General features: G+C 38.4%; 1 protein-coding gene across 1 annotated transcript; it reads left to right on the top strand.

Moving 5' to 3' along the window:
* Positions 1 to 40,264: 40,264 nt before the first annotated feature.
* LOC308498007 (large ribosomal subunit protein eL27-like) lies at positions 40,265 to 40,675 on the top strand (the record flags this gene model as incomplete). The annotated part of the gene is made up of 1 exon (XM_081049184.1): positions 40,265 to 40,675. One exon carries the CDS (start codon positions 40,265 to 40,267, stop codon positions 40,673 to 40,675), a length of 411 nt encoding a protein of 136 aa, XP_080905310.1.
* Positions 40,676 to 72,089: the final 31,414 nt, after the last annotated feature.

Here is a 72,089-nt window from a genome sequence, read left to right as displayed (position 1 = left end):
TCCACAGAGTCAAAGAGATTCATCCAATTGTAATAGCCACAGGCAAAGCAGGCAGCCACCCCAATGTAAACATATCCTTTATAATTTCTCTAGGAGAAATGCAAAAATAAAGAATATAGCACAATGTGACAAATTATTGCAGCCTATTTTGACCATGCTTGAGATGGCACTTTCCAGAAAGTTAGAATCAAATAAAATAGATCGTTTCCCTCAAGAGCCTAAAATCTCTGCTTCTAAAGCACGTATTTAGTCTTGCTCTAAACTGCCCATTTATACACATACATAGATTAATTTTCTAAACCCTGATTTAATAATGTTGGATTTATTACAAGACTGATTTCTTTTCTATAAAATGTATGAGTTTCCTAAGAAGAAACAAGAGAATCTGAAGGCTACATCACGAACGAATCCTAACCGCTTGGCCAACAGATGTGGAAGGCAACAATGACAAGAGTGGATTATAATAATCAGATAATCTGTTAGAAAGCAGGCTTGATCTGGTATCACAACCATGGTACATATTCTAGGATAAAATTAATACATGTGCGCTGATATTATTTCTTCATATCAATGCCTGGCAGTGACTGAATCTGCAGACTGGTGCTTCCATAAGACTAGAGTAAGAGATAAAATGGAGGACTGAATACTTTTGACACAGGGTCAAAATCCTCCACACTTCCATGCAGAACCAGGATAAGGTGTTGTCCAAATTAGACCACTTGGAAGCGTTTGGAAAAAGTATAGTGGACCCAGGTTCTAATGTGACTTGCCTTAAATTATCTGTGATTGTAGCTTAATGGAATTAATGAGTAAAAGAAGTCAGAGTGTGCCTGGTTTCAGTATGAGTCAAAACTTTGTAGTTTTTCACAAATGTTGTGGACACTATGCTATCCATTTTGGGATTGAAAGAGAATAAAGGTTAAATGCCTTGGCTTATTAAAATGTGTTACAATGTTTAAGAAATAGTTAGGCTTTTTAAATATATTTTTTCAAATATATATTGAAATGATCTAAAGAGTAAACTCCATCCACAGTCCAAATAGGAATTACCACTACTGTATTACTAACCATTGTAATTACTATTGTATCTTATCTTCTATGTTTTTAAAAATATATCATGCTTTTTACCTACACAATGTAATCCAAAAGAAAAATGACTTTCTAGAGAAATTTGATGTGTGTCTTGCGGTAATTTTGGTCTTTCTCCTTAGTCAAAGACTTAATATTTTATTGCTCTAGCAAAAAATGAAACCTTTTTTTAACCAGAGGATCTCCATCTATATAATGGAAAGGCTTTATAGAATTACCAAATAGTAACAGCTTTAAATCTTAATTCAATCAACATTTATTAGGTACCTAATGTATATCAGGCAATTTGCTAGGCATTAGAGATACAAAAAATAAGGAGGAAGAAGTTGCAGTTCAGTAAGATAGATTTTATTTCAAAAATATAATTTGATAGATACAATAACAATAGAATGTTTATACAATGGGAACACATATGAAGAGTCAATCATTTTAAGGCAACACCTGAAATATACCAGGCACAGCTCCATCTAAATGTCCAACTAGTTTGCTGTCAGGCAGTACCCACTTCTCGGTAATGTAAATCGCTTAGTAACTGGAGAGACTATAGTAGTCAATTAACTACATAGGTCATGGCTGAACATGGCTTTTATCAAAGAAATAGTAATAAAATATTTGCCCACCATTGTTGCTTTCCATGCAATTGCTTTTTGCCTGTGGCTTAATATCTATCAGCTTCCTATTTCTAAAGAACATGCTGATGTATCTCTTAGGGGGTATTTTTCTTGAGGCTCTTTACTGAGTCACTGCTCCTGACTCAAACCAGGGCTCAAACCAGAGTCTCCAACTGAGCAAATGGGGTTTGTGGATCATTTGTAAAAATTAAAGGTTTGTGTGTTTTTTTTATCTACCTCTGTATGGTACTAGGTCATTCTGTTTCTTGCTATGAAAATTCTTTTTTTGTTGAAATTAACGTGTCCAGGGATTTTGCAAAACTTTACATTTCTAAGCAGTTTTGCTGGTTTACCCTTCTTCTCTTATTTTATAAAATCTTTAAAGGAGTCACTCCTCACTAACAAAATACAAACCAACAAATGAATTTTGTAAATCCATATGATGTAAGAAAATACATTCAAATAAGAAATGTTAGAATATAAACGGGGGCAACATTTCCTTTTTGTAAATTGTTTCAAGCAAAAGTTTTTAAGAAATTAATGGATCAAGTATATATATATGTTGTATGTCAAATATATTAGTGACAATGCTGGTTTTCCCAGTAACTGTTGTCTCAGTGAGCTTGTAAAGAAAAGGCCAGAATAGATTATTGGTTGGTTGGACTTGGCAGAAAGTTAGTTTAGGGATCTAAGTTTCTGCGGAGAGTGACAGCTGTTAACTATGTTCCATTTAATCCATTTCAACACTGCTATGTAACTAATAAATAATAATATATTATATAATAAATATAGTAATGAATGATTCATTCATAAAGAGTATCTATCTATCTATCTATCTATCTAATTATCTATCATCATCTTTCTGTCACACTGTCTACTCACGCTAAAGGAATTACAATCTAATTGAGGGAGGCTACCTAATAACTATGAGTCCTTACATGCTAAGTACTATAGTAGTACTAGGAAGAAAGGGCTTTTTAGCACACAAGAGAAATCAGTTCATTCCAGTGTGGGCATCCTAAAAGCTTTGTGATGAAAATCACATTTGATTTGGCAGTGAAAAGACAGGAGGACTAGAGAGAAGTGCATTGTAGGAATAACTAAAAGTAGAATGGAGGGGAAAAGTAAAGGTGGGTGGGGAAAGGAGAACATATGACAAAGCTAAAATACAGATTGCCTGGGCCAAAAACAGAGACACGGAAGATTAAGTTGAGATGATGGAGGGCTTTGAATTCCCTGCCACTGGGGTCTTGTCTCGCCTTTTTCAAGGATCTCTTTCCTCTAAAAAGGCGATCCTAGCACTCTTTTATCATGTACCCCAGAAGTAAAAATTCCTCCAATATAACCTCAAAATATGAATACTAATTTTTAAATCATATATTATATACACTACTATATTTATATATTATATTCCTTGTCTAGAAAAGCTAAATGAAGCTTTTCTATAATAAATACTTTTTTAAATATAAACTAAAATCTATTAAAAATAAAGCAGTATTATATCTTTTGGTTCAGGCTTTCCAATAAGCTTTCTGTAGGAATTTACCCCATAGAAGCCACTTTTGAAATGGGCAGAGATTTATTAGCTCATTTGAAAAATTCTTAAGAGCCTATCATTTTCTAGATACTATGCTAGGCACTGGGGATAAAATGGAGAGCAAAAATAGATACGCCCTTGAACTCACAAAGCTCATAATTAGTAGAAACCCCAGACAGATCTTGGTCAAATGATCACACAAGTACAGATAAAATTCAGGTTGGATCAGGCAACAGTGGAGAGACTTGTGGTGCTATGAGAGCATGTATCAGGAAAGCAAACCAAATTTAGGGGTCAGGGAATATCTCTTGAGGGAGAGACATGCAGAAATCTGAAGACTAAGCTGAAGTGAGGTTGTTCCTTGCAGCATTGTTTATAATAAATAAAAATTATTAATTAATTTTTATTAATAATTAGAACAAATTACTCACAAGAATGATGAACTATGCCATCATATAGCCATTTCATGGAATACTACCCAGCTATTAAAAAGAAGGAGGTGTTACCATGGAAACAAGTCTACAATGTATTGTCAAACTTTATAACACTGTATTTTACAGAATTCCATTTATGTTAAGAATGTTCCATACGTGTAAAATAAAGTTGGATACACACTTTGAGATTTTATATGGAGAGAGATTGTTTGCTTTGAGGAATGGTAGATTTTCACTTTCTACCCTAAATATTTCTATAATGTTTGAATTTTATATAACTGTATTATGTTTATAATCATAAATTTTTTTTTTTAAATTGTGGTTCAGGTCTTACAACTGGTGCAGGGACTGAAATGCCCACACACATACACATGTGTAGTCAATTATGGATAATGCTGATAATTGATTTATATAGTCACATCAAATACTATTTTAAAAACATACATTAAACCATGTGTTCTGGGAATATTTACCATTATCATTAGTGAAACAAGAAGCATAATTATTATGATGGCATCAAATTTCAATTAAGTCTTACTGGAAGGAAAGAGATTAGATGACTTTTTGACACCTCCATCCTGTTCACCTGTTTCCTAAGAATGTAGTTCATAAAGCAAGATATTGTGTGTTGATCACAAACAAAAATCAACTAGATATTTGTCACCAGAAAGGATTTATTTAGGAAAAAGGAAGAATTGCACCCAGAACGTGCTTACATGCCCGGACCAAGATGGAGGAGGAGCTTCATAGAAGGGAAGAGGAAGTTAAGGAGAGGGACTGTTACAACCACCTGAGTTCTTCCTGTATGATCCTCCCAGTATTATAGAGTATGAGAGCTCCTCCCACAGGCCCAAGACAGTTCCTGTCTAGGTTAAGATCTCTGTCATAAATTTTGACGTTTGTTAGATGGTCATTCTGTAGATCCAGGCAACTGTGGACCTTAGGAATTTACCAGGCCCTCACACTTCTCAATTGCCAAGAGTTTGTTAAAACCATCAGATAGCATTGCTGTATGGTTTTCAACTTTTTGTGTACATAGGAACAACCAGGGCACTTAAAATTCTCAGGCTTTATTTTGGATTTGTTGAGTCAAAGTTTCTGGGAGGAGGCCTGGGATCTGCTTTTCAACTTGATCTTTGATAGTTCTGCTCAAAGTGGCATGAAAACCCACAGTCCAAAGGAATCACAGGCCCCTTTGAATCCGACCCATCAAGCTCTGCCCTGACAAAGAGGCTGCTGCTGGCTCGAGATGAGAAAAATGTCCAAACAAGAAATCCTCTCCTCCTTCCTAATAGATTTTGATTACTGGATGAAAGGAGAATCTGAAGCCAATTAGTAAAAATACTTTTCCTCTTTCTGTTTCCTCAGACTTCACGAAAGACAAGTAACAAAACTGTTTCAGCCCGTTACTCACCTTAGTTTTCTTAGAGAACACCGGCTTATTAATTAGAAACCAGTGCCTTTCTCAATGGACGCAATCAATGCCTTCATGTTTCGAGACAGTAAGATGGTTCATCTAATCCCAGAGTCGCAGGGCTGTGTTTCAGGGAATCCTCTTTAAAGAGGTAGGGGGCGTGGAAGGATGGTACCTGGGAAGGGACCAGGAAATGTGTGATGTGGAGGGAGAGTCCTGCCTTGTCAGTAAAAGGAGAAAGCTGTACTTTCTTGGTCTTACATTGATAATTATCAGTGACAGTTACTATATTGCCCTTGCACAGAACAGACCATTGCTGCCATGTAAATAAACCTGTTTCTGTAATTTAGATTTCATGTGCTCTTAGAGAAGCAACATTCACAGTTTTTTAGTTAAAACGAGCACATTACTTCTACGATTTACCGATATTTGATAGAGAATTTATACAAAATTAGACAACTGCACCTGTGGTAAGAAAAATATTCTTTGTGTTTAATACAAAATGATGTTTAATACAATTATGTTACAAATTATTGTATTTAATGTAAATTCCTACCATCTGTGAATTTCAGAGCATAGAATAAATCAATTAATTTGCATTACTTTCCAGGTATAAGTCTGTTTCTTTTTCTATTCCTGTCTCTTTCTCTCCTCCTCCCTCCCTTCCTTTCTCCCTTCCACTTTCTCAACAAATACTCAGCAAAACAATGGAAAATATTGCCATCCTTTTCAGTATGCCCTGATTTCTCATCCTAATAAGTTAACAAGCCAGAAGATAGTATAATTAATATAAATGACTGATTTTTTCTTCCCCGAATAATTAGGTTTTTCTAATCCCTACAGTAAATCCCTAATAAATGTTTCAAAATAGGATTGTTTATTTGGCCTGATTTAAAAAGTAAGATGTATTCATTTTTAAAAATTAAATAGTTCAGAGAAGTGTTAAAAAATAAAATAGATACCATCATTAATCTCACTACCTAGAAACTGCAGTTAACAATTTAGTGCATTTCCAATCTTTTTCATTAATATACATGAAATTATACATACTTTGGGTCACAAAATATGCACAATTACGAATACACAATTTTTAAAAATTATTTTTACTTATAATGCCAAAAACATTTCACTGAACCATTAAATATTCGTTGAAAATGAAATGCTAAAATGGCTCTCCAGTTTCCCATTATATGGAGATATCATAATTTAAGCAACTCTTTCCCTATTGTTGAACTTTTCAGTAGCCTTCAAATGTTTTCCAATAAAAAAATAGGATAAAAATTATTTCCTCAGTTGATCTCAGAGCTCTATGTAGAGAATGAGTTGTCTTTGTGTAGGAGACTGACGTGAGGCTTCTAGTTATCAAAGAACTAAGACCATGGATATCAATTCCAATTTTAAGTTGTTTGTATTGCTGTGACTTAAAACAACCTTCCCCACCCCCACCCCACCCCCAACAGCATAAACAGCTTTGTGGGAGGATCAAGCAGAGGGCTAGAATAAGGGACACTGTGCTGTGGGGAGAGGAAAAAAAAGCCACAGTGAGTCATGAATGAGATCAAGTGTCCAGAGGTGAACAGAAGTGACAATGAGAATGTAAGTCCCCAAGAATTTGCAGAAATATCAGAGCAGGGCACTGTGCTTCCCCTAAGGACATAGAACTAAAGGCTCGAGCCAATTTTATTTTAAAAGGTCAAGATGACCTCAGTGGACATCTATGAAATAAATAACACTGACAAAATAAGCAAGCACACAGTTGGATTTCAGTTTTTGATCCATTGGGGAGTCTAATAGAGATTTTAACAGATACACATATATCTGTTAGCTCATTTCATGCTTTTAATTAAAAAAATACTGTTTATAACATTTTTTTCTTTTGGGTTTCACTTTTTTTATTTGGCTTTAGCTATAAGGACTGCGTTTACTTTGCCCTTTATACCCTGTGGTGATTTGGAAGTCACATATTGTCATGAATCAGGTTCCCCAGGAAACAAGAGAATATTTACCTGTAGGAAGTATACTAGAAAGCGCACTCAGGAACAGCATCTCTAAAGGTATGAGGGATGTAGGACTGGGCTGAGGGAGACACTGAACTGCAATGCGGTTCCAATGGAGGCCTCAGCCTAATCTACCGGGAGGTCTGAGATTGCGGTGGCCCTTCTAGAACATTCCAAATTGAGGTGTGGGGGATAGAGGAAAGGGTTGGCAGTTGGGTAGCCATTTATACAACTGTATTGGCAAGCCGTGGATGCGGGCTACCCCCGGGGTCATGTGGTCATGTCCTAGGAGCGAGGAAGCTTCTCCAGCTGAGGGCCCTCAGCAGGCAACACTACCCGGAGCTCTGTCGTGCTGGGTAGCCTCCGGGGTCTCAGCTCCCACTCCCCACATAAGAACGCAGGATATGGCTAGGCCAAAAAGGAACACACACGGAGTCATGGGTAGGGGAGTCTCACTGGAGGCTGGATTCACATGATGTGCGACCTGCTGTCGGCTTTTCTGCCAACGGAACGACTTCCACTCCCCAGCGCAGCCGTGGCAGTTATATCAGTGGCCAATTGGCTAACTGGCTACAGCTGACGGCCAACTAGTCACAGCTGATGGCCATCTACTACCCAAGCCAGCACCTTTCCACGTGAGGCTGAGAGTCTTGGACAGAGCCTCTGGGGCTCTGTCCCCACAGCCTCGGTTCTAAAGAGGGAAACTGGGTGGTCCCCACTACACTTACTACACATAACTTCTTATTTTTCTACTAGCATTTACCTGTAAATTGAAAATATCTGGACTTCTGTGGGGACAGAGCCCCAGAGAGCAATTTCCAGGCTCTCGGCCTCACATTGAAAGGTGCTGGCTCTGGTAGTAGACAAGCATCAGCTGTGGCTGGTTGGCCGTCAGGTGTAACCAGTGAGCAATTGGCCACTAGTATAACTGCCGTGGCTAAGCTAGCAAAAAATGGGGGCTAGCAAGAAGATGGTGGCTGAGGTAGCAAGCGCGGATTATAGCTAGCAAGCGGTGGAGTGAGGGTTGCCGATCGTGTGACTCCTGTTTCCTGTGTCTCCAACCCAGCAGCCAGCGAGAATATAATGGTGTGACTCCCTTATCTATGGCTCCGTGGGTGTTCCTTTTTGGCCTCACCATGTCTTGCGTTCTTATGTGGGGAGCAGGACCAGAGACCCCGCCTGACACCCAGCATGAGTCCCTGCATGACACATGGTGCAGCGAGGGTCTCCCGCACAACAACTTCTTTCTCTCATTTTAATATCAATAATTACGTTATATTTTTAATGGAAAGAATTATTGACTTGCTTCTGGGCCAGATAAAAAATTTAGCAGGATTCTATTTCTTCTCTTCTCAGTTTTGGTTGATAGAGTCTGGCATTTTAGACGGACATAATTAACAACATCAGGTTATTATGTTTCTGCAATGTTTATCTTGGCTTTAAGAATTATTTTTGTCATCAGTATTCATTTTGTAACCATCCCAAATCTTTACAGATTGACCTGTTTAAACTTATAAAGGCTAAGTATTCATTTTCTCCACCGTCTTGACATTAATGAACAAATAGACGCAAGGCGGAAAGCTGAGGACAATTACAGTTGATTTGCTGTCAACCCTAGAGCCTACATTCCCTCATTGGCAGCCATACTGCAACGTTAATATTTAAAAATCTGATTGTGTAAGGTTGCATGCTGGCCTGATTTTTTCACCCCTTTGCTCTCACAGGAAAGTGATTTGAACTCTTAGCCTATTTTTAGTTAAAAACTATAGCAGATTCAAGTTCTTCCCATCTATGAGCGCGATGACAGCAACTGGTAAGGGACAGGAATCCCATTTACCTTGATCCATCCACTAATCACATTTTCTGTGTTTAACTCTTCTACCAACTTGGATGAACTTGGGAGAAGCACCTTGATTCTTAGGAATGCATCAGAAATAGGCCATGGCATGATTATCAGCACAGGACAGGCAAGATTGTGAGTCTAGAACAATGAGACTGTCTCCAGAATCTGCAGGTGAGAACCAGGTATGGAACCTCTCATGGCCTCTTAGGTGATATCAGCCTTTCAACAAATTGCTGAATCTATTATCATATCCATCCAGCCATTCATTCAAATGGGGAGAGCTGGGAAAAGAAGTGGGACAATAGATGGGATCAGAAATCTGATTCAGAGCATGAACACTCTTGTCTGGATGGCCAACTTGGGAGTTTGTATGTTACCCTCTGGAAACAAGGTGTCTTTCACAAAACATACATTCTTAGAGGAATTTAAGGCATGGCCCCTTGGAAATGGGACTCCAGTAGAGGTTAAAACAGCACATAGGTTAGTAGGCACATTGGTAAAGCTTCCCATTAATTTAACGTGGGAGTTTTAGCTACTTGGCTGTGAATTGAAGGGAATTTGGAAGACTTCTGAACGTGTATTGTATTGTGCAATGTGGTGGCATCATTCTCCAGGTTTTAGAACACAGGCATGACCCTGTAAGAGGCATCACTGCAGGCTAAATGAGCTACAGTTCAAAGCAACAATGAGAGCCTGTAGTCAGGAAAATGAGACAATAGGTGAGCGCTCAGGCCTTTTTGAATCCATGAATCCTATTAAGATGGAAATTTCTCAGACTCCCACCTTGCATAAACATTACCTTTAATTTGGTTCTGTTTTTTTCAATTGTTATATGCGCATACTATTCATATCTATGAATGTTCATTTTCTATTAAATGTTTAAAGTTAGTTTTTGGTGCTATTTACTATTTACTCTTCAATTAGACAGGAAGTAATAAACATTTCCATATTTTTTTTCCTGAAGTCAATCTACTTTATTAGTCAAGCAGTTATTTTACTGAGGAGAAGTCCACAAACAGGCATTTCTCTAGAGCTGATGACAAGAAGTGTGATAGATTTAGATTTTTTTGTCTGTCTTTAGACTGCCCTTTTCTATTTCCATGCGAATCTCATTGAATAAGGATTGAAGTAATTAATTAGCTAATTTGTAAGTGATTCTGACAATCTAGCCACCTTCCTTCCTTTAGCAAAAGTGCAAAATGAGCTATCTGGGGACACACATTAAATACACTAATTAAATTAAATACAAAACCAAGGACTTCCAGGGATCATGTTTCTTTTGTAAAGCAAACAGACATTTTATAATTAATAATTACATTTAAATCAATCATTTAATTATAAATAGTGCCCAATTCGAAGGGTAAATTCATAAAAACAACATTCAATATCAAATGCACTTATATGCCAGTGCCTAAACATTTCTACCACTAGATTTTCAGACAACAATTTCTCCGGGGGTATTATGAAAGGAAGTTTTTCTGGAGTTATAAGACTTCTCTTGTATCTTTCAAAACCTTGGAAGAGAGACTATACTGATGAATGTATCATGAATACTAACATCCTGGTCTATATTGGTAGAGTGACAAGATTGTCACTTGCTACTTCAAAAAGACGTCATCACACAGGGGATTAATTATTGCAACCTATCCCCACTGCAAAGGAAGCATAACCTGGGCTTGGTCATACAGCCAAATAGATCCTATGCAATCGTACTTGAAGGCCACTACAGGGCTCTCTGGCCTTCGAAGCCACATTCCTGGTGGCTTCCTATGGAATTGTCACCCTTTCTATTTTGCCCGACAATGTTATGATAAATAAAAACAGTGGTGAATGGTTAAAGCTGCAAGAGTGTTGAATATATGCATTAAACATCAGGATAGAAGTTTGAGTTGGTGCTACAAATTTCAGAGTAAAGATTTCCCAAGGAGAGTGGGTCAAGTGCAAAGAGATTTCAAGGTGCTGGAATACCTAAAGAATACTGGTGTTTAAGGCCTCGTAGTGGGCGAAGAAGAAGAGTGTGTGAAGGAAACTGCACATAGCTGGGTGGAGGGAGAACACAGACAAGAGAGTGGTCACAGAAGCCAAGGGAGGAGAGATTCTACGGCACGGGCTTCGAAGTCCCAAGTTGGGGTGGGTGGGGATGGGAGAGCAAAGAGGGAGAAGCAGGTGTGAGCACGTGGGCAGGGCAAGACAAATGCACTTAGATCTGGGTGTGAGTCTCCTCTACAGCAGCACCTCTTCCTTTTCTGGAGGACAGAACGGAAGAATCTAGTGCACACACAATGACCAGCTCTACCTCATCTTGAAGCATCAGAGACAACCTGCTCAGGAGCTTTGGACAGATTCTGTGTCACATGGGGTGTTAACATAGGACAAACTCAGACAGCAAAGCCAAGTTTCAAATGAGAGAAACAACTGATCAGAGGAACAGCAGTGAGGACAATGTGTACCAGAACTGGAGCTGAGGATCCCCAGGCTCTGACCGTACCAGGCCTGCCCTGAACAATGCAGCCACTATGACTGCCCATCACTGACGTGGCTGAGCTCCCACCCCCAGTGCAGCCCTGTTCAGCCTGGAAGGCCTCTGGTAAGTAGGGAGAAGTAGAAGCTTAAATGCAAATCAGTGAGTGAGACAAAAGAGAAAGCCAAAGAAAACCAAAATATTTCCTTTGTTTCAAATTCCATGGTAAGCAGAATAATACTACATAATATTAGGGAAATCTGACATGAAACTGCCAGACAAGCAGAATATTTAGAATTTTTCTAAAAGGAATATGTGTGCTAACAAAGGATTTATCATATGCTACATCTGTATTCTAAGAGCTGATTTTAAAGAAAACTATCCCTTTCCAAGAATTAAGTTATGAATTAGATAGTAAATTTATATTTATATAGGTCCACACAAAAATAATACTGGTCACTCATTCATGCATTTGTTTGTTCCTTTACCAAATATTTCTTGATTGCCTATCTTCCCCTTGGCACTGGCCATGTACTAGGCACGACAGTGGTGAGCGAGGTCAGCTGTGCTCACTGTGCTCACACAGCTCCGCCAGCTTGAGAAGAAAGATGTTAGTCAAACAATCATACCAGTAATCGTAAAATTGACACCATGCTAGAGGATAGTTAATAGTAGGAAAACTTGACTTAGAGCTATGAGAGGAGGCTTAACTAAGGAATTGACAATTCTAAACAGAGGGCACAGCATGAGCAAAAGCCCTGTGGTATGAAGAAGCCTGACCTGAAAGGCCACCATGGGCATCTGTCTGAAGTAACAGGATAAAGAATTTTATTCTTAGAGCAATGGAAGCTGTTGAAGAGTTTGAAGAAGAAGAGCAGAATTATGTTTCCAAAATATCACTCTGGCTTCTGAGTGGAGAAGAAAGGTAAAGTGTGGTTACCTTTACCACATGGAGAATAGTGCCACGCCCTTGGCTGCTTCAGGAAGAGTGTACTTACATCATATGGACAGTGAGTGATGGTGGTTTGGATTAGGGTAGCAAATGGATTTGAGAGATATTCAGGAGATAAAATCAACAGGACCAGATATTAGAATCAATATGTGGGTGAGGGAGAAAGGGATGTCAAGATTGATTCCTGGATGTCTGGTTTATATAACCGGAAATATGGGGGTGTCTTTTTCTCCCAGAAGTAGATGAGGACCATAGATTGGTGAATGGGGAGATCAAGAATTGAATTCTGGAACTGCAGACGTACATTTGAGACATCCATATGGAGGTGATAAGTTGGCAGGTAGATAATTGGGTCTGAAGTTCTGATGGAATGTCTGGTCTAGAGCTATGCATTTGTAACTCATCTGTGCAAATTTGTAATTGATAAGCATGTGTAGGAAGAGAACATGGAGTGAAAATCAAAAGAGAGAGAGGGCCTGGCACGGTGTGTTAAATACTTAATGGCCATGTGTTGGAGGAGTGTGGGAAGGAGCGGAAGCAGCCAGAGAGGTAAGGGGAAAACAAGAAAATTCTGCATCACCCAAGCCCAGGAAGAACCATGTTTCAATGAGGTTAGACCATCAGTGTTAGATCCTTCTGTGCAGTGGAGTGAGATAAGGACTGGGAAGTGCTCACTGAATCTAGGGACATTCTGAAGGTCATGGTGACTTTAGCAAGACCACTTTTAATGGTGAATTGAGTGGAAACCAGAACGAGAATTTGGGGAGTATGTGGAAAAAGGGGGTTAGGGTGGGGAGAGAGTGAGGATAGAAAACTCAAGTGCTTTGATTGCAATGAAAAAGCTAGAGAAGTGGTTGAGTGGGCGTAAGAGGCTGAGTACATGGGCAGTCCTTAGATGCGCACAAAAGGATTAGCCTAAGAGAGATTCTACTTGACAGTGAAGAGTTCCTAGAGAGTGTAAGCTTCCCAAGGAGGCAGGTGGGGAGGGTTCCGAAGCCCAAGTAAAGGGATAGTCACAAATGTCTGGTATCCAGACTGTGAAAGAGTCCTCATGTTACAGCTTCAATTTTCTTTGTATTCTAGCAGGCAAGTTTTCTGCTGAGATTGAGGAAGGGGCAAATGTGTTTGCCTGTGTATGTGGTGTGAGGGAAGCTGTCAGCATTTGAGAGGAGAAGCTTTGAGATAGTTTTTGTGGAGAGAAGACGAGTAGCGAATCAGAGAAATGTGAGCGGGTTCATCTGAGATTAGCTTTCATGCATTTACAGTAAAATGTTCTAATGTGTCACTTTCTTCAGAAGGGTTCAGCTGCTGGGGATTGGATGTGGATTGCTGGGTTTATCGGGGGTGAGATTTTGCCAGACAAGGAAAACAAAAATCTGAAAGAGCAAAGGAGTACTGGTGAAAGTGTTACAGAATTGCTGAGCCATAGGCTCTGCTAGATAAGAAGGGAAGTCAAGACAGGAGAAGTTCAATGCACGGTAAGACTGAAGCTGGAGCGCTGAACCGGAAGTCCCAATGAAGCTGAAGAATGGTCTCCGTGGGAGGAGCAGTGGTGTGCAGAGGATGTTTACATCAGTGATTCTGAAGGTGGAGGAGTTGTGGGTGATGACAAGACCTGATGCATGTGCACTGGAGTAGATGAACTCGGAGTAAACTAATGGACAGGAGAACTTGAGGATTAGGGGCCATTTTGTCAAATGGATTGTTGCTTGTGCATTGGAGATAGTGGGGATAAGGCAGAGCTTGTAGGCAAGATGCTAAGACTGATAAATAACAGAGACATGAGTGACCTGAAATCTGATAGAAGACAATGACAAGAAGGGGAGGTGAAAACCATGAAGCTCAAAAAAAGTGGGACTTTTTGCAACAGGAAACAGTAGTAGTGGATGAGTAGTAGACTCTCCAAGTAAGTTTCTCCCCCCACAAGCAAAAGGGACTTTAAACTTAGAGTTTAAACTCTAAGACTTTAGAGTCTAAACTAGGGCTTCAGCCCTATTTGAGATGATTCTCTTAACCTTTAAGATCTTAATTTTTAATCATGGTTGAATTTAGGGATAGACAGTTCCCCAAGTGCTTGGTGTCCTTCTAACTGTGAAACTCAGGAATGTACATAGTCCTCCAGGAAGAGTTTGGCTAATACCATGTATAAAGGGAGGATGGTCTCCGCGTTTCTCCAGGCACTTGTTTGTGCCTCCTAACACTGTGCAATCTTTTAAAAGCTGGTGTTACGACTGACTCCAACTCGTCTATTTTCATTGATGACTCCTGTTTAGACAGTTCACCTGTAGCCAGTCACGTCTCAACTGTATTTCCCTCTTCTGAAGGTACTACCCTGCATTTATCTTCAGTGAACTTAAAAAAGCATTCTGACCACTTCTTTAATTTAGTAAAGTTATTTTAAATTTTGCTCTCCCCCACAGGCTGACGCTGGCCTTCCCACTCTTCCAGTGAGGACATGACCAATGTGCTCCAAATTTTCTTCTTTCCAACACTCTGTTCTGGAGTATCTGTTTGCAAACATTTTCAGCATGCACTGGTATCTGCTCCCGTTTCTTCTCTGTGAAGAGGGCACTTTCTGTAGAGGTTGCAACTTCATTATCTTCCTTCTGGCCTTTATGAGTGTTCAGAGAATTTTAGTTGCAGGGGGTGGAGCCCACCATCCCTTGCGGGACTCAAGGGATTGAACTGGCAACCTCGTGGTTGAGAGCCCACTGGCCCATGTGGGAATCCCACCGGCAGCCTTCGGAGTTAGGAACATGGAGCTCTAACCGCCTGAGCCACCAGGCCGGCCGGTCTGTTCTTTTCATGTTTATTTCTCATGTTATATAAGCAGCAAAAATTTGTTATAAAACATTTAAAATAATATTTTCCAGGTTCAATCTGGTTTTTAAAAATTTGTAAATGTCTATCTGGTCAACATATGTAGATCTATTTTAATACTAATGGTAAAATTAATTAGAAATTCTATGTCAAATAGCTCTATTGCAAATTTTTTCATCAACTTCATTTCCTCAAAGGATGGAAATTAATCATTGTAAGCATTAGTATAAGACTACTCTCCAAAATCGTTTGTTTGGGGAAAGGTAACTAATAAATGGTAACATAGGATGAATACCATGTGACAGGAGCACCCAAAACTTATCCTGTGACATCTTTACAAATCTGTGAGTTAGACATTATTATTTGTTTGTACAGATAAGGGAAAGGATCGGTGAGGTAAAATGCTATGCCCCAAGTTACACATCTATTCAATTTAAGAGCCAAGATTCAATCCTAGTGATTCTTCATTCTACAGTCTGTGCGCTTTTCCAGTGTATTATCCTGACTCTCAGGCAAGTTGATTGTAGATGGCCTGTGATCATTTATTTGTTGGCAATTCTAAGATAAATCACCTTCCTTTAAATTAAAAAAAGAAAAATCATTTTGCCATGTTTTAAATTAAGAAAAGAAAGATCATTTAAAGTTTTACAAGCTAGTCAGGGGCTTAGGTCAGCTGTCCCCCAAACCCCTCCCCCTTCCCAGGAATAAAGCATCTCTGAAAAGAAGTGAGGCATATTAGGTAGTACCTCTTGCTTTCTAAAATCTAATGGTGGGGTAACAATTTTTTTGTAGATAAACCATTACCCCTTACAAAGAGAAAAGTAGAAAGAAACACAGAGAAAATCACTGCAGAGCACAATCTCAGTTTCTTTCACAGAGAAACCAGATCTGGAGAGATAAGCAAGTCACCGAATAAAAGAAAGTAAAAGAAAAATGGGGTAATTAGAATCATATCTCCAGTTTTGTGCAGCACAACTGTATTATAACAGTTTCCTATTGATAGAAATGTTCTGTCATCTACTGTTGGGATTGTTGCTTAACACAGTATGTTTTATAAAATTATATTGGAAAAGAAGTAAAAAAGGAGGGGGTCCTATGATTCACATATTGGAAAAATCTTGAGTATAATCTTGTACAATAATTTTGTTTAGGTCGTTGATACGTTTTTTGAAATATTTGTGCACTGAGATTTTTCTTCCCATGTTACCAGCCCATCTTCCTCTTTCTCTCAGAATTGAAGTAATTGCAATTTAGCTGTGAATGTTCTCTGTGCATAATAAAGTCAGGGTGTTCATTTATGCGAAATAAAGTCAAAATGGTGTTCATGGAAAAAAGTGAATTTTTTATGGGGAGGGCAGTTCAGGAAGAAATGGATTCTCTTGGGTGGTGAGAATCGTTTCATTTTAGATATTCTGGGAGAAAACCTATTGACATAGAGTAAAAAGCACCCTCCCAGTATACCCCAATTCTGTAGGCATTCCCTTCCATTAGGAACTGCTCCAACCTTCATGGATTCCTGTACGTATTCACTTCAGAGCAGGTCAGGAAGGTGATATCTGGGACAGTGAACAAGGCATATCCCCATTCACCTCCGTCAATAATGGGCAGAGGCAGCAAACCCCTTGTGGTCTGTGGGGAGTGAAGCAAACATACCTGAGAGAAACAACATAGCTGGGGAATCAAAAGTTCTTTTTCCCAAATTTCCTCTTCTCAAAGTAGAGTTGGAGATTCATACCAGAAGAGCAAAAGGTGTCCACCACAGGAGTTACACACATGTACAAATCTTTTTTTGATAAATAATGGAAGATTTGGCTGTGGAGATGTTTGTCACACTTGTCTATTTTATATTCTTGATATATTTTCCTGGCATGTACCAATAAAATCAATGAAAATTCAAAATAGGAATTAGCTTTGGGGAAAGGAATGAAATCTGCAAAGGATTTTAAATAGGTTTTTAAACGTATCTGTTAAATTTTATGTCTTTAAAAATATTCTGATATGAGTATGACAAACTTTAACATTTGTTAAGCTTGATGGTCATGGATGTTAAAATGAACTTCACTCTGTTTTCTGGTGGTTTGAAATGTTTTGTGTGGCAGATATGCATTGGCTTGCTCAGCCTCCATACCAATCTCCTCGCGTGCCTCCCTGAGCTTAGAGACTAGAAAACTGAAAACTAGACTCTCATCCAGCAAGGGTCTCTGGGTGTGATTTAGGTTCCAAGAACACAAGACTTTTGGAACTGACTTAATTGAGGAGAAGGCGGGAGTGAGGTATCTGTTTGTCAGGATGGCAGTAAAGATGGTGTGGTCGGGAAGCTGGTAGCTGTGGTACAGGTTCCTCAAAGAAGCAGGAGTGGCATGTTTTGGAGCCAGCAGCTGCTTTCAGAGCAAGCTGCAGAGAGGGTAAAGTCAAGTAGAAAACCAGCAGAGACAGAGTTCCAGAAATGTGTAAATCTGCACATTTTATAAGCTGAGCACTTTCCAAGGATCATGCAGGGTTGGCAGATAGTCAAGTTGTAACTGGCCAGACACAGTGACCTTGTTAAATACTCAAAGAAGTCAAGAGAGATCTCCAAATGGTCACATCTTTGTAGTAGGATGAAAGTACCCCTTGATTAAAGACTACTCCAGACATATCTGAAAAAAAAACTTGCAAACAAGCCCCAAAAGGTTGAAATTGACTTGCAAGTAACTTAACTGCCTGTTAGCCAAAACAAAGTTCAACTCCCTTTACAGGAAGAAAAAATAAAATTCAGACAGTCAACAACATAATATTCACAATGTCTCACATTCAATAATAGTCAATATAGAAAAAAATAGGAAAAGATCCAGAGAAGACAGCAAAGATGGAATCAGCAGAAAAAGATTTCAAAACTATTTCAAGTATCTAAGGACATAATAAGGAGAAAAAAAGAGACTTAAAATGGAACTTTCTAGAGATGAAAAGTATCTGAAATAAAAATTTCACTGAATGGAATTAGCAGCAGATTAGTCCTGCAGGTAAAAACCAAAAATCAGTGAATTTAAAAACATTGCAAAAGATGCCACCCAAACTGAAGCAGAAAGAGGACTAAAAGGATGAAAAAAATGAACAGAGCCATGGTATCCTGTGGGACAATAATGTCTGTGTCCAGATACATGTAATTGGATGCAGAAGGTTAGGAGAAAGGAGAAAACAAAAATTATTGGAAGAGAGGGGTGGAAGGAAGATAGAAAAGGATAAAGGAGGAAATATATGGTAACAGGAGGAGACTTGACTTTGGCTGGTGAACACACAATGCAATATACAGATGATGTATTACAGAATTGTATAATTTTATTAACCAATGCCACCAATATTTAATAAAATAAAAAAAAGAACATTGGAAGAAACAAATGTCTAAAGAAATAATAGCTCCAAATTTTCCAAATCAAAATGAAAAAAATCATAATTAAATTGTTAAGAAACAGTGATAAATATATAATCTTAAAAGCAGTATAGAGAGAAGAGGTAGGAAGACATGTTACACACAGGAGGAAAAAAGAATAATCATTGACTTCTCACCAGAAAAGGTGCGAGCTTGGACATGCAGGAACATTTCTAAAGTCATGAAAGAGGGAAAAAGGAAGATGTCTCAAGACACCTGCCAGCCATAACTAGGTCAGCAAGTTTCATCATGTCTATTAGAGGAGAGAGCAAACATCCACAGGAAGCTCCCATAATTCTTTCACAGATAGCCTCAAAACATCTCTTCCTGTAGCCTCAAAACATCTCTTCCTGTGTCTCACTACTCTGATTGGAAAATAGAATACCTTGATTACCTGAGCCAATCATGGCTCACCCTGGAGCTGGGGGTGGGGTTAGTCACATCTAAACCCTGCTACTGGGAAAGTTGGGGTCTTGTTAGAATGGTGGTGAGAAGGATGCTGGGAAGCCAGACAACAAATGCCTGGGAGTGATGGCTTCTGGGTTGTTATAAGGACAATATATTTTAAATTCTCAACCTAAGAAGCTCTAGAGACTAATTTCTTAGCATTACTTTACTTATGTCGTTAGTCTACTTGCTCTTTCCAAACAGAGAAATTTCCAAGGAATTTGCATGGGCTTATATTTAAAATCATTTAGATCAAATTTGAGATTAAACCAAATCACTGATTTTGGGGACTTCCAGAAGATACACTGTTCCGATTTTCCTCCTCCGTCCCCACCTTGACAGTCTCTTCTTTCCCTTTTCCTCCCTCTGTCATTTCCCCAGTCTTTGTTCTGAATAGCTTGTTTACAATAACAAGCAATCTTTGAGTTAAACACAAAATCAAATAAAATTTTTTCAATAGTGTTGCTGCTTTCAGAGAATGTTTGTCTTACAGATGTTGAATCTTTGATTTTTCCAATGGCTATTAAATGCAAAAATAGTGTTACATATAAAAAGAACAAATGTTCTGTGAGCTCCTCGCAATGGAATAAGCTGTTGAAAAGAGGGGATTTGAACCTCTGCAAACAGAAGTACTCTTGCTGACTGTACCCAATTTTCTCCAACTTTCACTGGTAGATGTTTCCCCAGTGACCATCATGGAAGAACACTGTGCTTATAATTTTCGTAAGCCTATTTAAGCACTTCTATTGTTGACTGAGTCTAAAACTTTTGGGACAAATTTTGATTTTTCTAGGAATAATATGTGTCAGAGTTTGCCAATAACAGGAAAATTAAATAATGTATCATCTGTAACTATGTATGTAGTTAGCATGCTATTATATAATTAGCAATTTTTAGATTACTGTAATAATCAAAAAAGTTTATACTTTGATAATGTGCTGATTACATGACCCACAGAATATCGTAATTCTTAAGAAAATGTTTGCCTCTAAGCATTTTTTTAAATTCATACAGTAGAAACTCCTCTAGCTTCTCAGCTGCAAACCACTTAACAAATCCAGAGTGAATTTTAAAAATGCCAGCCCTGCTCTCTAAAAAGCCTGCTCTTGTGCCAGAGTCTGCTGCTGTAGAATGTGTTTCACAGCTTGAATATCAATCCTGAAAAAACATCCAACTGAATACAGAAATATGCTCTCCAAGAGAATATAGTGAGAGCAACATATGTATTTCTAATTTCCTGGTAGTCATATAATAAGACAAAAGAAATAGGGGATATTTTAATAATATATTTGATTTAGCCCAATATATCTAAAATATGTGATTTCAACATGTAATCAATATAAAATAACGTATTTTACATTTTTATACTAGGTCTTTACACTCCAGTGTGTATTTTACACTTACTGCACACCTCAATGTGGAACAGTGACATTTCAAGTACTCAGTAGCCACATGTGATGAGTGAAAACACATTGGACAGCACAACTTTCAATATCAGGCATATCAAGGCCTTGCTTTCGTCACCCTCCCTCCCTGGAGTGGATCCACATACATAACCAGGGAGAGGGTAATGTGCCATATGGAAAGCCAGTTCTTTGGTGCTCAGGACATTTTCATCTGTGGCCATGAGCCTGGGTTATGGACCCTCACAAAAGTGAAGACACCCTAATGGGCCCATGCCAGGCAAAAAGCCTTGGGAAAGAAACACGTCCCTGACTACTTAAAAAATTGGGGGTATCTATATTTGTCCTGGCTCTAATTTAGTTTCAAGTATAGGGTGATTTAGATTCAAATAGTTTCCTAATCTGCTTTCTTTCTTCACATGATCATTAAATATGAGAGCAATGTTGAGAAAATAATTCTCTGTTGTACAGACTTCCATGGGCTGTTGTGAAGATGGTAAACATTTTTTTTTCAGGGGAGAGCGCGAACGCAGTCCCCCACTGCCACAAATTATGCAGTCGAGTTTCCCACATTTGGGGAAATCTCAGCGGGTCAGTACATCCAGAAGGCAATGGATAAGCCTCACCCTGGGAAAACCACCTTTGTGATCATGGTATCTTTCCTTATGGCAAAGTTTTCTCTTGGCCTAAGAAGAACTGGGTAAACAACATATACTCTAGAAAGCTTTTGCACAACTCGGAGCATGAGAGGCAGAGAAAGCAGCCAGGCATTTTATGTAGTTTTCTGAAAAACAAATTTTTTTGGAAGGCTATGTCTGAGATTTATAGAGGTAAAGTTTTTCTAGAGCCAAGTTGGGAATGAGGGGTACACAGAAGGGGTCAAAATGAAGGTAAGTATGAATACTGAGAAGCACACACGGCCAAACTGGAGATTAAAATACACACATTGCCCTCTTCTTTAGGAGCTTCTGCCTGGACCCAGAAAGCTGCACGCCTTCAAGGCCTGTGCTGAGCAGAGAGCAATCTCATCAGCAGCACAAATCAAAATGGCTCTCCCAGAAAATGGAACACCTTGTTCCTGCTGTGAATCTGATGGCTCCTTCTCTCTTTCTGTCTCATCCTTCCCAGTAGGGTGCCTTTCTTTGGGAGAAAAGTGTCTAGGATATTTTCAAGCACCTGACAAATGGTCATAATGAGAGCTGGTCGGCCACATAGCTATTTAAGTGGTTAAAGATAGAAAATGACACTGGCTAAAATCCAGTCTTTCCATAGCTTAGCGACTACTTTGACATTACCTATTCTGAAGATAGTGAAATCATTTTATAATATTGGTGTTGAGGGAATGAAGCTGAGGACTCCATTTTATGTCATTTGTTCTATTTCAAAGAATATGATTTAACCCCTGATGTATCTGAATGTGATGAAAAGCCATATCACCATGGGGTTGCAGGGCGTGGCCAGGGAATGGGCTGGCAATACTAGATGAGCCAGGAAATTAAACCTTTCTACTTCTCCACAAGACATAGAAAGCTTGTTGCTTGATTGAGTACCTCTGGGTAACTCTTTTCCCTGTTGAATAATGGCATTAGAAAATTCAAGAATAAAATAAGTTAATATAATATTAATGTTTATGTGCAAAAGAGACCCCCAAGCTCTTCAGTAAAGAAAACCACAAACCAATGGGAGTTTTAAATTTACTTTTGTTTTTTTTAAATTCAGCCTTATTGAGGTGTAATTGACATAAAATTGTAAGGTATTTAAAGTGTACACCATGATGTTTTGATATGTCTACGGTGTCTGACAATTAAGTATGCAAACTCATTGCAATGATGTTGCTAACCTTCTTTTTTTCATATCAGAGGGATTATTCATTATGAATTTGCACCAACTGCACAAACAGTTAACCAAGTTTACTAAGTGCTGAAAAGTTTGTGTGACAAAGTTAGGTGACCTGAACTTTTCGCCAACAATTCATGGCTCTTGCATCAAGACAATGCACCAGCTCACACGGCACTGTCTGTGAGGGAGTTTTTAGCCAGTAAACAAATAACTGTATTGGAACACCCTCCCTACTCACCTGATCTGGCCCCCAGTGACTTCTTTCTTTACCCAAAGATAAAGGAAATATTGAAAGGAAGACATTTTAATGACATACAAGACATCAAGGGTAATATGATGACAGCTCTGATGACCATTTCTGAAAAAGAGTTCCAAAATTGCTTTGAAGGGTGAACTAGGTGCTGGCATCAGTGCATAGCTTCCCAAGGGCAGTATTTCGAAGGTGACCATAGTGATTCAGCAATGAGATATGTAGCACTTTTTGTAGGATAAGTTTGCAAACTTAATTGTCTGACCTCATATATTATGAAAGGATTCTTCCCATCTAGTTAATTAATACATCCACCACCTCACAGAAAAAAACCTGTGCTAGCTACATAGCCACTGCATGTATTTAGAAAGAGGAGGTGTACCTCTGTGAAAGCAATTTTCAATAGCAGCAGGATTTTAATCTCCAGATAACCCCCAGACAATGCCTAAAACCCACCCATTTCCATTATTTCAGGAGGAAGTAACTTCCTATTTTAGGAGGAAGGAGGAAAAGGAGAGAAAGACAGTGACCGCATACATAAGAAACCATGGAATTCTCCTTTCTCTGGCTCTTCCACGTACCTTGTACCTCAACCTCGCCTTTCCCTGATAAAGCTCTGAAGTGTTGATGTGTTTGAGCAGAGTAGCAAACTAAAGTTATATTACAACTTCCGTTTGTGCATATTCTCCCTAACTAAGCTTTTAACTCTCATGAATTCCGAGGCCTTCCATATACCAACAACTCCGAGATCTACATACAGAAGGTGCCAAAAAAAATGTATACACATTTTAAGAAAGGAAAACTGTATTAAAAACTGTATTAAATACTCAATATATACCACTAACAAAAGATGAATACAAAGCACGTTTGGCTTCTGCAGTTGCAAGAGGTGCTCATATCATATATCATAATGAATATGAATATATCATAATGAAGATACACAGGGCAGAATCTTGGACTGAGGTATCCAGAGAAAATCAGATGTAGCCATACTGATATCACATAAAACAGATTTCAGTATAAAAAAGGCAACAAAAGACAAAGATGGACATTTCATTATGATATATTGATATTGCAAAGTGGTTACCATCAGCGTCCAGATACTTCTGATTACGGCAAACTACTGCTTGAGCAATGTTGACCAAAGTGCTCACTTGTATACATTTTTTGGCACCCCCGGTATAAAGCACAGACCTTTCCTCTGAGCCTCAGACTCTTAAATACAGCTTCATAGTAGATATCTCTGAACACATGGTTTACAGGTATGCCAAACTCAGCAAATCCAACTGAGCTTGGGATGTTTTCCTGACAAACCTATCCTCTTCCAATGTCCTCTATCTCAGTGGACGGTATGACCATGTCCCTGGTTACCCAAGTCTGTCACTTGTAAGCCACCCATGACACCTTCCACATCAGTATTCTAACCTCCAGTCAATCACCAAATCCTGTTGAGGTTACCTCCTGATATCTTAAATTCACTTACTTCAGCTCAAGGTGAAGACCACAGTCCTTCAGATTGTCAAGTTTTCCCAAGATTTCTGACACCAGCCGCAAGTTTGGGGGTTCCCAGAGCCACTCCCACTTCACACTAGCTGGCTACAAATTTAGGGTTCTCCATGGACTCTCTCAGTTTTGATAATTTGGCAGAATGACTCACAGCACTCAGGAAACTATTATACTTATGATTACAATTTCATTATAACTGGTAGAATGACTCACATAACTCAGGAGAGTACTATACTTATGATTACAATTTCATTATAACAAAGGACACAAATTAGAACCAACCAAAGGAGAAGATACACAGGGCAGAATCTTGGACTGAGGTATCCAGAGAAAATCAGATGTAGCCATACTGATATCACATGAAACAGATTTCAGTATAAAAAAGGCAACAAAAGACAAAGATGGACATTTCATTATGATATAGGGGACTGTACAACAAGAAGACATAACAGTCATCAATATTTATGTCCCCAATCAGGAAGCACCGAAATATACCAAGCAACTACTAACAGAAGTAAAAGGAGAAATTGACTAAAACACAATTATAGTAGGGGAACTAAACACATCATTGACAGCTATGGATAGATCATCCAAACAGAAAATAAAGAAATAGCAGCCCTAAATGACATAGTTGATGAAATGGACATAATTGACATTTATAGAGCACTTCATCCTAAAACATGAGACTATACATTCTTTTCGAGTGTACATGGAACATTCTCAACGATAGACCATACATTGGGACATACAACTAGCCTCAGCAAATTTAAGAAGATTGAAATCATACCAAGCATATTCTCTGATCACAAGGCTTTGAAATTGGATATCAACTATAAAAAGAAAACAGGAAAAACCACAAATATGTGGAGATTAAATAACATACTTTTAAAGAACGACTGGGTCAAAGAAGAAATAAGAGGAGAACTCAAAAGATACATAGAAACAAATAAGAATGAAAATACAGCCTACCAAAATTTTGGGAATGCAGCAAAAAAAGCAGTTTTAAAAGGGAAATTTATATCATTACAGGCCTATCTCAAACAAGAACAATCCCAAATAAATAACCTCATGTTACACCTTAAAGAACTACAAAAAGAAGAACAAGTGAAACCCAAGGTCAGCAGAAGAAAGGAAATAACAAAAATCAGAGCAGAACTAAATGAAACAGAGACCAAAAAGACAATAGAAAAAAATTAATGTGACAAAGAGCTGGTTTTTGAAAAGATTAATAAAATTGACAAACCCTTGGCTAGACTCACTAAGATAAAAAGAAAAAGACACTAATAAACAATATCAGAAATGAAAGAGGAGAAGTTATCTCGGATGCCAAAAAAATACAAAGGATCATCCAAGAATACTATGAAGGACTATATGCCACCAAATTCAATAACCTAGGAGAAATGGACAAGTTCTTAGAAACATATAGCCTCCCTAGGCTGAATCACGAAGAATTGGAAAATCTAAATAGACCAGTCACCAGTAAGGAAATTGAATCAGTCATCCAAAACCTTCCCAAAAGCAAAAGTCCAGGAATGGATGGCTTCACTAGTGAATTCTACCAAACCTTCAAAAAGGATCTAATACCAATCCTGCTCAAACTCTTCCAAAAAATTGAAAAAGAGACAGTAATCTCTAACTCATTTTATGAGGCCAACATTAACCTGATACCAAAACCTGGTAAGGATAACACAAAAAAAGAAAACCACGAACCAATATCTCTGATGAATATAGATGAAAAAATCCTAAACAAAAGTATAGCAAATTGAATACAACAATACATTATAAAGATTATTCATCACGACCAAGTGGGATTCATCCCAGGGGTACAAGGATGGTTCAACATCCACAAATCCATCAATGAGATACATCACATAAACAAAATGAAGGACAAAAACCATGTGATTATATCAATTGATGCCGAAAAAGCGTTTGACAAGATACAACATCCATCTATGATTAAAACACTTAATAAAATAGGTATAGAAGGAAAACACCTTAACATAATAAAGGCCATATATGACAAACCCTGAGTTAATACCATAATTAATGGTGAAAAACTGAAGCCCTTTGCTTTACGTTCAGGAACACAACAGAGCTGTCACCTATCACCTCTGCTTTTCAACATAGTGTTGAATCCTCACCAGAGCAATCATGCAAGAGAAAGAAATAAAAGGCATCTAAACTGGGAATGAAGAAGATAAATGATCACTCTTTGCAGATGCCATGATACTATATATAGAAAACCCTAAAGACTCCACCAAAAAGCTATTAGAAACAATAAATGAATACAGTAAAGTTGCTGGCTACAGAATCAACATGCAAAAAGTCCATTGCATTCCTATACACTAACATTGAAATGTCAGAAAAAGAAATAAAAAAACAATTCCTTTTGCAATTGCAACAAAAAGACTAAAATGCCTAGGAATAAACTTAACCAAGGATGTGGAACACCTATATGCTGAAAACTAAAAGACATTTTTAAAAGAAACTGAAGAAAACATAAAGAAATGGAAAGACATTCTGTGCTCGTGGATTGGAAGAATCAACATAGTTAAAATGGCTGTATTACCCAGAGCAATATACAGATTTAAAGCAATCCTCATCAAACTCTCAATGGCATTTTTTAAAGAAATAGAACAAAAAATCATCAGATTGGTATGGAACCACAAAAGACCCCGAATAGCCAAAGCAATCCTGAGAAAAAAGAACAATGCTGGAGGCATCACACTCCCTGACTTTAGCTTGTACTACAGGGCAACAATAATCAAAGCAGCATGGTATTGGCAGAAAAAAAAGACACATAGATCAATGGAATAGAATTGAGAACCCAGAAATAAAACCACATAAATATGGACAGATAATTTTTGACAAAGAAGTAAAAAACATACCATGGAGAAAAGACAGCCTCTTCAATAAATGGTGCTGGCAGAATTGGAAAGCCACGTGTAAAAAGAATGAAACTAGACTGCTGTCTGTCACCATGTACCAAAATGAATTCAAAATGGATCAAAGACCTAAGCATAAGACCTGAAACAATAAACTGAATAAAAGAAAACATAGGTACTAAACTTACGGACCTTGGGTTCGAAGAACATTTTATGAATTTGACTCCAAAGGCAAAGGAAGTAAAAGTAAAAATAAATGAATGGGACTGTATCAAACTTAAACGCTTCTGCACAGCAAAAGAAACCATCGACAAAATAAAGAGGAAACTGACTGAATGGGAGAAGATTTTTGCAAACAGCGCCTCCGATAAGGGGCTAATATCCAAAATATACAAGGAGCTCATACAACTCAACAACAAAAAAACAAACAACCCAATTGAAAAATGGGCAGAGGATCTGAAGAGACATTTCTCCAAAGAGGACATACAAATGGTACATAGTATAGACATATGAAAAAAATGCTCAACATCACTAATCATCAGAGAAATGCAAGTAAAAACCACAATGAGATATCATCTCACTCCAGTTAGAATGGCTATCATCAACAAGACAAACAATAGCAAGTGTTGGAGAGGCTGTGGAGAAAAAGGAACCCTCATACACTGTTGGTGGGAATGCAGACTGGTGCAGCCGTTATGGAAGGCAGTGTAGAGGTTCCTCAAAAAATTAAGAATAGAATTACCATATGACCCAGCAATCCTTCTCCTGGGGATCTACCAAAAAATCTGAAAACATTTATCCATAAAGACATGTGTGTTCCAATGTTCATTGCAGCTTTATTTATGGTGGTGTGGCCAAGACATGGAAACAACCAAAATGTCCTTCGATAAATGAATGGATAAAGAAGTTGTGGTATATATACACAATGGAATACTATTCAGCAGTAAGGAAAGTTGAAATAGTATCATTTGTGACAACATGGATGGATCTTGAGATTATAATGCTAAGTGAAATAAGTCAGACAGAAAAAGTCTAGAGAACCATATGTTTTCACTGATATGTAGTATATAAAACTGAAAACAACAAAACAAACAAATGAAGGAACGAAAACTCATAGACATAGACAATAGTTTAGGGGTAACCAGAGGGTAAAGGGGGAGGGAGGCACTAGAAGAGGGTAAATGGGGTCTAATATATGGTGATGGAAAGAGAACTGACTCTGGGTGGTGAACACTCAATGTGAGATATAAATAACGTATTACAGAATTGTACACATGAAATCTATGTAACTTTACTAACAATTGTCACACCAATAAACTTCAATTTAAAAAAAAAGAGTGGTTACCTCTTATTCATTTTGGGAAACAGTCTAAGTTTTCCTCATGATTTCCAGAGGCATCAGCAAGAAATGAGTCAGGTCAGCTTCCTCTAGCATTAATACCCATAAATAGCCTTGGAAGTGAAGTGCAGATGGGAGTGAAAGAAGTTTGATGAAGCAAGTTGCTGTTTTCCTCCTTCCTCTGAATCTCCTCTCAGGAACTGTTGGACCTTCAACATGCCCACCATGAACTAAGCAGACAGTGCCAGGCGAAAACAGAGCTGACTCATGCAAACAACCGCGAGGATCAAAATGAAGCTGAAGTAAACAAACTGAGATTTCGAGTGGAAGAACTAAAATAGAGACTCGACCAAAAAGAAGACAAGCTTGATGATTTCCTGAATCAGATCCATAAGCTCCAAAGATGTCTGGATGAACAGAAAGAAGCAAATGAAAATTTGGAAATTGAACTCAGGCACTTACAAAACCGATGACGACTTTGGTTACGAGCCTGTCATCCTGCGAAGGTTAAAAGCGGAATAGAAAGCAGGGATACTGTTTATCTGTGATTGTAACTGGCTATCATCATCTGCCCGATGGCATTGCAACCTTTCCAACATCACCGTTTGTAGATCATGAGTGTTGAATAACGTCCTTCTTTCACACAAAGGTTTTCTTCTCCTCACAAAGCCTAAGCATTTAGGTCATATTGTGATCAATTACATGTTGAGTTTTTTTCTGTGTGTTTAATGGTTTATATTAGGGTCTCAATAATTAACTTTATTGTTATTTTATCTCACTTTTCTATCTTATTTTATCTAAGGTACCATAGTATTACCATATTTGATTGCTCTATGCTCAATTTATTCAGCTTGGGGAAGGAGAAATTCTGTCCTGTTTCATGTGGCATATCACATTTCTATAATATTTAAATAATTTTAAACCTGTTCTTATATTGCTTTAAAAACAGACTATGGTTGACTCTGTGTTTGATTGTGTGTGTATATATATTGTGCATATATATGGCTTAATCAGTGGATAATCATGGATTCCATTTCTCTGCTTTCCCACTGGATCATTTGATGCTGAGTTGAGCTGACCCAGGGATGTTTCTGGAAGTTGTCTCCACCTACATATGTCAAATATCAGCATAAAGTTCTCTGTATACTTATAATATTCGAATCGAAAGACTCACAAAAACATTATTTATATGGCAAGGCTTGGAAACAGAACTTCTTACTAAGAACTTGCCTGGACACCAGCTTAGTCCTCTGTATGCTTCACACCTGACATAGGTATGACATATGTATGCAGCAAGGTGACCTCATCACACAACCACACCACTATGCAATGAATTATTATTATTATTTTTTAAATAGCCACCGTATTTAATTCCTCCTGTGCGCTGTCCACAGTACTCGGTGGGTTTCATGGGGAGAGATTACTATTAGTTACTATCGGTGGGCAGATAAATCCAGTTCCACACGTTATGTAATTTGTCCAGTTGCAGATGGGTGGTAGGACAAGGTGGGTCTGACTTTCAAGCCCGTTATTCCCAGCTCCCATAGCCCACTTCCCATCCACTTATTACACTACCACTCTGGGCCCTGGCACAAGGATGTTGCCATATTTGAAGGAGAATAGTGGGATGTTGAATGCTCCATTTTATTTTCATGAGAGATGCCCCTGTGACATGGTAACCACTGAATTAAAGAAATCTACTTTTGATTCAGAATATTTTGTAATTACTGCAAACATCTTGTCATGGAACTGACCTTTCGTTAGAATTAGACTTGGGTCCTTAACCTAGGATTTTGGTTTTTATTTTACTTTTAAAACTACAAAACTTACATTCAATATTTAAACATACCAAATCTAAGCACTCTTTCAACACTAAAACTGAAAAATGATTTTATGGCTTGAAATTTTAACCATTACAATATAAACAGCATAGACTTCATTTTTATGAGTAATATTTTTAATAAATGGCATTTTATTATTCTCTAAAAAAAAAGAGAGAGAGAATCTGGGACTGAGAGGGCTCCAAACTTGAAGCTTCCATGTCCTCAGGGAGGCATTATTCTCCCCGTGTCTATTTGTGGCAATACACAGATGGAATGTCACTGATCTAAGAAGTTCACCCAAGGTTTGTTATCCAGAGATTTTATTGAGGTTTCAGTAAGTAGTCATGTTGATTGAATCATGGCACACATGGTTTATGTTCAATCTCCAGCCTTCTCCTCCACTTGGAGATCATACTGGTATCCTGTAACTCAAAGTTCCAGCCCTCTAATCACATGATTGGTCTTTCTGGTATGGCCAATCCTCACTTTAAGACTTTGGTGCAGGGAGGGCCATCACAACTGAGTCATCTCTTCCATAACCTATCAGGTGCCCATCATGAGTCATCTCATTAGCATAAACTGTTTGGTGTTGTCTGATGGGTCCACCATGACTAACAATACATTCTTATTACTTGGGACCTTCCAGACAAATAAAGGTTAACTCCCAGAGGCAGAGGCAAACGTAAGACTACTCTTTTAGTAAAGCGAATTCATCACTACCCAGCATCTTAGAATTACAGGTTAGTGTCCAGGACAGAGTGCATTCTTTCCATAACTGTATATATAAATAAGGCCAAAGGCCAAGTTAAAGCAAATTGGGGCTTAGGGAGATTTGAGTCTTCAAACGCCATCAACACACTTTATTTTGTCTTTAGTTACTTAAACTTCATGGTATAGATAAGGGAAGATTTACTATTACTAGTCACACAAATGAGGGATGACCATACCCCCAAAGAATGACCTCTGTATTAGAGCTTAGTTAAACCAAAGGTTACAATAATTTTACCATACCTCTTTCTGGAGATTTATAGTTTACAAAGTGCTTCATATGCCATATTCCTTGGATTGTTGGTCATAATATAAAAAGAATATGAATGAATAATTCAAAAGTTGAGTGAAAATACAGCACAAAGATTATTCAACTTAATTCATTTTCCTAGCACAGCAGAAGTATCATTTACATAACAATTGATATACTAATTTAGATTCATCTAGGAACTCTGTTATGTGGCAATCTTTTGTTAATATAGTTCAAGATATTTTGTTAATTTGGAAGTTCAAACAAATTTTTTTAGTAAGACAAAAACAAATTAAAGTTTAATAACATGTTTACCTCCTTTATATATGGGAAAGACCGAGGAAAACTGATTATCTCTTGAAAGTTCAAAATTTGATAGTGAGTAGTTTTTGAGTTATTTTCTCTAAAATAAAATGATTGTAGTGTGACATGAAAAAATTAAAGTAAAGCAGATAAAAAATTTTTTCTTCTTTAGAAGGAAGGAAAATTTTTTCTTTTTCTAGAAAGAAGCTATTTGCCATTTGAGCAGAATATTTACCCCTTTTCCTCTAAGTAGGTAGAAATTCTTTCATGTCTCTTTTTGAGAATGTGTGAAAGTTCTGACATTATATCAACCTGCCTATCAGTAATTTTCAGATGCAGTTATGCCCTTACCCTTTGTTCCTTTAAAATTTCTATATTTAAACTTTTCACAAATTCATACTAACCACATTAAGGATGCTTAGCTATAATAATGATATTTTTCTAATCTTTAAGAAAAATAGTTCCAGATACTTTGTTTTTAAAAGAACTGATTAAAGAATTCTGGTTCCTGATAGCAGTTTGAGCCTTATACCTCACAAACCCTAGAAATAAGAGAAAAAAAATAAACTTGTTAACTTCTGATTGCTCTAGAAAATAAGAGGAAGAGTTGAAGACCAAAAGTATGCACTTCTAAAATGTGGAAAGCAGACAGGTTCAAATTTTTAAAACCATAACTGGAAGTGTAAGAAGAACTTCTATAAAAGACGTTTTATGAATTAATAGATATATTCTAGTGTATTAAGCAGGGAAGTAGAGAAGCAGGACCAGTATCATATATATATATATATATATATATATATATATATATATATATATATATATATATGTATGTATGTATGTATGTATGTATGTATATATATATATATATATATATATATATATATATATATATCCCTAGAGATCTCTCTCTCTCTCTCTCTCTCTCTCTCTCTCTCTCTCTACATATATATATATATATATATATATATATATATATACACATATATATATATATATACACACACACACACACACACACACAGATTTGTTACAAAAAATTGACTTACTCACTTACACAATTGTGGGAGTGAGTTAGACAATCTCTGTGAAGCTAGTGTCTCTGCATTTCATAATAGAGCTTGAAGTTCACAGGTCAGGAAGTCAGTATGGGAAGATCATGAACAGGATGGAACCCACAAACACCAGCTGGAATCCCATGAGGAGAGACTGCAACCTGTGCCCATTCTTGTTACTTCTGAGTAACAAGAGTAGAGGGAAAGGAAAATGTTGCTAAAATTCTGCTATGATTCAGGGAAAGCTATAGATTAATTCCAACCAACAAAACAAAACAAAACTCAGTTTAAGAGTGCATTTTAAAATTATGAAAGCAAGAAAAAAGTGAAAACAAGTTTTTAGACAATCAAAAGCTGAGAAAATTTTTTGCTTACAGAAATGCACTTTAAGAAATGCTAAAACAAGTTCTACTGATGGAAAGCGATACTAGATAGAAACTTAAATCTATATAACTGAATAAAGAGGGCTAGAAAATGTAAACATAAGGATAAATATAAAATACAGTACTTATTTCTTATTTTTAAATATCTTCAAAAGACAATTGATTGCTTAAGGCAAACAAATAATAAATACTTCATGGATTTATAACATATAGAAAAGTAAAATTCATGATAATAGCACAAAGCATGGGAGATGAGGAATTAGTGTATATTGTTATAAGGTTATTTAATTGTAAATACAGTGGTACAATTATTTGATAATAAGAGGCGATAAGCAAAGATGAATACTGCAAATTTTAGAACAACATCCTGGTCCCCTCAAAACAAAGAAACAAACAAAAACAATATAAAAAGATACAGCTCTAATGTAAAGACAATAAAGGAGATACAGTAGAATATGAAAAAATACTGAATCCAAAAAAAGTAAGAATAAAAGGGGAAAAAAACAAAACAGAACATGCTGGACAAGTAGAAACCAAAGCAAGATGGCAGATTTAAATTCAACTATTGGAGACCCAAGATAGTGGAGTAGATAAACACCATTCCTGCTTCCTTCTGTGAACACATTAAAATTATAACTAAATTATAGACTAATGAACCTGGAGAACCTTCTGAAGTCTAGCTGAACAGAAGTTTTATAACTAAAGATATAAAAAAGAAGATATTTTGAGACTGGTAGGAGGGATGGAGAAGAAAAACAGGCTGGTCCCAAACCCCTGTGTAGCGAGTGGATGAAAACTGGGAGGGATACCTCAGCCACCGAGGTTCCTCTTGGAGGAGGGAAGGACCACAGCCCCACACCAGGCTCCCCAGCCCAGAGTACTGGTTCCAGGCAAAGGAGCCCCCACAACATCTGGCTGTGAAAAACAGTGGGGATTCATACCATTTCAGGTGGGATGGAAGGGTGCAGAAAACCCTAATATCCTCTTAAAGGGCCCATACCCAAAATTCACTCACTCACCTTTGGCTCCAGGGGAGGGACAGTGACACAGGAGGTGGGGCATCAAAGACATGGGAAGCAGACTAAGGGATATGGCTTTGCAGCCACGGCTGGAGGACAGTCACATTTTCCCTGTGAGCCATTCTCCTCCCAGGCAGCCAATAGGTGGCCACTATCTTTAATGTGTTGAACCCTCGCCTTACACTTATGGCCAAATCTGAATCTGATTGGTCTGGTGAGCTCTGGGTCTCACCCTGCTGATTCACTGGGACCCAGCTCCACCCAACTTCCCCATGGACTCTCTCCATAAGCAGACAGCACCCCCTTCCCAGCATTGCACTCTTTCTTGGAAAACTATCAGAGTCCATGGGCCCCAGAAGAGCAGCGATTGGCTTAGGTGTGCTCTGAGACTTTTGCTGAGTAGCACCAGACTCAGCAGTGGAATCAAACCACAGTCTACATTAACCTGGTGACAACAATGCTTCCCACTCTAGAGACTCCCTGAGATACTACCTCATCCAACTTGCATACTGCAGGAGGCTTTATCAGCCACCAAACTTTAAGGGAGCAAGCAGGTGTCAGCAGGATTTGGGGTGTCTTAGCTTTTTGCAGAGCTACTCGGCACTAGTGGAAGACATGCTGTTCGCAGCGTGGCCTCTCCCACATGACTCCACGTTTAGCACAAGCAGCACAAAGTCATGGATTGCTTTGTAGCTACTACCAGGTAGTCCCCAGCTGGTCACAGGCAGTGGGTGACCTGGGCCTGCACCAAAGTTCCTCCCAAGAGGCCCCAGAAGAAACATACTTGGAGGTTGGCTTCAGACCACAGCAGAGCATTGCCCAATTAGCCCCACAAGTGGTACAAACAAAGGGCAGTCTCAACAAGCACCAAATTCCACAGAGGCAAAGCCCATGCAATGGGGTAAGCCTCCCACACAGTAACCCATAAGCTGTGAATGTGGCCAAAACCCACAACCAGTCAGCCTAAGGGTCAATTCCACCCAATGATGTGTCAATAGCAATCAAGGCTCAACTATAACAGGAGGGCACATACAACCCACACAGGGGACACTCCTGGAACACCAGGTGCAGGTGACCAGGGAGACTATGCCACTGGGCCCCACAAGGCACCTACTACATAAGGATACCTGGCCAAGACTAGGAGATGTAGCAGATCTACCTCATACATAGACACAAACACAGAGAGGCAGCCAAAATAAGGAAACAAAGAAATGCGTCCCAAATGGGAGAACAGGAGAAAGCTCCAGAAACAGAACTAAATAAAATGGAGGCAAGCAACCAACCAGAGACAGAGTTCAAAACAATAGTTATAAGGATGTTCAAGGAAGTTAATAAGAATTTCAACAAAGAGATAGCAAGCATAAAAAAGGACATAGAAACCATTTTTTAAAAAGTCAGAAATGAAGAATACAATAACTGAAATGAAGAATGCAATAGAAGGAATCACTAGCAGACTAGATGAAGCAGAGGATCAAATCATTGATTTGGAAGACAAGGTAGCATAGAACACCCAATCAGAACAGCAAAAAGAAAAAAAGAATCCAAAAAAATGAGGATAGTTTAAGAATCCTCTGGGACATCAAGTGTAACGACATTCTCATCATTGGGGTTCCAGAAGGAGAAGGGAGAAAGCAAGGGATTGAGAACCTATTTGAAGAAATAATGACTGAAAGCTTTTCTAACCTGGCAAAGAAAATAGACATACAAGTCCAGGAAGTGCAGAGAGTCCCAAACAAGAAGAACCCAAACAGGCCCACACCAACACACATTATAATTAGAATGGCAAAGGTTAATAACAAAGAGAGAATTTTAAAAGCAGCAAGTGACAGGCAACTAGTAACTTATAAGGGAGCTCCCTTAAGATTTCCAGCTGATTTCTCAACAGAAACTGTGCTGGCTGGAAGGGATTAGCACAAAATATTTAATGGGATGAAAAGCAAGGACCTACAATCAATACTACTCTACTCAGCAAGGCTGTCGTTTAGAATGAAAGGACAGATAAAGAGCTTCCCGGACAAGAAAAAGCTAAGGGAGTTTGTCACCACCAAACCAGTATTACAATGAATGTTAGAGGGACTTCTTTAAGACGGGGGGGGGGGGGGAATCAAAATTATGAATAATAAAATGGTAATAACTACATATCTATCAACAGTTACTTTAAATGTAAATGGATTAAATGCTCCATTCAAAAGTATGGGAGGGCTGAATGGATAAGGAAACAAAACTCATACATATACTGCCTATAAGAGCATCACTTCAGATGTGAAGGCACACACAGAAGGAAAGTAAAGAGATGGAAAAGGTATTTTATGAAAATGGAAACAAACAAAGCTGGAGTTATATCACACAAAATAGACTTTAAGAGAAAGGCTATAACAAGAGACAAAGAAGGACCCAGTATTCCCACTTCAGGGTATTTATTTGAAGAAACCCAAAATGCTACTTTGAGGGGATGTATGCATCCATATGTTCATTGCAGCCTTGGGTTTTTGGTGTTTTTTAAATTATTATTTAAATAAATTTTTTTTAATTGGGAAATGTTGGGGAACAGTGTGTTTTTCAAGGGCCCATCAGCTCCAAGTCTAGTCATTGTTCTTAACCTAGTTGTGGAGGGTGCAGGTCAACTCCAAGTCCAGTCGTCATTTTCAATCTTTAGTTTTAGGGGGCGCAGCCCACCATCCCATGCAGATCGAACCAGCAAGCTTGTTGTTAAGAGCTCACACTCTGACCAACTGAGCCATCCGGTCGCCCTCATTGCAGCATTGTTTACAATGGCCAAGATGTGGAGGCAACCTGGGTGTCTTTCAATGGAAGAATGGGTAAAGAGAAAGTTGTACATATACAATGGACTATTTCTTGGCTGTTGAAGGGAATGAGTTCTTACCATGTGTGGTAGCATGGATGGACTTGGAGGGTATTGTGGTGAGTGGAGTATGTCAAACAGAGAAAGACAGATGCCATGTGATTTCACTTATATGTGGCATCTAAAGAAAAAAATAAACAAACAAACAAATTAGAAACTAATTTATAGATACAGAAAACATTTTGATGGTTGTCAGATGGGAGGGGGGGTTAAAAGTGTGGATGAAAAAAAGGGGGAGGCATTAAGAAGTACAAATTTGTTGTTACACAGTAGTCATGAGGGTGTAGGGTATAGCACAAGGATTATGGTCAATAATATTGTAATAATTATGTACGGTGTCAGATGCGTACCAGATTTGTTGAGATGATAGATGGGAGAGGGTTGGGGTGGCAAGGTGAAAAAGATGAAGGGATTAAAAAGCACAAATTGGTAGTTACAAACTAGTCATGAGATGTAAAGTAAAGCATAAGGAATATAGTTAACGATATGGCAATAACTATGTATAGCACCAGGTGGGTATTAGACTAGTCAGGGGGATCACATCTTAAATTACATAAATGTCTAAACATTATGCTGCACCCCTGACATTAATATAAAATATTGAATGTCAACTGTAATTGAAAAATTAAAAAGGTGGGGGAAAGGTGAATGGCAGTAAGTGACCCCAATTTCCAGGTATAAAACAAATAAGTCAGTGGGATATAATGTACAGCATAGGGAATATAGTCGATAATATTATGATAGCATAGTACAGTGTCAAATTGTTGCTGGACTTATTATGGTGATCACTTCTTTAGGTATATAAATGTTGAACAACTATGGTGTACCCCTGAAACTCATATAATATTGTATATTAGATATATTTTTAATAATAGTATTGTTAAAAATGAAAAAAATAAATTCAACTATATAAAAAGTTACATTAAATGTTAATGGTCTAAGCACTCTAATTAAAAAACAAAGATGACCAGACAGAATATAAAGACAAGCCAACCACATGCTTATTAAAAGATACATTTTAAATATAAAGACATTGAAATGTTGAATATTAATGAATAGAAATAGATAAACATAAACCGTATCAAAGAAAACTGTCACAGCTATATTAATATTGTCCTCTGGCTTGCATAGTTTATATTTGTTTCTCTATATGTGATATGCCTTTTTTTTCCTGGATGCTTTTAGAGTTTTCTCTGTATCATAGGTTTTTGGCAATTTGATTATGATCTGCATTGGTGTATTTTTTCTTTGTTTTTAATCCTGATTGGGATTTGTTAAGATTCTTGGATCTGTGGATTTACACCCACTATCAAAATTTTTTTTTAAATGGTGACCATTATTTCTTCAAATATTTTTCTGTTCTCTGTCTCCTTCTAGGACTCCAATTACACATATACAATCATGTCATATAGGTAATTAAAACTCTTTCATTATTTTTCCAGCCATTTTTCCCTCCATATTTCATATTAGAGACTTTCTATCTGCTATGTTTTAAAGTTCACTGATCTTTCTTCTGCAGAGCCTAATCAGCTGTTAAGTCTATCTGGTAAATTTTTATTTCAGCTTTTGTATTTTTCAGCAATAGAGGTTACTTTTATATTGTTTGATTTCTCTCCACATTATATTCATGTATTACTTTCATTCCTTGGTATATTTTTAATACCAATTTCATAGTATTTTATTACTAACTTCATTATCACTATGATTCTGGGTCTATTTTATTAACTATTTTTTCCTTCTGGACATGAATCACAGACTTTTTCTTTTTTTCATATCTAGTAATTTTTTATTGGATGCTGGACATTATGAATATTATGTTATTGAGCATCTTAATTTTTTAAATTCCTTTAAAGAATATTGAATTGTTTTATATGTAAATCAGCTAGATGTTTATTTATAAGCTTTGTTAAAATGAGTCTACAGTAGCCTTTACTCTTGACTACTTTAGCACTATTACTAAGTTGCAATGCTTCGGTGGTCTCTACTGAATGTTCCAGGTTTTCAATATTATCTCTCTATTCTAGCTAGTTAGAAAATCAAACATCTTCCAGCCTCTTTTTAGCTCTGATAATTTTTCAGGTTATAACACATTTGCAGGGCTTCATGGAGTTCTGTACTGCACACGTGCAACTTAGTTTTTAGCTAAAACCTCAACAGAACTTTGTGGAGATTTGCAGGTTTCTGGCTCTAGTTCTGCACAGTTTTGTTTTCCTCAGTATTCTGCCTTGCAAAATTCCATTCACCTCAGCATTCCCATACTCAAATCCTTGTCTCTTCAGCTCAGTGAAATCACTGTGGTTTGCTTGGTTCCCCCTCTCTGTGCTACAATTTTAAAAGTACCTCAAAGCAGAAATCAATAGTGATCATTAGTTTCACCTTATTTGCTTAATTTCTCTCAGGTATTACTGTCCTGACTATTTATAGTGTCTAAAAATTCTTTATTCAGATATTTTGTCCAATTTTCTAGTTGTTTATGGCTCGTTCAGTACCAGTTATTCTTTCATGGTGGAAAGAGGAAATCTTCTACATTTTCTCTTGCTTGATCATTGAGCCAAAAGATCACATGAAAAATGACCTACTGCTGTTTTTTTAGATACATGAGACAATTAATTTTCTTTTTAATTTAAGACAGTATGAGTTGGAATTTTCTGTTGCCTACAACCAAAGTTTATATCCTAAGTGAAACACTATATACAGATTTGGATTCACAGCTAAAAAATGAAATATTTATATAGGTATTCTATTATTTCTCTTAAATTTTTCTCAAGCCAATCTTTTAGCAATGCAAGCATTCTAATTCAGTTCAGTTGTTTTCTGTATACATTTACTGAGAACCTAAATATAACTCAGATGCTATGCTAGACTCTAAGAGTGTAAAGATAAAGTTCTTGCTCTCAAGAAGCTAATAGTTTACTAAGAGAAACTTACATAGAAGTAAATAGGGGCAATACAGTTTGTTGTGGATTGAATTGCGTCCACCCAATACTATGTGGAAGTCCTAATCTTTGATATCTATGAATGTGATTTTATTTGGAATAGAATCTTTTAAGAGGTAATTAAGTTAAAATGAGGTCATACTGAATTGGGACATACTGAGTGGGACATAATCCAATGGTTGGTATCCTTATAAAAAGATGGAGATTTGGACACATATGCACCATAAAGAGAATTCTATGTGAAGATAGAAACATAGACACATAGGGGAGAAGGCCACTAAAAGATCAAAAGTAAAAAAAAAATAAATAAAAGGTTGAAGTAAGATATACCATGCAATCATCAAAAAAACAATATTATGTATTAATAAAAGAAGTAAATTTGAGGAGGGATATTTCATAACAATAGAAGGATAAATGAGACAGGAAAACATAAAAATCCTAATTTTGTATGTACCTAATATCATAGTTTGAAAATACATAAAACAAAATTTGGAAATACTAATAGAATAAACAAAGCACCATCGTAGTCGGAGATTTCGCAGACTTTTCTCAGTCAGTAAGAGGGAAAGTAGGCAAAACATCAGGAAGGATAAAAGACGTGAATAGGTAGGCCCCAGTGGCTGCTGCCGAAATGGGCAAGTTTATGAAACCTGGGAAGGTGGTGCTGGTCCTGGCCGGACGCTACTCCGGACGCAAAGTGGTCATCGTGAAGAACATTGATGATGGCACTTCAGACTGCCCCTACAGCCATGTTCTGGTGGCTGGAATTGACCGCTATCCCCGAAAAGTGACAGCTGCCATGGGCAAGAAGAAAATTGCTAAGAGGTCAAAGATCAAATCTTTCGTGAAAGTTTATAACTACAATCACCTCATGCCTACAAGGTACTCTGTGGATATCCCCTTGGACAAAACTGTCGTCAACAAAGATGTCTTCAGAGACCCTGCTCTGAAACGCAAGGCCCGACGGGAGGCCAAGGTCAAGTTCGAAGAGAGGTATAAGACCAGCAAAAACAAATGGTTCTTCCAGAAGCTGCGGTTTTAGATCTTTTTTGCTTCAGTCATTAAAATTCAAAAAAATAAAAAAAAATAAAAAAATAAAAAAATAAAAAGACGTGAATAGTACAATTAACCAATTTTTTCTGGTTGATATATAGAGAATAATGTATTCAACAACTGCAGAATACACATTCATTTTAAGTGCACACGGATATTTACCAAAATAGAACATAATCTAGACCATAAAACAAGTATAATCAAATTTCAAAAGTCTGAAATTATAACGAGTATATTCTTTGATCAAAGTAAAAATAAACTAGAAATCAAAAATAATAATATACCTAAAAATGTCTGAAATGTTTGGAAACTAAGCAAGATGCTTTTAAGTAACCCACAGGTTAAAGAAGAAATCACAATGAATATTGCAAAATATTTTAATTGAATGATATATCAAAACTTGTAGGATACAGTTAAAGAGGTGTTCTCAATATGTATATATTACAGATGTTTATTCGTAATGGCCTCAAACTAGAAACTATCAAAATATTCATAGCAGTAGAAGAAATACCTAAAATGGAATAATCATATCAATGAAACAGATTGAGCTACTGCTATAAGCAACAACATAGATGAATCTCAGACATAATGCTGAGTGAAAGTTACACATAAAGCAGTATAGTGTATGATTCCACTTATATGAAGTTCAAAAACAGCCAAAATTATTCAGGACATTATAGGCCAAAATAAGGGTTACCCTTGGAATGTGTTAATTGGGAGTCTCATGCAGCACTGGAAATGTTCCGTGTCTTGTTTTGGGTGGTTGTTATACAGGCATATACATGTAAAAAATCATCAAATTATACTTTGCTGTATGTAATTTGTGCTTCAAGAAATAAGTAAAGAAAATGTCTCTTAAGGTTAACCCCCTTTCACTATTCTTTTGGAATTCTCCGGGGTATTCTTGCTTCTTTGTTTTGTCATAGTTAGAAATTTAGAATCATTGTGGTGGCTGTGGAGATATACTGCTCAGATTTCCTTTCAAGAGAACATGCCATGAGAAGGTAAGTGGCTGCTGGTCTCATGCTGTCCTTGGCTCCTCTTGGCCTGTGACAAGGCATGGTGGGGCTACTAAGCTAGGCCATCACTGCCCACGTGGGGCTCTTCTGTCAGGCAATCTTTGCTTCGGGCATCCCCATCACCCTGCTGGAGACTTTCTCAGAGCTGCATTTCAGTCTGAGGCTCTTCCTACCCAATCCTCCTCTTCCTTCTCTCCTTTTACAGGTTCAATCTTTCATCATGGCCTGAGGGTTCTGTCCACCTATTCCTGTCTCCTCTCTACTTTATCACTCATAGGTATTTCCCCAATAGATCTCTTGCACATCTAATTCTGTTTTGACATCAACAAGATTTGAAGTTTGAAGGTTGTAGTCTTTTCTCCTAAATCACCAATACAGCCATCTTGTCTGATTCTTACAGCTTTTTGTGGCACTGACAGAGAGGAGAGCCTGGGTCTTTGCTCTTCTGAGATCCACAGACATCTCATCTTCCACCAGTCCAAAGGAGACCCCTTCTCCTCTGGGAGAAGGCATGTGTTGTCTCATAAATCTGTTATCATCTTTTTCTTTAAATATGAGGCACCCTGTTTTCTCTTAAACCTCACAAACTCTAGTAAACAAGTAGCTATCACTATAGCACAATTACAGAAGCTGAGTTTAGAGTCAAAAGAAGGTAAAAACTAGACTGAGAATTAAATGACTGCTACTTATGGACCCACTCCACTAAATTAAGTGGATTTTAAAGGCCTGGAGGCAAGTACACAATGAGCATTATTTACTTTGAAACTTTATCTTTCAGGCTTGTAAATGATCTTTTATATAGTGTGACTGCCTTTCATGTGAGGGGATCTTATTTCGCAGTGGGTGCTAAGTAGTATTACCCTCTTGAATAGTCGACAGGACACCCCACTGTTTCATGACCATTTGTAGAACAGTGTCAGTCTCTGGGGCCTTTAACTTTTTTCCTCCCCTGGTACAAGACAAATGCACTGAAATTATGCCAAGATTTCGCTTCAACCATAGCATAAGATAAAGAGGATTTACAGGCAAAGAACTCTCTTGAACAGCAGCCAAAAAGCAGATAACTTTTAAATAATACATTGTGGTGCAAGAAAGTTCATTGTGGCAATCCACTGTTGAGAAAAAGAGCAACTATTTATAATACATGTTAGCAAACTACCTATGGTAAGCTCTAGAAAAGGTGAAAGGTTACCATAGTGTGTACAGGTTTCCTTCATGGCTAATACTGACTTGAATGTTACAAACAGAAGTCTTACATTTTTATTATTTATCTTCAGCCAATTGCAATTGATTTATGACAATTCAACAACATGGCTAATTCAATTTGAATAACAATGAATTCAAAGAATATATTATAAAAAGGAACATATTATAAATTACCTAACATTATACAGATGCACCCCCTAACTTTAAGCAAATTTAGATTTATAAAGTAGATAAATAATAGATGTATTTTCTTTTACTGAAGGGCTCTTTTGTTTTTCCATATAAAGTTATTTTTGTCCTCAGATTTCTACAGTGAATGCTCACTGTTCTTAAAGGCTAATTAGATTTCAAAAATTCTTTTCAAAAACATATTTTCTGGAATATATCTACTGAATCAAATGAAGTTTGTTATGCTAAGACTCTCAGGTTGTTAAATGGGAGAGTAGATAATCTTATGAGGTTTAATTAGCTTCCAAAACCACAGTACTTCTGGGTCGTGCATGAGGATAGCAGTACAACAGACTCTGGGTGGTACATTAGGGTGACAGTACCACAGGAACATAATATGAGAAGATAACACGTCTCTCAGCCATGGAAATAACTACATAGACTGTATCAGAGTCCAGGGGAGAAAGATTCTGAGTCTGAAGGTCAGTGATAATCCAGATGCTAAAGAAGTATTGTCTGAGGTGAGGTAGAAAAATCCACCAGATTTCTTATCTCCCCTAGTCCTAGTTCATATTCACCCACAATTTTCTGACAGCTAATTTGCTGCTCAAGTACCTTAATACTAGGAAAGGAAGTGCAGTGATTTAGGGGAAGTGGGAATAAATCCCATTATAAAGTTTATAATAGACACATTTGATGATCTCTCCATGTACGGATAATATCAAGTTATTGGACCAGGGTTGTTGGATCAAGTTATTGGACAATGTCCTGTAGAACCAACACAGAACTTCTAGTGGTCAGCTTGACTTTAGGTCAGCAGTTCTCAAACTTTTCCACAACATGCATGTTAGAAAATGATAATATTGGTAAGTCACACTGAGATGAATTGGAGGAGATTTGGGGAAGTCAATATGAGCCTTGGTGAAAAAAAATTATTACATTTTATTTATTACATATTTATGATAAAGAAGAAAAATTAGTGTATATTAAATACTGAGTTTATAAAAAAATTACAAATCAAATAGCCTCACATTTTTAATCAAAAGTTTGTGTTAGCTTCTGCGAATATTTTACACATGCACTCACGCATGCACACATGTGATTTACAGCTCAAAACAGCCACATGCAATTCCTGATCAAAATTTTTCATATTCTTCACAGTCACTTTGGTCAGAAATTATGTTTACACAAGTAGAGGTGACAAATAGCAAAGTATCACTTTTTCTTCAATGAATGAAAACTGTTTTCTTGCCTTTTATCAAATAATTTGATCTTTGATCGTTTAAAGTCTTACTTATTAGTAGTATGGCTGCCTTTGATATTTATTTACTTACCCCCAAAATAAATGTATGGCTATTTCAGAATTGTCAAACTTTGCAAACTCCTGTGAGAAACAAATTTACCAAGTAGAATACACTATTTATATACAGTTCTTTCATTTTCTGTCATATATCGATATGTCATTATCAGTCAATTTTCAAAGTAGTACCATCAGGAATGACAGAGGGTATATCAGTATAGATACTAAAGATATTAAAAAGATAATAAGAAATTATAAAAAAGTTACATTAATAATTTAGTAAGTTATTTATAGTGGACAAATTCCTTTCATTACATATACCACCAAAGGTCACCTGAACAGCTATCTATCTATTTTAAAAAGAGTTCATAATTAAAAACGTTTCCACAGAAAATATTCCTGACTTGGATAGCTTCAGTGACAAATTCTAAGGGAAAGATCTTACCAATTTTATATAAACACTTTCAGAAAATTGAAAAAGAGGAAACACTTCCCAATTTATTTTAATGAGGCCAGCATTATCTAGATACCAAGATCAGACAAAGACATTACAAGGAAAGAAAACTACAGACCAATATCCCTCACAAATACAGATGCAAAATCTTTCAGGGAATATTACCAAATCAAATCCAGTTTTACATATAATGATAATAAAAAATGACCAAACAGAGAGTATATCAGGAATGCAAGGTTCATTTACCATTTGAAAATAATTTCATGTAATGCCACAATATTAACTGACAAAAAATATATACGATCATCTAAAAAGATGCTGACAAAAACATGACAGAATTAAACTTTTTTCAGAGAGAAAAACCCAGTGATAAACTAGGAGTAAAAGGAAACTTTGTCAACCTAATAAAGGGCATTTATCAAAAAACCTACAGTTATGATAAAGACTGAATGCTTTCCCCCTAAGATTTAGCACAAGGCAAGAATGCCAGCTTTTACCACTTCTAGTCAACACTGTACGGGAGATTTTACCTAGAGCAATGGAATAAGAAAAAAAAAAGATACTCAGATTGGAAAAGATGAAATAAAAATGCCTTTATTTACAGAGCACACAAACATCTATATCGAAAGTCCTAAGGAATCTACAAAAAATAAAAAATAAAAATAAAACCCTTGCTAGAACTAATAAGTGAGCTAAACAAGGTCACAGTATACAAGCTCAATATATATATAAAAGTTTCTATAAATATAAATATATATAGTTGGAATTTAAAAATTATTTTTATAATAACATCAAAACCCACAAAATACTGATACAATTTTTTAAAAAATACAAGTGTAATACCTATACATGCAGAGAGAAAATTTTAAATATCCAAAGAAATGGATACACCATATTCACGAATGGGAAGACTCAGTATTATTAAGCTGCCAGTTATCCCCAAATTTATCTATAGATTCAATAAAATCCCAATCAAAATCACAGCAGATTTTCTTTTAGTAGAAATTGACAAGCTAATTTAAAATCTATAGGAAAATTCAAAAGACTTAGAATGGTCAAAACAATTTGGAAAAGAACAAAGTTAGAGGACTCATGTCACCTGATTTCAAGACTTACTGTAAAGTTACAATAATCGAGAGAGATGTATTAATATAAGGAAAGATATATTAATCAAGGAAACACAATAGAATCCGGAAATAGACCTTCATATACATGGTAAATTTATTTTTGACAAAGATTCCAAAATAATTCAATAGACAAAGAGCACAAAGAGCAATGTTTTCTTTAAGTGGTACTGGAACATTTGGACATTCATAGGCAAAATTGTTATCCTCAACCCCCATCTCATACCATATACAAAAATTAACTTGAAATAATAGATTGTAGATCCAAATGTAAGTCAAAATGATAAGACTTATAAAACAAGACATAAGAGAAGCTCTTTATTTATTTATTTATTTTTTGGCAGGGAGATGGTAGGCAAAGATTTCTTAGCACAAAAATAAAACAAATAAACAAAAAACTCTTGGCCTTTAAAAAAATGAATGAATTGGATTTTTAAAAATTGAAAGCTTCTGGTCTTTGAAAGACATTTTCAGGAAATGAAATGATAAGTCATGTACTGGCAGAAAATATTTCCACATTATATATATGATAAATGAACTGTACCAAGAATATATAGAGAACTCTTACAACTCTATAGTAGTAAGACAATCAAATAAAAGTAGAAAAAATACTCAAAGAGCTACTTCACAAAAGAAGATGTAGAAATGGTTAACATGTTCAAAGAATAAGCTCATCATCATTAGCATGAAGGAAATGCAAATTAAAATAGATGGAGATACCACTACAAACCCACTAGAATGGCTAAAATTAAAAGGACTGACAATATCAAGTGCAGGTGAGCATAGGAAGAAATTGCACCTCTTACTTATTGCTGGTGGGAAAGCAAATATACTGTACTTCTTTTGGAAAACAGTTTGGCAAGTTCTCATAACATTAAATATACACATGGCATAAGACCCAGAAATTCCACTCTTGGGTATTTTCCCAAGGAAAGAGAAACATATGTTCATACAAAAACTTGTGTATAAATGTTTACAGAAGATTTATTTACAACAGTCCAAAACTGGAAAGAACCCAAAAGTCCATCAACTATTTAATGGATGTTGTACATCCATTCAGTGCAGTACTACTACTCAACAATTGAGAGACAAGTTACTTATTCATGCAACACCATGGATAAACCTCACAAGCATTATGATAAATTAAAGAAGCAGACACAAAAGACAACATATTGTGTGGTTCCATGTATAAGACATTCTAGGAAAAGCAAAATTAGGGGTAAAAATTAAATCAGTTGTTCCTAGGGAAGTGGGTGGAGGAAGAAGTTTGACTTCCAAGGGATGTGAAGGAAATTTGGGATGATGAAAATGTTCTATATCTCCATTGTGGTAGGAGATCCAAGACGGTGGTATAACACTGTGCCTGCTTCCTTCCATGAACAAATTAAAATTACAGCTAAATTATAAAACAATCAACCTGGAGAACCATCTGAAGTTAGGCTGAACAGAAATTGTATAAAGATATAAAGAAGCTACATCGAGACTGGTAGGAGGGGTAGAAATGCGGACTGGCTAACCCAAACCTTCGTGTGGTAGTTGAAAATTGGGAGGGATATCTCAGCCACAGAGGTTCCCCCAAGAGGAGTGAGAAATCCCAGCCCCACACCGGCCTTCCCAGCCCAGAGTACTGGTGCCAGAAAGAGGAGTCCCCATAACATCTGGCTGTGAAAAACAGTGGAGATTCTGACCATCCGGGTGAGATGGTAGGCTGCAGGAAACCCAGACATCCTCTTAAAGGGGCTACACATAGACTCACTTGTTCGCAAGCACTCACCTTGGGCTCCAGAGGAGGGACAGTAACTTGGAGGGTGACGGAAACATACAAGTGGCAGACTGAATTGTGTTGCTTCTGGAGGACAGTCGCCATTTCCCTGTGAGGAGGTCCACCTCCCATGCAGCAGACAGGCAGACGCCATCTTTCTTGTGTTGAGCCCGCCCCCACAGGCCAAATCTGAATCTGATTGGTCTGGTGAGCTCTGTTGTTCCAAACTGCTGACTCACTAGGATCCTGCCCCACACAACTCCTCCAATGCTGGAAGCACTTTCTTGAAGAGCAGCCAGCCCCAGTCACATTGGAAAATTATCAGAGTCTTTCTTGGAAAACTATCAGAGTCCAACAGACCCCAGGTGGTGGCAACTGGCATCTGTGTGCTCTGTGACTTTTGCTGAGCTTCATGTGCAATACTAGCACCAAACCAGAGTATACATTAACCCGGTGACCACAACTCTTCCCACTCTGGTGATTCCCTCAGACCCTGCCTCACCCAACTTGCATACCGAATGAGGCTTTATCAGTGGCTGAACATTAAGGGAGCCAACAGGTGGCAGCAGGCTTCAGGGTGTCTGTTGTGCGGGGCGGCCTGCTGGGTGTAAGGTGGGGTCTCTTCTCCCGCTCCCCACATAAGAACGCAGGACACGGTAAGGCCAAACAGGAACACCCATGGAGCCATAAGTAGGGGAGTCATACTACTATATTCTTGCTGGCAGCCGGGTTGGAGACACAGGAAGCAGGATCTACATAATCTGCCTAACAGCAGTCCGCGCTTGCCAACCACCATCTTCTTGCTAGCCCCCATTTTCTTCTGCTAGTGTAGCCACAGCCATTATATTAGTGGCCCATGGCTTACGGGTTACAGCTGACAGCCAACTAGCCACAGCTGCTGGCCATCTGATCACAGTTGATGGCCATTTACTACCCGAGCCAGCACCTTTCTATGTGAGGCCGAGAGCCTGGAAAATGCCTTTTGGAGCTTTGTCCCCACAGTGTCCCAGTACTGCAGAGCTACCCAAGACATGGTACTGGTGGCAGACATCCTCAGTTCACAGTGTGGCCTCTCCCATGCACCTTTAGGGTTAGCAGAGGCAGTGAACCACGGATCACTTTGTTGTAGCTCTTACCATGTAGTCCCCAGCCTGTCATAGAGGTGACCTGAGGCTGCACCAGAGCCCCTCCCAAGAGACTCCAGAATCAACACACTTGGAGGGTGGCTTCAGACCACAGCAGAGCAATGCCCAATTAGCCCCACAAATGGCACATGAAAAGGGTGATCTCAACAGGCACCACAGTTCACTGGGGTGAATCCCCCTCAGTGGTGTAAGCCCCCCACACAGTAGTCCATAAACTATGAATGTGGCCAAACCCCACAGTCGGTCAGCCTGAGGGTCAATCCCACTGATGTGCCAATAGCAACCAAGGCTCAACTATAACAGGAGGGCACACACAAATCACACAAGGGACACTCCTGGAACACCAAGTGCAGGTGACCAAAGAGACTATGCCACTGGGCCCCACAGGGCACCTACTACATAAGGCCACCAGCCAAGACTGGGAGATGTAGCAGATCTACCTCATACATAGACACAAACACAGAGAGGCAGCCAAAATGAAGAAACAAAGAAATGCATCCCAAATGGGAGAACAGGAGAAAGCTCCAGAAACAGAACTAAATAAAATGGAGGCAACCAACCAGAGACAGAGTTCAAAACAATAGTTATAAGGATGCTCAAGGAAGTTAGTAAGAATTTCAACAAAGGGATAGCAAGCATAAAAAAGGACATAGAAGCCATAAAAAAGAACCAGTCAGAAGTGAAGCATACAATAACTGCAGTCAAGAATACACTAGTAGGAATCACCAGCACACTAAATGAAGCAGAGGATTGAATCAGAGACTTGGAAGACAAAGAAGCAGAAAACACTAATTGGATCAGCAAAAAAAGAAAAAGAAAAAAAAAAGGATAGTTTAAGAGACCTCTTGAACTATCATGGACAACATGAAGTATAACAACATAGGGCTATGTAGAAGAGGGAAAGCAAGGGATTGAGAACCTATTTGAAGAAATAATGACTGAAAACTTTCCTAACCTGGTGAAGGAAATAGACACACAAGTCCAGGAAGTGCAGAGTCCCAAACAAAATGAACCCAAACAGGCCCACACCAACACATATTACAATTAGAATGGCAAAGATAAAGACAGAGAATCCTAAAAGCAGCAAGAGACAGGCAACTAGTAACTTATAAGAGAGCTCCCATAAGATTGTCAGCTGATTTCTCCATAGAAACTTTGCAGGCCAGAAGGGATTGGCACAAGATATTCAACATGGTGAAAAGCAAGGACCTACAACCAAGGTTACTCTACTCAGCAAGGCTATCATTTAGAATCGAAGGACAGATAAAGAGCTTCCCAGACAAGAAAAAGTAAGTTCATCATCACCAAACCAGTATTACAAAGAATGTTAGGGGAACTTCTTTAAGATGGAAAAAAGAAGAAAAAAATCAAAATTATGAAGAATAAAATGGCAATAAAAAATAGAATATATATCTATCAATAATTATTTTAAATGTAAATGGATTAAATGCTCCAGTCAAAAGATATGGGAGGACTAAATGGATAAGAAAACAAGACCCTTACATATGTTGCCTACAACAGACACACAAATGCAAAGTAAAGGGATGGAATAAAAAATTTCCTTAAAACGGAAACCAAAAAAACAACCAAACAAACGAAAAGCTGGGATAGTCGTACTTATACCAGACAAAATACACTTTAAGAAAAAGCTATAACAAGAAACAAAGAAGGACCCAGTAATCCCACTTCAGGGTGTTTATTTGAAGAAACCCAAACACTACTTAGAGGGAATGTGTGAATCCATACGTTCATTGCAGCTGTGTTTATAATGGCCAAGATGTGGAGGCAGTTTTGGTGTCCTTCGATGGATGGATAGATAAAGAGGAGCTGGTACATTTACATACAGTGGAATATTGCTTGGCTGTGGAAGGGAATGGGTTCTTGACATCTACAGCAGATGGACCTGGGGAGTATTGTGCTGAATGGAGTGTCAGACAGAGAAAGACAGAAGCAATGAAATTTTGTTTATTTGTGGAATCTAAAGAACAAAATAAACAAAACAGAAACAAACTCATAGATATAGAAAATATATTGATGGTTGCCAGATGGAGGGGGGTTGGTCATGAGTGAAAAGGGAACGGATTAAGAAGCACAAATTGTTTTTCGCACAGTAATGATGGGGATGTAGGGAATAGCACAAGGAATATGGTCAACAATATTGTAATAACTATGTATGGTGTCAGATGGCTAATAGATTTGTTGGGGTGATATATGGGAGGACACTGGGGGGGCAGGGTGAAAAAGGTGAAGGAATTAAGAAGTATAAATTGATAGTTACAAACCAGTCATGGGGTTGTAAAGTATAGCATAGGGAATATAGTCAATAACATGGGAACAACTATGCTTAGTGCCAGGTGAGTACTAGACTAGTCAGGGGGTAATTTCTTAAATTACACAAATGTCTAACCACTATGCTGTACACCTAAAATTAATATAAAATAATACTGAATGTCAACTGTAATTGAAAATTTTTTAAATAGGGGAAAGGTGAAGGTGAATAAGTGGTCCAAATATTCAGGTATAAACAAGTAAGTCATGGGGATGTAACACACAGCATGGAAAATATAGTGAATAATATTGTGGTAGTGTGGTATGGTGACAGATTGTTGCTGGACTTATCATGGTGATTACTTCTGTAGATATATAAATGTTGAATAACTATGGTGTACATCTGAAACTAATATAATATTGTATGTTAACAATATTTTAATAAATATTTTAAAAAATAAAATACATTTTTTAAAAATGTGAAAAAAGTCATCCAACTGTATGTCATAAAATAAATAGGACCAAAAAATAAATTGACATTTGCAGTAAAGACTAAGTCTGTGATAAAAAGATTATAATCATTAAAACAGCAATTTTTATGATTTTATTAAAACTTTAAAATTTGTTATAACATTATATTTTTAGGATGGGCTGGGATGATGTATTGGTTCAGAACATGGCCCTAAGAGTCAAGCTGATCTCAGTTCAAGTCTTGTCTCTGCCATTAATTAGTAGAGTGACCTTATGCCGTGTATCTCATTTATCCGTAATACATCTATGGTGGGAATTTAATGATACACTTTAACCACTTCATAGTTGCCTGGCTCTTAATAAACATTCAACAAATGTTAGTTATTTAAAGAATACTTAGAAACAGCTTAGGTGGGGAGATACACATATAAATAAATAAATTACAATATCATTTGAAAACAGCAGAAATAGAGCAAGTGTAAGATACAGTGATGGCACAAAATGAGAAATGTTTCACTATGTCTGGAGAAGACAAAGACTTTCTAGAGGAAATCATGACTAAAATAAATTTTGAAAGACCAATAAATGGATTTCAAGCTGATTAGGAGCATGAAGGGCATAAAATGTCATGGCGTATTTGGAGAATTATGAGCAGTTTGTTATTTCTTTTAGTGATTAGAGAAGCTATTGTAGTAGAGAGGAGTCAGCCAGAACAAGGCTTCGAATGCCAATTTCAGAATCTTGTTGCATCCCATCATGTATGTGGTGGAATGACTGGGAGCCAGCACAGCGAGAAACGTATTATAAAGATAACTTTGATCATCACGGAGAAGATAGATTGAAGCATGGATGAAGCTAGAGGACATGAGACCTGTCAGAAGGCTTGTTAAATGAATCCAGGTAAAGAATGATGAAATTCTGTACATGGGCTATGGGAATAACAAGGTCAGAATAATTTCAAGAGACTTTTAGGGGAATCCAATAACTGAATATGAAGAATAATGATTGTAGGATGACTGTCAGACTTCATGTTTGGTTATCTAGGTGAATGGTGGTACCCCTTGATAAACAGAAAATTATGTTACATTGGGGAAGTGATGAGTTTAGGTGGGTAGTGTTAACGTTTGAGATGCCTGTGGACCTCCAGGTGGAGGTATCCAGTAAGCCTAGAGTTGTAACAGAGTCCGATTTGGAGCTATACAAGGTCAAACAATTAAGTTTGCATACTCACCCTCGAAAAAGTGCTACATATCTCATTGCTGAGTCATTACTACAGTCACCTTCCAAGTACTCCCCTTGGGAAGCTATGCACCAATGCCAGTGCTACTCCATTCTGTCGTGATGCAAGAGCCATGAATTGTTGGCGAAAAGTTCAGGTCATCTAACTTTTTGATGCAGCCTTTTCAGCACTTCCAAATAGTAAACATGGACTGCCTGTGCAGTTGGTACAAATTCATAATGTATAATCCCTCTGATAGCAAACAAGGTTAGCAACATCATTGCAACAGGTTTGTGAGCTTAATTTTCAGACCTCATATATATGGCAGTGGAAGTCACAAATATACAAAAAGATCATCCTGGAAAAGCATATGGTGTGAGAAGAGAGCCAGGGAGAGATCCCTGGGAAATATCAACATTTAAGGCTTTGTAGGAAAAGCGTTAAATAATAGTCATGAAAGTAGTAGGAGGATCAAGAGCAAGTAATATCAAGGAAGCTAAGGACAGTGTTTCAAGAGCAAGTAATATCAAGGAAGCTAAGGACAGTTTCAAAAATGAGGTATCATCAAGAGTGTTCTATGCAGCAGTGATGTCAAGGAAGATGAAGTCTAAGAAATAGCTAATGGATTTGTGTAGTTTTATGAGTGGGACCAAATCAGATCACTATAGTTTGAAGAGTGAATGAGGTTAAATATGTGGAAATATCAGACATCATCAAAATGGCGGCGTGAGGTGAGCCTCTGAAAGCTCCCCTGGAATTTACAACTAATCAAACAACAATAACTCCACAAAAGACTCCCTGCACAGCAGACAGGCAAGACAAAGAGGCCCACTACTGAATACACCTAAAGGTGGGCGAATCACGCGAGCAGGGGAGGAGGGAAGGGAGAAGTGCGGAGACGAAGTAGCGTGGGTGCAGGAGGCAGGCCTAGCTCAGTGCTCCTAGCTCGCTGCATCCCGGAATTACCGCAGCTGCGGGAGAGGGAAGAAGTCGGACTACTAGGGCTCTGCTTATGGCCCACAGGGCTGAGGGGACAGCATATAACACGGCTGAAACCAAAGTTCACGGCAGAGACCTCAGAGAAAAGACTGAGGGAAGAAGGCTGAAAATGGTGGTTTAAGTCCTCACTGCTGAGCAGAGAACAGAAGCCTTAGGCACTGAGACTAGCCTCCCTTTCCCTACCTTCCCAGAGCTAACCCTGCCCCCACCTGCCCGGTGCTAGAAGCAGAACAGTAGAAGTGTCAAATCAAAAGAACAAATATTTGCTGTTCTGAGAACTGTGGACCGCAGACACAGATTCGCAGCCCAACTAGTTCTGGCAAAGGGGAGGGAGCTGTGGAAACAGGGCCAGCTGTGATGGTGGTCGCTAGCATTGCTCTGGGCCACCTCTCACAACTCACCCCACCCCTGGCCCCACCTATCTGGGTGGATCCCTGCAGGTGTAAACAGAACTGCTGAAACATATGGGCTCTGAATCTGGTGCAGGAAGAGCTTTGGAACTTCAAAAGCTCTGTGCATACCCACACGGACACTGCGCCCTGTGACCCAGGTGAAGTATTAACAGAGGAGAAACCTGTCTCCCAGGGAATACCCCCATTGTGTGAGAAGCTGGAATAGTGCAGAGAAAACATAGCACTACCGTCTGAGAGAGAAAAAAAAAGGCTGCAGTCGGAGAGAAAATAAAACATTCTAGCAACAAGTACTGGAAAACAAAAGAAAGACCTCTTCCTATCAACCTGTTACAGAAGCCACTCCTGTAGATGTCTAGGAAGAGAAATAACAAATAACTAATTGCCATGAATATTCAAAGCAACAAGACAGCTCAGAAAGAAAGAGAAAAGTCTCCAGAAAAGGAAGTTAAAGATATGGAAATATGTGACTTAAATGACAAAGAATTCAAGATTGCAGTTCTGAAAAAACTCAACGAGATGCAAGACAACACAGAAAGGCAGTTTAATGAACTCAGAAGCACAATCAAAGAACAACATGAGCATTTTACGAAAGAAATTGAAATTTTAAAAAAGAACCAGATAGAATTTCTGGACACTAAGAACTCAATTGAAGAAATTAAGAATGAAATAACCAGCTTAGGTAGTAGAGTTGACCAGATGGAGGAAAGAATCAGTGACATCGAAGATAGAAACCTGGACATTACACAGATGGAAGAAGAAAAAGACTTGAGACTTAAAAGAAATGAAAGAACTCTACAAGAACTTTCTGACTGCATTAGAAAGAGCAATATAAGAATAATGGGCAGAAGAGACTCGTGTAAGGATTACTTGAAGCTGCGCAAATTGGGCGAGCAGGGGAAGAAAGAAGGGAGCGGAGAGGAAACTCGCGGTCGCGCGGTGGAATCAAGCCGGCGGCGGCGGCTGGCGGTAAACTGCAGCTCTAAAGACACAGGGAGATATAGAACACGCAGAACAGCGGGGAGACTCGTGGAGGAATTTGCCTGAAGGTGTGCGCGGATTACAAGCAGGGGAGGAGGCGGGACAGCGAAGTGGAAGCGCGCCCCCCCACCCCCACCCAAGCGGAGCCGCGGCCGGCGGCGCCGGGACTACGGAACGCAGACTCCTGGAAGCGGAGCACAGGCCGTGCAGCGTTGCTGCGCGGCTCCCAGGTCGGACGGAGGCTCGTGGAAGGTTTGCTTTGAGGTGCACTAGGTGGGCGAGCTGGGGGGAGGAGCGTGCTCACAGAAAAAGTGGAGGGCAGCACCCGGGGCTCTAGAGTCCCACAGGAGCCCAGGGTGTGGCGGAGAGCGTAGGGTCCAGGAGGTGAGCTCTTTCCCTGCGTCCCACAGTTGATCGCTCCCGCTGGGGCGGGCAGCTCGTGGGCCCTAGGGCAGACAAAGAACTGAGACGCCACACCTGGGCCCCTCACCACGCTTTTCGAATCCTCCCCCCGCCCTTCCAGAGACTCAAACTACCCCTAACTGAGAAACAGTGTCAGATTACAGAGGGGCGTCTGCGCTCAGGCGCTGGGAAGATTGGCAGCCGGCTCTGACCATCGGAAGAGGCTGGGAGGAGGGGATTTTCGCTGGACGAGGAGAGAGGAGACTCCCACACCCCCAGCCACCACCTTTTCAGGCCTGCGGGAGGAGTGTGAGTGGCTGGCCTGGGAGGGAGGAGACCCCTCCATCCCCAGGCCCCACCCTTTCTGGCTGGCCTGCGGCGGGGCAAGGGCAACCGCGGAAGCAATCCCTGAGTTCAGCAGTAAGCGGCAGTCGCAGCTCCAGGCTTTCAGCAGCTTAGAGATCTCCCGCCCGCCCCCTCCCACTCATCCTTGGAAGGAGGGCCCTAAGACTCAGGAGTACTGGGCACAGGGCTGTTGGAGCTACTCTCAGCGTGCATTTGTGCAGGAAAGGACAGAAACTGCATGGTCTCTCTGAAAACTGTCATCCAGACCCCTCAGCCCCTCGCATTTAAATCTACACTCCCAAATTCACTCTGGGCACCAGGTGACTAGCGATGCCTGCGCACTAGGCAGGGAACTCTTTGGCACAGAGGAGGACAACCTGGAGATCACCTGGTGGGCTTAAGCCAAGACTGGTGCTGCTTTCTGTTTTGCTTTGCTTGGTGGTCTTTATTTTTATTTATTTTTTTATTTTTATTTTTTATTTTTTATTTTTTTATTTTATTTTATTTTTTTTTCTTTCTTTCTCTTCTTTTTTTTTTTCTTTTTTCTGCTTGTTGTGATTTGCTTTGTTCTGTCTTTATTTCTTTGATATCTTTGCCTATGTAGAGTGGGGATTGTCGGTTGTATTTTATTTGTGAATGTACTTGATTTGTTTTCTTTGTTGTTGTTGTTGTTGTTGTACTTGCTAACTTTATTTGTGCTGAAACTGCCCTACCAGGGCCCAGCTTAAGAGGCACAAGATTCAACATATCCAGAAGCCAACTCTGGACCAAACCAGAGTACTACCGGGTTTGACCTACAAGTCACCCACGGAAGGAGGGCCCTAAGACTCAGGAGTACTGGGCACAGGGCTGGTGGAGCTACTCTCAGTGTGCATTTGTGCAGGAAAGAACAGAAACTGCATGGTCTCTCTGAAAACTGTCATCCAGATCCCTCAGCCCCTCGCATTTAAATCTACACTCCCAAATTCACTCTGGGCACCAGGTGACTAGCGCTGCCTGTGCACTAGGCAGGGAACTCTTTGGCACAGCGGAGGACAACCCGGAGATTACCTGGTGGGCTTAAGCCAAGACTGGTGCTGCTTTCTGTTTTGCTTTGCTTGGTGATTTTTTTTTGTTTGTTTGTTTGTTTGTTTGTTTTGTTTTGCTTTTTTGTTTTTTTGCTTTTGTTTTTGTTTTGTTTTGTGTTGTTTTGCTTTGTTCTTCTCTTTTTTCCTTTCTTTTCTTTTTCTTTTTTTTCTTTCTTTCTCTTCTTTTTTTTTTCTTTTCCTTGCTTGTTGTGATTTGCTTTGTTCTGTCTTTATTTCTTTGATATCTTTGCCTATGTTGAGTGGGGATTGTCGGTTGTATTTTACATGCGAATGTACTTGATTTGTTTTCCTTGTTGTTGTTGTTGTTGTTGTTGTACTTGGTAACTTTATTTGTGCTGAAACTGCCCTACCAGGGCCCAGATTAAGAGGCACAAGATTCAACATATCCAGAAGCCAACTCTGGACCAAACCAGAGTACTACCGGGTTTGACCTACAAGTCACCCATGGAAGGAGGGCCCTAAGACTCAGGAATACTGACCACAGGGCTGGTGGAGCTACTCTCAGCGTGCATTTGTGCAGGAAAGGACAGAAACTGCATGGTCTCTCTGAAAACTGTCATCCAGACCCCTCAGCCCCTCGCATTTAAATCTACACTCCCAAATTCACTCTGGGCACCAGGTGACCAGCGCTGCCTGCGCAATAGGCAGGGAACTCTTTGGCACAGCAGAGGACAACCTGGAGATTACCTGGTGGGCTTAAGCCAAGACTGGGTCTGCTTTCTGTTTTGCTTTGCTTGGTACTTCCTTTTTTTTTTTTTTTTTTTTTTTTTTTTTTTTTTTTTTTTTGCTTGTAGTGATTTGCTTTGTTCTGTCATTATTGCTTTGATATCTTTGCCTATGTTGAGGGGGGATTGTCGGTTGTATTTTATTTGTGAATGTACTTGATTTGTTTTCTTTGTTGTTGTTGTTGTTGTACTTGGTAACTTGATTTGTGCTGAAACTGCCCTACCAGGGCCCAGCTTAAGAGGCACAAGATTCAACATTTTCCAGAAGCCAACTCTGGACCAAACCAGAGTACTACCGAGTTTGACCTACAAGTCACACACCCAGAGGGAATTCTCTGAAGGCACAAGAGCCCATAGAGGCCAAACCTCATTTAAGTGGCCAACCCTCACCCAGCAGAACACCCTGTGGTGAGCAGAGCCAAGTTTCACAACTAGACGGCCTAGGAGTTAAGCCCACCTACTCACAAGCAAAAAGCAATCAAAGTTCTTCTTGAACAGGACGATATACTAAACACACGAGCCTCCTGTGGAGCACATGCAGAGAAGAACGAAGTAGTCCAAGTCAAATATAAAAGACACATACTACATAAGATAACCCAGCAAGAACTAAGAGCTCTAGGGGATCTTCCTACTACATCAAAGCAAACACAGAGAGTCAGTCAGAATGGGGAGACAAAGAAACATGTCCCAAATAAAAGAACAGAAGAAACCTCCACAACTGGAACCAAATGAAGCAGAGGTAACCAACATGTCAGAGACAGAGTTCAGAACACTGGTGATAAGAATGTTTAAGGAGCTTAGAGAAGACATAAAGAAGGATATAGAAATCATAAAGAACAACCAGTTAGAGCTAAAAAAGGATGTAGAAATCTTAACGAACAACCAGCTAGAACTAAAAAACACAATTACCGAAATTAAGAACTCACTTGAAGGAATGACCAGCAGGTTAGATGAAGCAGAGGATCGAATCAGCGACTTAGAAGACAAGTTAGCAGAGATCACTCAAACTGAACAACAGAAAGAAAAAAGAATAAAAAACAATGAAGATGGGTTAAGAGACCTCTGGGATAACATCAAGCGCAACAACATGCGCATCATAGGAATACCAGAAGGCGAAGAGAAGAAGCAAGGGATTGAGAACATATTTGAGGTAATAATGTCAGAAAACTTCCCTAACCTGATGAAGGAAACCAACATACAAGCCCAGGAAGTGCAGAGAGTTCCAACCAGGATAAACCCAAACAGGCCCACACCAAGACACATTATAGTTAAAATGGCAAAGCTTAAAGACAAAGAGAGAATCTTGAAAGCAGCAAGAGAAAGGCAGAAGGTTACATACAAGGGAACTCCCATAAGACTATCAAATGACTTTTCTACAGAAACATTGAAGGCAAGGAGGGAGTGGCAGGAGATACTCAAAGTGATGGAACACAAAGGCCTACAACCTAGATTGCTTTATCCAGCAAGGCTATCATTTAAAGTTGATGGAGAGATAAAGAGCTTCCCAGAAAAGAACAAACTGAAAGAATTTATGACAACCAAGCCAGCATTGCAAGAAATACTAAAAGGACTTCTGTAAATAGAAGAAAGATGAAAACAATTTACTACAAATCTAAAAATGGCAATAACTATGTACCTATCAATAATCACTTTAAATGTAAATGGATTAAACGCTCCAATCAAGAGACATAGGGTGGCTGAGTGGATAAGGAAACAAGACCCTTGTATATGCTGTATACAAGAGACTCATTTCAGATCAAAAGACACACACAGGCTGAAAGTGAAGGGTTGGAGTAACATATTTCATGCAAATGGAAGCAAAAAAAAAGCTGGAGTTGCAATACTTATATCTGACAAAATAGACTTTAAAATGAAAAAAATATTAAAAGACAAAGATGGGCACTATATAATAATAAAGGGATCAATCCGACAAGAGGACATAACCCTAGTAAACATCTATGCACCTAACATAGGAGCACCTAAATATATAAAACAGGTACTGATGGACATAAAGACAGAGATCAACAGCAACACTATCATAGTAGGGGACTTCAACACACCTCTGACAACAAGGGACAGGTCCTCCAGACAGAAAATCAATATGGAAACAACAGCCTTAAATGATACTTTGGAGCAGTTGGACTTAATTGATATTTTCAGAGCATTTCACCCCAATGCTGCAGAATACACGTTCTTCTCAAGTGCTCATGGAACATTTTCTAAAATAGATCATATGTTAGGACACAAGACAAGCCTCGATAAATTTAAGAAAATTGAAATCATACCAATTGTCTTCTCTGACCACAGTGCTATGAAATTAGAAATGAACTACAGGGGAAAAAAACCAGGAAGATACACCAATTCATGGAGGCTGAATAACATGTTGCTAAATAATGAATGGGTCAAGCAGCAGATCAAAGAAGAAATCAAAAGATATCTTGAGACAAATGAGAATGAGAACACGACGACCCAAAATCTATGGGATGCTGCGAAAGCAGTCCTAAGAGGGAAGTTCATAGCACTGCAGGCCTACCTAAAGAAACAAGAAACATCACTAATTGACAGTTTATCTTCACACTTAAGGGATCTGGAAAAAGAACAGCAAAATAAACCCAAAGGGAGCACAAGGAAGGAGATAATAAGGATCAGAGCAGAAATAAATGAAATAGAAACCAGAAAAACAATACAAAAGATCAATGAATCCAAGAGTTGGTTCTTAGAGAAGATAAACAAAATTGACAAACCTTTAGCCAGACTCATTAAAAAAAGGAGAGAGAGGACCCAAATTAATAAAATCAGAAATGAAAGAGGAGAAGTGACAACAGACACCACAGAAATACAAAAAATTGTAAGAAATTACTATGAGCAACTATATGCCAACAAATTTGACAACCTTGAAGAAATGGACAATTTTCTAGAGGCGCACAACCTTCCAAAGCTAACTCAAGAAGAAACAGAAAGCCTGAACAGTCTGATTACCACCAGGGAAATTGAATCAGTAATCAATAATCTCCCAACAAACAAAAGCCCTGGACCAGATGGCTTTACAGGTGAATTTTTCAAAACGTTCAAAAAAGAATTATCACCTATTCTCCTCAAGCTCTTCCAAAAAATCCAGAAGGAAGGAAGACTCCCAAACACTTTTTACGAAGCCACTATCACCCTGATCCCAAAAGCAGACAAAGACACCACAAAGAAAGAAAACTACAGGCCTATATCTCTAATGAACATAGATGCAAAAATTCTCAACAAATTATTAGCAAACAGAATTCAGCAATACATTAAAAAGATCATACACCATGATCAAGTGGGATTCATCCCTGGTATGCAGGGGTGGTTCAACATCCGCAAATCAATTAATGTGATACACCACATTAACAAAATGAAAAATAAAAATCACATGATCATATCAATAGATGCAGAAAAAGCATTTGATAAAATACAGCAAACTTTTATGATAAAAACCCTTAAGAAAGTGGGAATAGAGGGATCATATCTTAACATAATAAAGGCCATATATGACAAACCCACAGCTAACATCATACTCAATGGGGAAAAGCTAAAACCATTCCCCCTAAGATCAGGAACAAGACAAGGTTGCCCACTTTCTCCACTTCTATTCAACATAGTGCTGGAAGTTCTAGCCACAGCAATCAGACAAGAGAAAGAAATAAAAGGCATCCAAATTGGTAAGGAGAAAGTAAAATTATCATTATATGCAGATGATATGATACTATATATATACTCCACCAAGAAACTATTAGAACTGATAGATGAATTTAGTAAAGTAGCAGGATATAAAATTAATATTCGGAAATCAGTTGCATTTGTATATACCAATGATAAAATAGCAGAAGGAGAAATTAAAAAAACAATTCCATTTACAATTGCTCCAAAGACTATAAAATATCTGGGAATAAATCTAACCAAAGATGTAAAGGATCTGTACTCAGAAAATTATACAACACTGAAGAAAGAAATGAAAGAAGACATAAATAGATGGAAACACATTCCATGTTCATGGATAGGAAGAATTAATATAATTAAAATGTCCATACTGCCTAAGGCAATATACATATTCAACGCAATTCCTATCAAACTACCAACGACATTTTTCACAGAAATAGAACATATAATCCTAAAATTTATATGGGACCATAAAAGACCCCGGATAGCCTCAGCAATCTTGAGAAATAAGAACAAAGTGGGAGGTATAACGATACCTGATTTCAAACTATACTACAAGGCTACAGTAATCAAAACAACATGGTACTGGCATAAAAATAGATACATAGATCAATGGAACAGAATAGAGAGTCCAGACATAAATCCATGCCTATATGCCCATCTAATCTACGACAATGGAAGCAAGAATGTACGATGGGGTAAAGATAGTCTGTTCAATAAGTGGTGTTGGGAAACCTGGACGGACACATGCAAGAAAATGAAGCTGGACCACCTCCTTACACCATATACAAAAACAAATTCAAAATGGCTTAAAGACTTAAATGTAAGATCTGAAACCATAAAATATCTAGAAGAAAATATAGGAAGAAACTTCATGGACATTACCCGGAGTAAGATTTTCACTGATATATCCCCTCGCGCGAGCGAAGTAAGAGAAAAAATAAACATGTGGGATTACATCAAACTAAAAAGTTTTTTCACAGCAAAGGAAACCATCAATAAAACAAAAAGGGATCCTACTGTATGGGAAAAGATATTTGCCAATGATATATCTGATAAGGGATTAATATCACAAATCTATAAAAAACTTACTCAACTCAACTCCAAAAAAACAAACAACCCAATTAAAAAATGGGCAGAGGACTTGGGGAGACATTTCTCTAAGAAGGACATACAGAAGGCAAGAAGACATATGAAGAAATGCTCAACCTCACTAACCATCAGAGAAATGCAAATAAAAACCACAATGAGATACCACCTCACTCCAGTCAAAATGGCTATTATCAATAAATCAACAAACAACAAATGCTGGCGCGGATGTGGAGAAAAGGGAACGCTAGTGCACTGTTGGTGGGACTGCAGATTAGTGCAGCCACTATGGAAAACAGTATGGAGGTATCTCAGGAATCTGAAAATGGAACTACCCTATGATCCAGTAATTCCACTCCTAGGCATCTACCCGGAGAAATCCAAAACTCCAATTCAAAAATCTGTATGCACTCCTATGTTTATTGCAGCACTTTACACAATAGCCAAGATATGGAAACAACCAAAATGCCCATCGGTAGATGACTGGATTAAGAAGCTGTGGTACATTTATACAATGGAGTATTACGCAGCCATAAAGAAGAAAGAAATCTTATCATTTGCAGCAACATGGATGGATCTAGAGAACATTATGTTAAGTGAAATAAGTCAGAAAGAGAAAGACAAGTACCATATGATCTCACTTATATATGGAATCTAAAGAAAAGACTATGTGAATGAACTAATCAGAGTCAGTTTTGGGGACGCAGAGAAAAAACCGAGAGTGGTTAGATGGGTGTGTGGGAGGGGGTTGGGGATAAGGGGAAAGGTGAAGGGATTTGGAAGCAGCTGGTAACCACAAGATGGCCTCAGGGTTTTTCTTTTGAAAATTAATTTGGGGAAGGTATTCTATAATGTTGTAAAGATTTTGTTGGGTATCCGATGGACATGCGTCCTATTTGGGAGACCACCTCAGGGATACTGTGGATACCTGATCATGGCATTGTACATCAGAAGCTAAACATTAATGAATGCCAACTATAATTTTATATATATAATGTGATGGTTCAGTGTGAGGTCGGAGGGATAGTGGATGGGGGGAGGGGGGTTCACAGTATGAGGGATATAAATGATGAACGTCTAAGTATTACCTTGTTTTGTACACCTGAAACTAATAAATAAATTAATTAACAAAAAAAAAAAAAAAAAAAAAAAAACAAATACTATAGCCATATCACGTTGGGAACTTCTTTGTTAAATAAAGTTTTAAAGTTTCTTTTACTACAGTTAAAAAAAAAAAAAAAAAAAAAAAAAAAAAAAAAAAAAAAAAAGAATAATGGGCATACCAGAAGGAGAAGAAAGAGAGAAGGGAACAGAGAATATATTCAAACAAATTGTCAATGAGAACTTCCCAAACTTGTGGACAAAACTGGATCCTTGAATCTAAGAAGCAAATAGAACAGCTAATTACCTCAATCCCAACAGGCCTTCTCCAAGGCACATTGTATTGAAGCTGTCTAAAATCAATGACAAAGAAAGAATCCTCAAGGCAGCCCGGGAAAAGAAGACGATAACCTACAAAAGAAAGCCGATTAGATTATCATCAGATTTTTCAGCAGAAACTCTACAAGCCAGGAGGGATGGAACCAAATATTCAAACTATTGAAAGAGAGAAATTATGAGCCAAGAATAATATATCCAGCAAAGATATCCTTTAGATATGAAGGAGGAATAAAGATCTTTCCAGACATACAAAAGCTTAGGGAATTTTCTAATACACGACCTGCACTACAAGAAATAATAATGAGGCTATTTGACCACTGTCAACAGGGACAATTTGTAGCAACTGAAACATAAAAAGGGGGAGAGTAAAGGCCTGAATTAGAATATGGGAATGGAGAAAGTAAGCATGCTGAAGAAAATGGAATACTCTAAATATCAAACTGTCTTTTACATAAATTTAAGGGTAACCACACAAAAAAAATCCAGAACTGAAATATATACTGTAATAAAAGAAGAAACAGAGGAAAACATCATAGAATACCACCCCACAGAAATAATAGACAACAACAAAAAGGCAAAGAAACAATGGAGACACAGCCTTACCAGAAAACTAAAGATTGAATGACAGGAAATTCTCACAAATAATCACCCTAAATGTAAATGAACTGAACTCACCAACAGAAAGGCACAGAGTAGCAGATTGAATCAAAACTAAACCCAACCATATGCTATCTCCAAGAGACACATCTCAGCTACAAGGACAAGCATAGACTCAACGTGAAAGGGTGGAAATTGACACTCCAAGCAAATGGTACCCAGAGAAAATCAGGTGTAGCCATAATGATATCAGATGAAACAGACTTCAGGGTGAAAAAGATAACGAGACAAAAATGGACATTTTATAATGGTAAAAGGGACTATACAACAAGAAGACATAACAGTCATCTATATTTATGCACCCAATCAGGGAGCACCAAAATATACCAAGCAACTACTAACAGAATTAAAGGGAGAAATTGAACAAAACAAAATTTTACTAGGGGACTTAAATACATCATTGACAGCTATGGCTAGATCATCCAAACAGAAAATAAATAATGAAATAGCAGCCCTAAATGACACATTAGATGAAATGGACATAATTGACATATATAGAGTACTTCATCCTAAAACATCAGACTATACATTCTTTTCTAGTGTACATGGAACATTCTGGAACATAGACCATATATTGGGACATAAAATCAGCCTCAGCAAATTTAAGAAGATTGAAATCATACCAAGCATATTCTCTGATCACAAGGCCTTGAAATTGGATATCAACTGCAAAAAGAAAGCAGGAAAAAACACAAATACATGGAAGTTAAACAACATATTTTTAAAGAACGACTGGGTCAAAGAAGAAATTAGAGGAGAGATCAAAAGATACATAGAGACAAATGACAATGAAAATACATCCTACCAAAATTTGGGGGATGCAGCCAAAGCACTTTCTAGAGAGAAATTTATATCATTACAGGCCTATCTCAAGAAACAAGAAAAATCTAAAATAAATAACCTCATGTTACACCTAAAGAACTAGAAAAAGAAGAACAAGCAAAACCCAAGGTAAGCAGAAGAAAGGAAATAACAAAAATCAGAGCAGAACTAAATGAAATAGAGAACAAAAAGACAATAGAAAAAAATTAATGTGACAAAGAGCTGGTTCTTTGAAAAGATTAACAAAATTGGCAAACCCTTGGCTAGACTCACTAAGATAAAAAGAGAGAAGACAGTAATTAACAAAACCGGAAATGAAAAAGGGGAAGTTATCATGGACACCACAGAAATACAAAGGATCATCCAAGGATACTATGAAGGACTGTATGCCACCAAATTCAATAACCCATAAGAAATGGACAAGTTCTTAGAAACATATAGCCTTCTAAGGCTGAACCATGAAGAACTGGAAAATCTAAACAGGCCGATCACCAGTAATGAAATTGAATCAGTCATTCAAAACCTTCCCAAAAGCAAAAGTCTGTCACCAGATGGCTTCTCTAGTGAATTCTACCAAACCTTCAAAGAGGATATAATACCAATCCTGCTCAAACTCTTCCAAAAAATTGAAAAAGAGACAGTAATCTCTAACTCATTTTATATGGCCAACATTACCCTGATACCAAAACCTGGTAAGGACAACACACACAAAAAAAATTACAGACCAATATCTCTGATGAATATAGATGCCAAAATTCTAAACAAAATTCTAGCAAATCGAATACAACAATGCATTAAAACGATTATTCATCACAACGAAGTGGGGTTCATCCCAGGGGTACAAAGATAGTTCAACATCCGCAAATCCATCAATGTGATACATCACATAAACAAAATAAAGGACAAAAATCATATGATTATATCAATTGATGCAGAAAAAGCATTTGGCAAGATACAACATCCATTTATGATTAAAACACTTAATAAAATAGGTATACAAGGAAAATACCTTAACATAATAAAGGCCATATATGACAAGCCCTCAGCCACTCTCATAATTAACGGTGAAAAACTGAAGCCCTTTGCTCTACATTCAGGACCACGACAGGGCTGTCCCCTATCACCTCTGCTTTTCAACATTGTGTTGGAAGTCCTTGCCAGAGCAATCAGGCAACAGAATGAAATAAAAGGCATCCAAATTGGGAATGAAGAAGTTAAATTATCACTCTTTGCAGATGACATGATGCTATATATAGAAAACCCTAAAGATCCACCAAAAAGCTATTAGAAACAATCAACGAATACAGTAAAGTTGCTGGCTACAAAATCAACATACAAAAGTCCATTGCATTCCTATATACTAACAATGAAATCTCAGAAAACGAAGTACAAAAAACAATTCCTTTTGCAATTGCAGCAAAAAGAATAAAATACCTAGGAATAAACTTAACCGAGGATGTGAAGCACCTATATGCTGAAAACTATAAGACATTTTTGAAAGAAATTGAAGAAGACACAAAGAAATGGAAAGACATTCCGTGCTCATGGATTGGAAGAATCAACATAGTTAAAATGGCCATATTACCCAAAGCAATATAGAGATTTAATGCAATCCCCATCAAAATTCCAATGGCATTTTTGAAAGAAATAAAACAAAAAATCATCAGATTTGTTTGGAACCACAAAAGACCCCGAATAGCCAAAGCAATCTTAAGAAAAAAGAACAATACTGGAGGTATCACACTCCCTGACTTTAGCTTGTACCAAAGGACTACAATAATCAAAACAGCATGGTATTGGCAGAAAAACAGACACATAGACCAATGGAACAGAATTGAGAACCCAGAAATAAAACCACATAAATATGGACAGATAATTTTTGACAAAGAAGCTAAAATGGAGGAAAGACAACCTCTTCAATAAATTGTGCTGGGAGAATTGGATAGCCATGTGAAAAGAATGAAACTGGACTGCTTTTTGTCACCATGTACCAAAATTAATTCAAAATGGATCAAAGACTTAAGCATAAGACCTGACACAATAAACTGCATAGAAGAAAACATAGGTACTAAACTTATGGACCTCGGGTTCAAAGAGCATTTTATGAATTTGACTCCAAAGGCAATGGAAGTAAAAGCTAAAATAAACAAATGCGACTAAATGAAACTTAAAAGCTTCTGCACAGCAAAAGAAACCATTGACAAAATAAACAGGCAACCAACTGAATGGGAGAAGATTTTTGCAAACAGTGCTTCCGATAAGGGGCTGATATCCAAAATATACAAGGAACTCATGAAACTCAAAAACAAAAAAACAAACAACCCAATTGCGAAATGGGCAGAGGACCTGAAGAGACATTTCTCCAAAGAGAACATACAAATGGCAAATAGACATATGAAGAAATGCTCAACATCACTAATCATCAGAGAAATGCAAATAAAAACCACAATGAGATATCACTTCACCCCAGTCAGAATGGCTATCATCAACAAGACAAATAGTAACAAGTGTTGGAGAGGCTGTGGAGAAAAAGGAACCCTCATACGCTGTTGATGGGAATGCAGACGGGTACAGCCATTGTGGAAGACAGTGTGGAGGTTCCTCAAAAAATTACGAATAGAATTACCATATGACCCACTAATCCCTCTCCTGGGTATCTACTCAAAAAATCTGAAAACATTTGTACATAAAGACATGTGTGCTCCAATGTTCATTGCAGCTTTGTTTACAGTGGGCAAGACATTGAAACAACCAAAATGTCCTTCGATAGATGAATGGCTAAAGAAGTTGTGGTATATATACACAATGGAATACTATTTAGTGGTAAGAAAAGATGATATAGGAACATTTGTGACAACATGGATGGATCTTGAGAGTATGATGCTAAGCGAAATAAGTCAGACAGAAAAAGCAGAGAACCCTATGATTTCACTGATATGTGGTATATAAGCCAAAATCAACAAAAGAACAAGACAAACAAATGAGAAACAAAAACTCATAGACACAGACAATAGTTTAGTGGTTACCAGAGGGTAAGGGGGTGTGGGGGGTGGAAAAGGAGGGTAAGGGGGATCAAATATATGGTGATGGAAGGAGAACTGATTTTGGGTGGTGAACACACAATGGGATTTATTGATGATGTAATACAGAATTGTACACCTGAAATCTATGTAATTTCACTAACAATTGTCACCCCAATAAATTAAGAAAAAAAAAAAAGGGTGCCGGCCCAGTGGCTCAGGCCGTTGGAGCTCCGTGCTCCTAACTCCGAAGGCTGCCTGTTGGATTCCCACATGGGAATTCCCACTGGGAATCGAACCAGTGGGCTCTTAACCACAAGGTTGCTCCTTCAACTCCTCGAGTCCCGCAAGGGATGGTGGGTAGCGCCCCCTGCAACTTAGACTGAACACAGCACCTTGAGCTGAACTGCCTCATGGATGGCTCAGTTCGGTGGAGCACCGGCTCTTAACCACAAGGTTGCTGGTTCAACTCCAGCAAGGGATGGTGGGCTGTGCCTCCTACAACCAGAAAATGACAACTGGACCTGGAGCTGAGCTGCGCACTCCACAACTAAGACTGAAAGGACAACTTGAAGCTGAACTGGGCACCCTCTGCAATTAAGATTGAAAGGACAACAACTTGACTTGGAAAAAAGTCCTGGAAGTACACATTGTTCCCCAATAAAGTCCTGTTCCACTTCCCCAATAAAATCTTTTTTTAAAAAATGTGGAAATATCAAAAGCAGGCTACTTATTTTGAAAGTCATGGTCAAGAAGAGAAATAGAAAAATAGAATGATAGCTAGAAGGAGATACAAGTCAAAGGAGGGTTTTTTGTTTTTTTGCATGAGGCCTAGGAAAGACCACATATACTGAAGGGAAAAAAGGCTGGAAGTGAGGGAGAAGCTAAAACTCCAGGAGTGTAATATTCCAGGTCCAATCAGGAGACAGAAATCACATGGTATTTGACAATAGAAAAAATAATACAAAGAACTGTTAAATATGTATAAAGCTGTTTATAAGTAATTTAAAAGGTGAGAAGAGACATAAAGGGATATGCAAGAAGCAATAGTTAAGAAGCATCAAACACTCTTAGAGCTTGGGGACCAAGGGAAGCAGGTAGGAGATAGAGTTCGAAAAGTGTAAGGGGAATTCAGGAGAGGGAGAAATTTTTTGCCAAAGTCAACCAAAGATTATTTTACGAAGATGGCCATTGAGCTTGGCCTAATTAAGCAGAAATAAAAGAATATTCCAAGAGTTGCACATGACCTGGCAAATATAATCGCTTAATAAATATTTGTTGAATAGATGATGAAGGAACAGAGTGAGCAAAAATCTAGAGGAGAAAAGTATGGAAAAACTGGGGGCAACAGTAAGTGTGGCCGGGGCTTACATGGTGGGAGAGTGATGGAAATAGTCTGCACAGATAGAACAGGGATGAGCAGACAGCTTTGAATATCAGGCTAGTGAATTTAGATTTTTCCTTAAGAAGCCAATGAAGTTTGAGCAGAGCCATAATTTCTGGAAGGTTAATCTGTCAGTGGTATGTAGAAAGAACTGGGAGGAGGGAGAAAACGAAGTCGTCAGTTAGAGAGCCAAAAATGATGCCCTGGATTGGGGTGACAGTAAGGATGTAAGAGAGAGGATGGAGGGAGGCGGGGCGGGAACGTAGAGGGCTAATTGACTAAACTGCTGATTGGAGTTGTGTGTTTATGGGGGGGGGAGGGTGGAAGAGAAAAAAGGGAAACAGGTTCTAGACCATTGTGAGGAAAGGAGGTTTCGCAGGTGTAAGTTCTGTGGGGAAAGCCTGGGCTCTGCAGTGCGTGGAAAGTTGGCAATGCAGGCCTGCAGATTAGGGGAGTCCGGCAGGAAGTGGCGATGTCATGGTCATCGGCACAGAGATTCTGACGGAGGCCTGTTGCTGAGAGGATACAGTAGCATCTCAGTGTCTGTGCATCCATCGCTAGTCCTCTGGCCAGCATCTGAGGCGGCACTGCCTCCAAATTTCCAGTGTTCACCAGGCCTGGACCTCAACGAGGAAGAGGAGGCATCCAGGGTCTGTCCTGTCTCAAGCACCGGACTCAGGGAACTGAGGACTCACGTAGTTCCTCAGGTACTGACCACTGTGCAGGGGGGACAAGGAAGGCCTGGGACAGCCGAGCGCGAGCTTCCCCGGCGGAGGCGCGCGTTCCCGCGGCGCGCGCGCGGGGGCCTGGCGTCGCCTAGCAACCAGATCAACAGAGGACGAGTCTCGGACAGGCAGCGGCCGGCGAAGTTCGCTAGGTCTGAGGTGCCTCTGCTCCGCGGGAATCTCCTGACAGGTAAAGGCAGGCGGGCTGCTGCACGGCTACCCCCGCGGTTTGGACAGGCCCAGGGCAGATCCCAGCAAAAGTTGGGGACGAAGAGAGTGTCGCGTGGGTGGGAACACCTGGGGCAGATGAGGGAACACTTTGTGAGGGGTTGTCGGTCCCTGTCCTACGGCCGCAGTGTTAGACCAGGGTCGGCGTGGGTTTCCTGAGCATCCCGGCCACCTCCCTGTTCACAGGTGAGGCCCCAAGAAGGGATCTGAGGGATTCAGATGCCGTTACCTGACTCAAGAAGTGAGTCCCGACTTGCTCTGGCCTTTCTCCTCCCCTTCAGTCTTCTCAAAATAAGCGTCCCCATTAGAAAATATTTAAGATCGCCTAGGCTGTAAGTTCACAAAGGAGAATATCAAAGATCAATAAATCCGTGAAACCAAAAATGTGGCTCCTCTTCAACAATCAAGAAGATGCAAATATAAAGCTGCCTTGTTTTCATACCCAATGCAGTGAGGTTCATACCTTTCACCCAGTTGTTTGCTGCTAGGGATTTATCCTAAAAAAAAAAAAAAAAAAAACAGTTGAGAGTGCGGATGGAAATCTTATGCCTAAGGAGTCACTCAATTATGTCTAGAACTCATTGCTACCTTCTCCATTTTCTGCCACAGAAAATTGGAAACAAGTGCTCAACAATAGGAGACTGGCTGCATACATAGTGGATTTAAAAATATTATTTTAAATGACATGATATGCTGATCCACTGGAGATGATCGGAGCAGTAAAAGGAGACTGAGATTTCAAAACGTGTTCATTCATTTAAGAACTTAGTAAGAAAATGGTCCCAGGAAGGAAAGTTGAGAATGAGGGATAGAAATCCAGGTAGGATGATAAAATCACTATAGAAGCACATAAAAAGAAACTATATCAAATAGTGTTATCTCCTGGAGTTTATTTCTGAGTGATTTTTATTTTATTACATATGCCCTCTTGGTTTTACAAATTCTCTATAATAAAATATATTACCTTTATAAGTGGACAGTGGACACAGAACTGTATACTTCAAAATGGTTAAAATGGTAAATTATATGTATATGTTAGCAAAATAAAAGAAATCAATGGACAGGTAAAATAGTCAAGGAGAACAGATTTAGTTTGCTTCAAAAAGTCAAAGTTATTTATTTCCTTAATTCAACGTCTCTGTAGCTTTAAAGGAAAACAAATCTTTAAAGAATAAAATAATGTAAGGTAACTTAATTGTATCGTGTTGATTTTAAGTGAAATGTTGAAATTACAGGGTTCTTTTTTTAAAAAAAATAAAAACAAA

This window comes from Rhinolophus hipposideros (genome assembly GCF_964194185.1).
Source record: "Rhinolophus hipposideros genome assembly, chromosome: 1".
In the NCBI taxonomy this organism is placed as follows: Eukaryota; Metazoa; Chordata; class Mammalia; order Chiroptera; family Rhinolophidae; genus Rhinolophus; species Rhinolophus hipposideros.
Note: the sequence above shows the minus strand (reverse complement) of the source record. Positions and strands in the feature narration are given on the sequence as shown.